Source organism: Sander vitreus, chromosome 3, assembly GCF_031162955.1.
Source record: "Sander vitreus isolate 19-12246 chromosome 3, sanVit1, whole genome shotgun sequence".
Taxonomy (NCBI): Eukaryota; Metazoa; Chordata; class Actinopteri; order Perciformes; family Percidae; genus Sander; species Sander vitreus.
In genome coordinates this window covers 23,795,710-23,867,798 of record NC_135857.1, presented here as the reverse complement: position 1 = coordinate 23,867,798, position 72,089 = coordinate 23,795,710, and positions in this window count along the sequence as shown.

The window sequence follows — 72,089 nt, the reverse complement described above, 5'->3', positions numbered from 1 at the left end:
ATATATATATATATATATATATATATAAACATCAAACCCAAACTTGTGAAAACCCTGGTATCTACTGCTGACATCAGTTAAAGAATGGTCTATCTATTTATTGGCTGATCTTTGGTGCCAAGTGATGTCACCACAGATTTGGGTTTGCAGGTTGGTTACTCTTCAATACAGTGGCATATATTAAAAACATACTCATCAGTTCAATAACAAAGCACTTAAAAATGTACAAGAGGCTATGTGCACATCACAAGACACCCAAACTGCAATTGTGAAATTGCAGTCAGGGAAGATTAATCTATGTTTACTCTTCATTTTTTTGCTTCAATTTTTGCATTTCAAGTAGCACTCATGAGTCAATGAGCCTTGAGCTTCATCACTTCCAAGATTTAAACTGTCCTCCCAAGAAGACGGCAGCAGTCCTATAAGCAAGTGCCTCAAAATGACATGTGTTTATTTTCAAGTGACAAATCCCTCAAGCAGCCATAGGAATTATGATGGAGTACACAGAGGGGGGAGATGGATGGATGGTTGGGTCAAAACAAATCTCTGACTCTGGAGACCACTTTGTTTGTTTATTTGCTGTTTCTGTTCGGTTCGAGCACAAACTAAGACTAAGGCGCAGAAGGGAAACACGACACAAGGACAGTTTTTCTTTACTGAAGAGCAGTAGGTCATACACAACTTATCAGTCCAAAAACAGCACACAATAACAGGCAGGGAGTAGGCAGATACACAAAATTCAGGTAACGAGCAGGAATTAGAAACTGTGAGAGAGCAGCTCTCAAAATAGCAAGCAATAAAAAGAAAAATACAGTCACAGAGATCACAGAGGAAGTGAAGTCACCCTAGACTTGATTAAATGATTCATGTGTTTTAGCTTTTCTCATATCTCTCATTAGTTCCTCATCCAATCCAAATTCTGGTATGTACCCAGAGAGAGAAAATACAGGGGGATAAAACCAGTGGCTGGGTATATGAGGAAACAAGATTTAGCCATAATTACACAGAGTGAATCCCTAGATATGCCCGACACAGCACCAACACTTTATCTTGTTTATATCTGACAGCATATCATGTAGGCAAATTCCACAAAAACACAAACAGAGATAGGCCATTGTAAATCAAATGAAGGGGAATAAGCTGGTTGATCCCCATCTAATGAGTCCTATCTAACATAGGAGCCAGACTGTGATACGTGAGGAATTTATTTCATACCCAGGAAATATAAGGGTAACACTTTACAATAAGGTAAACATAAATGTAGGTAGTTACTTAGGAACAAATGAGGAACAAGAGGAATGTGTAACAAATTGTTAGCTAATGATTAGTTACTGATTGACTGATTCAAGCACTAATGATTAGTTACTGGTAAACAGCCTGGTAGCTACTGTTAAATGAATGTGTAACGAATGGTTAGCTATCGTCATATCATCATCTATCATAGCTAGCCATCATTCGTTACTAATTTTACTCAAACGGTAGTAAAAAGTAAAGTAAAAAGTTATTTGTTGGGGACTATTTTCAGCAGTGGATTAATAAACATGTTGTGCTCTAGTGAATGTACGGCAACAGGACGGTGTCCTTGCTCAGCATAAGGTAGAAACATGTCAGTCAGTACAACAGTGTGGCTAATTGATGTGTTTTGAACATAGACTGTAAAACTAGTTTTTGGACAGCAATGGAGGTCTATCGCACAGAGAAATAATATATCAAAATTTGCATACACAGAAATTACTTGTAAGGATCAATTCAAAGTAGGTTTATTTTCGTGGAATTTATTGACAATATGAAAAATATAGAATTTTACATTTACTGTACCCATACTGATGATGCTGTCTCTGTAGCATTTATATTTCAGGACAATTAATACATCTTTGACAACACAGTTAGACAACACTGTCTATGTGGTTAAAACTTAACACTTAGTGACTGTTGGCTTGTAGTTGGCTGCTTGGCTGTCATGCATACCATATGGTGTACTGTGTTTAGATGGAAGCAGCAGAATTTTGTTTGCTCAACTACAATTAGAGACATGACCCTGGCAGTTCTATCAGACATACTGCTAGCCACCAAGAAAGATGTGTGGCCTCAATAGAAAGTATTTTATCTCAGGTAAGAAAGCTTCAGATATTATACAAGTACATATTCATGATATAAGTATAAGTATATATATAAGTAATGATCAAATCACATTCTCCTTAACTAGTCTTTAATTTGACGCATCATGGATCCCCAAATCACCACGCTGTCACAGAACAATGTTGTTGTACAGTGTAATAAGCATGAGTGAGGTCTATTTAGGGCTGTGATGTTCAAGTAATATTCCTTGCTGCTGGTTCAGTACCAGTTACGAGCACACTGACACAAGGAAGAGTGACAACCCACATATTGATATTTGCCATTCTCTGCTTTTGCCTCCCACTGATCAAATTAAATCAACTGTGCAACGAATAAAAGGGCCAGGTTTATTACACTGGCCCAATACCGACAACACTGACTTCTTGCTGTTGTTTACGGCCCAGCATACAAATGAAATCAATGAAAATGAATACAATTTGAAATCTGAATCCTTAAGGCAGATAGATACATGCTTCATTTAGTGCAACATATTCCTGAATGTTACTGTTTGAAAAAGAGCATTATTGGAGGCACTGCCATTAGTGGTGCCCATTCAAGCTCATGCTATCAGTGGCTGATAAGCAGATCAGCGGAGGGGTGGGGGAGACGTTAAGGTACTTGCTTAGATAATGTGCCAGCTTCTCTTTGCAGTGTGAACCGCCGAGGCTGATAATGAAAAGCAGCTACTAACCAAAAGGTTCCAAATCAATTTACAGATTTGGGGCACATTTAGGAGAGGGCAGTGAAAAGGCAAATGGGACGATTACTGTGGATGTCTGAGCAGATGAGAATGGGAGGTGGGTGAGGCAGTTTCATGACATTCAGGACAAAAAAATGTCTCCACTTAGCTGGCCTTTCACATGTAACCATTTCTTATTAACATGTTCTAACACTAGCAGTATACTCTATAATGTATTTGATGTGCTCTCACTGGTAGAATGCTGTGAGAGTTTTGAGTTTGATGGATTAGAGTTCAACTGATTCAACCAGCTTGTGAAGTCTAGTTACTTTACACATGCTTGACATTGATGAGAAATCTCATGAAGGGAGTGGTTCGCTTGGATAAGCACAGTTTTGGACGCTGAGCTGTTCGTCAAACAGACAAATTAATTAATTAATTAGGAGGCACAGTCAAGCAAACAACCTCTGTGTCCTCACTTTGACATGCAAGGTTACTATAGTTAGGCCAATATATTTTTGGCATAGTTTCAGCTTCGTTCCCAGTTTAAATTGGGATTTGTTTGCCTATTTGAGGGGGCTCTGTGGTTTCAGGGTTGCTAGCTACCAAAGATTGGAGGCAACTTGCCACAAACTATCTAGCCTTAAGGTTATAGTATCATTTTATAAAAATTGAAACATTATTGGTGGTAGCAACGAGCGTTAAGGAGCATTAGCACCACCTAGACTGAGGTCACTGATCAGTGACAGAAAAAGGAAACCCCATGAAAGTTCTGATGTTTGCAAGTTCTTCCATTAATTTAGGACATTTAGGACTATGTTCTCTACAGCTACAAAGAAAACAATGTTTTAGTCACTGTTTGCATTATTAAGACCAAGAAAAGTGTAAAAGTATATACGTTGTTAAAGATTTGACAAATGCCGTTTTTCCTTTACATGGTACCTACTCAACTCGCCTCGATTCTACTCGCCTTTTTTGGTTTTCCATTATGAAAAAAGTCCCTGGTACCTGCCAACAGGTACTTTTTTTAGTATCACCTCTGTCGAGGTTCCAAGCGAGCTGAGGCGATACCAAGGGTGACGTGAAAACCTGCAGACTATACTGATTGGTCGGAGAAAATCGTCACTAATCACTGTGTCATCATTGCTAGCGACAGATCGGGGTGTCCTGAACAAAGCCGCCATTTTTAAATAATTTAGCCAGCGGTGTTTTGTTTTTTTGCTGCCTCCAGCTTCTTTTGAAACAACATTTGTCTTCTGGCTGTGGCAACAGCCACATGCAGAGAATCAAAAACAACACACCTTCAAAGTTCTGTGTGTGTGTCGCATTAGGTCACGACAGTTAGGTCCTGCGGCGTCACTATGACGACAAGCCACACTCGCCTCACGCATGAGGCGGTACTAAATCTGCAATGGATAAAGGACAGGGCACCGCGGCCAAGTCGAGCCGAGCCGAGCCGAGCTGGTACTAGCAGTGGGTAAGCGCCAATAGAAGAGCGTACGCCTATGTGCCCCTGGCTTAATGTAACCCTACGTGCAACTCCCACAGAAACAATAGTCCAAACAACATGTGCTCACACAATATTAAACAATACAGTGTGACAATATACAATAACGAATGGCTATCGTAATGCGTAGAGTATGTTTTAATTGAGAGACCCGTCAGGCTGTGGAATCTCTCTTATGACGAAGTGGAACAATAACAGACACACTGATTTGATATCACAGCCAAACACATAGAGGAGACAGGAAGATCATTTAATCCTTTTTCCAGCCATCTGGATTCACCTTGGAAGTTGTGGATGCAACAGTAACACACACACATACACGCACACATACCACATACACAGAGAGCAAGAGAGAGAGAGAGAGAGAGAGAGAGAGACGAATCATTAAGTCCTCCAAATGACTCCCACTTGCTTCATGTGTATTTATGATCTGTATGCAAATTGTAAAACATGTACTGTACTTTAGTTTATCAACTGAATATCAAAACATAATTAGACAATAGTCTGAATGAATCAGATGTAAAAGCATTAACTGTCATCCCTAATGATGTGCTTTTGTTAAAAGTATTTTGAATGTGGAATCAAAGAAAGATCCACTTGGCACACATCCAAACAGAAATTCAGAATCAGAATCAGAAAGGGTTTTATTGCCAAGTACGTTTTTTTAACATATACAAGGAATTTGTTTTGGTGTTGTTGGTGCACGTCACACATTCTTTAGATTGAATATTAAACAATATAAGTATAGGTACAAACAATATAAGTATAAGTATATTTACACAGTATGTATTAAGTTAAAAATAAAGAATAAATAAAGATATAAATAAAAAATAAAGAGCAAAGAGCATTACAGCAGAGAGAGAACAGTGGCATGAAGGTGGAGTGTCAGGGTGGTTTCCGGGCCTTGTTAATAAGGCTAGTGGCGGAGGGGAAAAAGCTGTTCATGTGACGTGAGGTTTTGGTCCTGATGGACCTCAGCTTCCTGCCAGAGGGGAGTGTCTCAAAGAGTTTGTGTCCGGGGTGGGGGGGTCGGCCACAATCTTTCCAGCACGCTTCAGAGTCCTGGTGGCGTAAAGGTCCTGGAGCGGCGGCAGATTGCAGCCAATCACCTTCTCTGCTGACCGAATGACACGCTGCAGTCTGCCCTTGTACTTGGCAGTGCTAGTAGCGTACCAGATGGTGATGGAGGATGTGAGGATGGACTCAATGATGACTGTGTAGAAGTGCACCATCATTGTCTTTGGCAGGTTGAATTTCTTCAGCTGCCGCAGGAAGTACATCCTCTGTTGTGCTTTCTTGACGAGGGAGCTGATGTTCAGCTCCCACTTGAGGTCCTGGGAGATGGTAGTTCCCAGGAAGCGGAAAGACTCCACAGTGTCAATTGTGTAGCCACAGAGGGTGATGGGGGCAGGTGGGGCTGGGTTCTTCCTGAAGTCCACAACCACAAAAGTTGCTGGTACAATATTCAGAACATGCACTTTAAGGCAAAACGACTGAAGAGGATCTCCAGCTGAACCAGCCCGGTTCCGATCAAACAGCATTCGCGTCGACCCGAAGGAGGCAGCTCAAAGCGTGCAAACCGCACAGCAACTATCAGTGAGATCCGCTATTTGAATGCGTCGAACGGCGGGGTTGAAGACTGGCCCGCCAACCGGAGATCTGTAGCGCAGCAGAACGACACACGTGGAGTGTGCAACCCGAAAGTATGACGCACTTCCGTCACCAACGAGCAAGAGGGCAGTCAGGAGGACTACTACCTGTTTTTATAGGGCCAAAATTGGCCAAAAGAACGCCAGGTAGTTACGAGTTAAACTCATACTGCTACAATCATCTGTCAAAGCACTTTATTATTATCATTATTATTATTATTATTATTATTATTATTATTATTATTATTATTATTATTATTATTATTATTATCTTAAAATAGAAGATCCTGCCATCACTTAAATTATGAACAGGTAAGTAAGTGGTCTTGAAGAGGATTCTTTTTTTTTCCTTCTCGGTATTGACTGTCTCTCATTTGGATTCTGTCTTGACTTGGACTTGAACCTCTGTTGCATTGTCTGCATCAATGGACTCTTGCACGCAGAGCATGCAGCAAAGGGTCATCTCGAGCACTTTCATTAGCATCTTATCTGCTTGTGTTGTTAACAGCAATTACGAGCTTTGACAGTGACCTTTTTAAAGTTCACCAACCTATGCGTGTAGTTTCTCATGCAGCCTGTGGTGGAAACATTGATTTGTCTCACAATAGTCCATCCCATTGTTTACCAACTGATGTTTTGAGTTGAGCCTTAATAGCCAATGATGACACACTTGAGTGTTCTGTAATTTCTCCCAGCTAGTCTAATTTAGTATATTTTCTCTGAAGGTTATATTTAACATTTAGACAGTTTGACAGCTTGACGTATGTCTACGATGTTGAAAATATAAATTACACCATGCAGAGGGAAGCGTGCATGGCTCATTTAATCATTTTTAAGATAAAAGTCAGAGAAAGGATTTGCTTGTTCTTCGGGTGAAATGTGGCAAAAAATGTATTTCCTGCTCTAAGCATGTTTATATGGAAATGGATCACTGTGGATTAAAAAAAACAGGCACTCCAGGAGAAATGTACATCTGCTGTTGTTGATATAAGATGATAAATGATTGTGGAGGTAACTTTGAGCACATTTGAATCATTTTCCCATAAAGACACATTTCTGGAAGCTGGTGAGCCTTATTAAGAGATCTGTTTTGTTGATGGGTGGAACCTCTTGTATGGTGTGCAGTGTGTATTGTTGTGTTGTTAAACCTTGGCAGTGCAAGCAAATTCATGTACAAGTGGCAAGGGATCTTTTTTCAGAACTGTGCCAAAAAACTAGTGTTTGCTTTCAAATATGTGTTTTTCCGTTAAGAAAAACAATTTAAAAAGGTAAAAAATCGCACAGAAAAATATGAGAAAATTACAAAAGAATAACTGTCTGTGGTTCACAGACACTATATGAATGGCCCTGATGCTGTAAATCCAATAGCACTGAGATTTATTTGAATCATATGCTCAGAATATTGCATTCGCCCTGAGAAAAATGAAGATTGTCAACCACACAAAATGCCAATGTTTTGTTACAGGGCAAGTCTTAAATTAAAAAGAAAGAAGGTGGAGAAGTCGTTGAAGCCTAAACAGATGAGCTAGCTTTCCTCCTTTTGCTGTAATAACCAGCTGCTGTTGATTGAACCACAGAGCCTGGAGGAGTGCACAGGCAGATGCTCTGGTGACACGGAGAATGACGAACACCGTCTGCGTGCATCTGTATCACCGCAAATGTATGCAATGGCACGCAGTTTCGCACACACGCACACACACACACACACACACACACACACACACACACACACACACAATCTCCCTTGAATTCTGGGGCTGGGACAGTAATTGTCCACCAGATGAAATTAATGTGGACAATCACAACAGAGGCTCATCAAGAGAAGCTCTAGTCTTCAACGGTGGAGTACAAGGAGCCAGGCTGTTGTACCCTGAATGACAATAATGAGTGAGTGATCTGAAGAGGCTTGTTTTTGATTGTAAGCTGCATAATATGACTGAGTGGAACATCTGCATTTTGGAGTATTTAGCAGGGTAATAAATTGAATCATAAAATCCTGAATCAGTATTTACTAACAACAACATTCATCACTTTCTAAATTAGGTTCTGTACCGAACTATCCAGCTACCAGGCCTGCTAGCCTTCCGAGCAGATAGAGATGCTGCTCTGTCGCCGGGTAGTTGAGGTGAGCTGTGTTGACACAGACAGGTGCAGAAATGGGGGTGCTTGTATCCAACTAACTGCTAACTGCTGGTGGAGTTTGTGACTGTTAAATGCCAACCATTCAACATTCCACGCAAATTTACGGCTGTGTTTATACTCTGTGTTTACAGCCCACCAAGCGCTAATGCTAGTATGCGTTAGCTGAACTTTACGGAGCATATGATGTGTGTGCACTAAATGTAGCCTGTTTGGTGAAACGTTGTTTCGTGTATATGGTTGAAATGACAATAAAACACACTTGAGTTGAGTTGACTGTCTCACTGTCTGTCTGTCTGTCTGTCTGTCTGTAAACGGTAGGCATGGCTTGGGAGTGGACTCTAAAGCAGCGAAGCAAGTGCATTCTGGGATTTGGTGTCTTTCATCCACATGAGCCAAAAACACATTTTCTGTCTTTTCTCGGCCTAGAAGCCACCAATTTCTAAAAAATTCACATTTCTACTACATAAGTGACCCAATTTAAAGATACATTCATCTTTCCAACGGTGAAATATCCCTTTAAGGAATGACACTGTAAAAATTCTCTTTGATATTGTGGCAATCCTTTTGGACTGTAAGATCAAAGATCCGTATACAGACACAGTATTCTAATTGCTGCCACACACTTAAATTAAACCAGCAAGTTACTTCAATGTCGACAAAATTAGACCGGCATGCAACATCGATGTGATAGTGTTAGGATACTTGTTAAGGAATTTAGTTTCCACAGTGTAGAAGTTATTACTGCTGGATTGTGCAACTAAAGCTGCATTATTTAATTTTGACCACGAGAAGGAGACAGACTCCTTAACAAAATCAAAGAAATGATAACAAATATATCAGCTAATCAAGGTTTCAAACCAATGTCCACTTACACATCCAGAAAACACAGAGTATCATGAGCATCCCATACCAACTAAAAATGGACCCACTTATTAAATCATCGCTCCATAGCACTACTATTAGTCAAAAACTCCACACGTTACCTTTAAATTATCAGTGTTGTCATACTGGGCAGGTAGGGTATTGTGGACTTGTGAAATTGAAGTCAAACAACAATTGGTTTGCCTTGCCTTAGCTACAAACAATCATCTGAATGCTGCATCAAGCGTGTTGATTCTCAGTGGGATCTGCATCACTATATTCTCAAGCACGATCTGATGTCACCAAACAGGCCAGGATCAATAACGAAGTTGTTTGCCCTGGATTAACATTTCAACCAACCAATCAGTGGCACGGTTTGATTGTGATTGTCATTAATAGTGCGACGTGAAGGTAAATAACAAAAAAATAAAAAAAAACGGCCAACCCATCACAGACAAGTGGATGCTTCACTATCAGGTAAGATGTATATCTTATATATAATAACGATAACTAGCATGACCAGTTAACGGCTAAACAAGCTAATAATGATAACTAGCATAACCAGCTAACGTGTAGGCTAAACAAGCTAATGATAACTAGCATGACCAGCTAGTGTGCTAGCAGTTATTAAATTAAATTGGAAATGGAATCGCCGAAAATTCCGTGACGTACGGATTCCCTGAGCACAGCACGTTGGGCTGCGGCAGAGAAGCTGTATAGCTTTGCTATTATTGGTATTTTTAGCCCAATAACCGCTGTTTTAATCAACATTTATTCACCAGATCGTATCATGGTTTATTTGTATTTCTTTTAATGTTATTATTTCGGTCTATTTCGGCCAGGGAAGCTGGATTGCTTTGTTGTTTATTTATATTTTTAAAACTATAACGCTACATCTAGCAACATATATTTAGATGTTACCATAGTATACATTTCTTTATTTTAATAATGTTATTTCGGTCTTATTACAAGTGAAATATTACAGTATGCTGTAATACAGAACATTACGATAGGATCCGAGCTACTGACACCATTCAAAGCTGATATCCCACAACGCAATGCGGGCATTCATTCACAGAATCAGACAGCGATCCGCGGGTTTTTAACGCCAGTATCGCTTCAATGTACATATATACAATCAGTGGTTTAGTCACCAGCAACAACACGTTGCTCAGCTTTGTTCCAGTAAGTTATGCACCGTAATAACGTTTTAAAAAATCCGCGCAATACTCCGGAAGTGACGTGGTACGTGCCGCTCGGCGGATAAGAAGATAAAAAATACATAATATTCGTAATATTGATGTTTTTGTCTAACGTTTATTTGAGGGTGTAAACAATGAAGATATTAATAATAATAAAATACAGTATCATGTATTTGTCTCATGTATTGTGACAACAAAACAAATCAGCTGAAGACTCCGGAAGTGACGTAATAATTACCGCACGGCGTCTGTGAAAGCTTACTGCACGTTGTAGCCTACGTGAGAATTTGTACAATAAATATACCAATAATGAAAAAATAGTGTTTTATGCTTATGTTTGACTTATTAGCATTTGTTTTGACTTGTTCTGTTGTTAAAAACTAAAAATAAACTACTTACAAAGAGAAGCATTTTTTTATTTTATTTTCCATGCATCGTTATTTAAAAACGCAATTTTCTAATTTTGTGGATGATGAATGTTAATAACAAAGACTAAAGGGAAAAAAAACATGAGCATATGTATGTGTGGGACTTACTTTGATTTAACATCACACTGCATTATTAGTTGTTTTAAATAAATGACTTTTTTTTAGTTCAATTTCTTATTAGCACCATTTATCATTCAGACATACAGAACAGATTCCACAATATGAACCTGGTAATATTGGATGGTGCACAGAACAGAGAAACACATGAGCAAATAACTGACTTTTTGAAATATCAATTTATGGTAGGCCTAACATATTAATTATTATATTCAGAAGATGATCCTCATATCAATCACCGTGGTTACAGCTTGTAGCCATATAGCCTTCAAAATTAAGAAGGGACAAGTTTTAGGAAGCATTTCAGGAAATTAAAAGGATAAGCAGATTGTTGCTGAGGTTTTTGTTTACAGAGATGTAGCTTTGTTTGTGTACATACACAACATGTGTTTTGGCATTTTTTTCACAAACTGAGCAGTTGGTTGTGACGTTGTCACATGGGTGATATGGATGAACCAATAATCGGCTCAAATCCTATAGGCACCTTGGTGTTCATGTGGATAACACCTTTGGCTGGAAGGCCCGTGTTCAAAGTGTGTGTTATCATTTAGAGCAGACACTCACGGTGAATCAGAGGGTTTATGTTATACAAGGCTGCATTACAGAGCATATTCATATGTCAGAAAGCATGACAATATCTAAAAACATCTCATTTAAAGTTTGATTGTCAGGTGACTGTCATGAAGGTTGTGGAGAGGAATAGAAACCAGTCTCTCCAGGCAAGCACAGAGAATATGGTCTGATGTTTATTCTCCATGCCAAGTAGCTCTTATCCTCTGCTGGCACCCCAATGTAAACTAAATATTTCTAAACTATAGGCCTTATTTGGCCCTATCTCAATTAAAACTTTAAATAATGTTGCTTAAGGCTGGTTGTGGAATAGCTTCATGATATAATGCATATGGTTGTGTGTAGGTCTTGTCACTGTTTGTGAAGATGAGCAATAGATTGTGGCTGATAATGTGCTTCAGTCTGGCTGCATATCACTTTGTTTATGTTTTTTTATTGTAATTATATGTCAGCTCTATGATAAAACAATATGTCAAGTGTTATGTGTGAAGCATTTGAACTCAAGGCAGATATCCCTCTGGGGACAATAAAGTATCAACTGCAAAGTGGTCTCCATGATATAGTAAAAATTAAAACGTTGTCGTAGGACTATAGCAAAGACGTTGGAAACTTCTCAACCTGGAGAGTAACATATGTCAGTCTGAAAAGGATACATTACTCCTGCTTTGAAATATTGACCTCTGAACCTTCAACCCAGTCCATCTTTGAAGGCTTGTCATTTAGCAACAGAAGGTGCTACACACATAGGACACATGGTCACCAAAGTTTACCCACTGTAAGCACTGTCAAATATGGTAATAAACTATTTTCACCTATTCAACAATTATATTTTTAAAATCTGATGACACCAGTGTGTTCCCCATCCCAAAACACCCCAGGGTGTATCCAAAATGCTACACTACCAACTTCTAATTATGAGAAATATACCAATATATTTAAAAACTACAACTCCCACTATAGAGGGGCCCCAGAACCTGTTACAAAGCTTGTGCACTTGTAGTTCTTCCGGGGAGGGTGGGGGGACATGTTCGACTCCTGTGTTTCTGCTGTCTGCCGTGGCTGCTGGCTCCATTCCATTTCAGATTGCCGCCGCCCACCCGCCGAGCAAACAGTACATGAGACAAATACATGAAACTGTATTTTATTATTATTAATGTCTTCATAGTTTACATCCTCAAATACAACATTAGACAAAAACATCAATATTACGAATATTATGTATTTTTTTATCTTCTTATCCGCCTAGCGGCACGTACCACGTCACTTCCGGAGTATTGCTCGGATTTTTTAAAACGTTATTACGGTGCATAACTTACTGGAACAAAGCTGAGCAACGTGTTGTTGCTGGTGACTAAACCACTGATTGTATATATGTACATTGAAGCGATACTGGCGTTAAAAACCCGCTGATCGCTATCTGATTCTGTGAATGAATGCCCGCATTGCATTGTGGGATATCGGCTTTGAATGCGTGTCACTAGCTCGGATCATATCGTAATGTTCTGTATTACAGCATATTGTAATATTTCACTGGTAATAAGATCAAAATAATATTATTAAAATAAAGAAATGTATACTATGATAACATCTAAATATATGTTGCTAGATGTAGCATTATAGTTTTAAAAATATCATTTAATAAATGATTTTTATATAGAAACTAAAATTGTAATTGGTCCAATTTCCCACTTAGGTGGGAAAGAACATGCCCCAGTGCAAGTGGTCCAAATGAATGGGTTTCCAAACTAAAAGCGGAGTCCGCATCATAAACTTTGTTGTTCTCCAACATCTTCAACAGAGTTTGTATGTGGAAAAAACACAGCAAACCAAGACATCAATCACAGCAAAACAACAAATTAGTATAAGACCTATGTTATGGTATAGTATATGGTTTAAAACTAGGGCTGTCAATCGATTAAAAAATTTATCTAAATTAATCACATGCATCCATTTTTGCTTTGAACATATTTAACAATTTTGGCAGATGAGTGAATCAATGAAGAGCCAAATCAACATTATAGACTTTAAAGTTCAACGTCTCTCTCTTTTATTATAATTTTCCCTTTGGCGCAGGCATCAGCGTAGTGCCTGGTGTCAGATTGGCTCGATGGTGTTTATGCCTCTAACGGCGCCTTCCAGGCAGCTAACCCTAACCTTAACCCTAAACATAACCATTGCCGCGCTGCCTGGGAGGAGACGTTGGGGGCAAAAAACACCAAAGACCGTCAGATTGTGTGGTGGTCCTGGATCAACACTTAATGACTTGCAGCTAATTGTAGCATCGCATATATAAGTTGCTAATGCTATTAACTTTGATTAAAACACACATTACTAAGGTGTTTTGTCTGTAATGTTAGTTATGCAAAAAAAAAAAACATTCTACAGACTCACACAGGCTTAGCTTGAGCATTTTAGCACACTAGCTGGTCATGCTAGTTATCGTTATTAGCTTGTTATTAGCTTCCGTCGCAATGTGAGTTGCAGAAAGGATGCATGCAGGCGCCTGCTAAAATTGATCCATTTTCCTGAAAAGTGGACTATCACTATCTCTGTGTTCTGGTGAACATCTTGGATCCTGTGAAACACGCGCCCCGTGTTTTCACCTCTGCAGAAGAGAAACGTTTCTCTAGAAGAAAAGTGAGGACATCACGTTTTCGTTTTCTTCAAAGTCGACCATAGCTTCTTCCCCGCTGCCCTTGGAAAGAAACTAGCTTCTCCGAAGCTCGCTGACGAGCGAGAACAGACCCATTTACCGTGGAGGATCCCAAACTAACAGACTGCACACTAACAGTACAGTAAGGAGGCTTATTTGTTCTGGCCAGATGTAGAACAGGGTGTGTTTTATTAATGAGTGAAGGCTAATGTTGCCATTGTTTTGCCATTAATGATTTTGATTAATAAGTGCTACCGGTGCACGTCTGATTATTAATCTGATGGTGACCGCTGTGTCCCATTATTGGCTGTGAAAGCACCACTGATCACGGTGCATTTGTTGATATTAATGTGTTGAATATTGTAGCTTGTGTGAAACGGCAAATGCTACATTGCTGCTCCTTCCACGGATTACGGATCGCTGTTCAGCGCGATAATAAGCTCCGTTGGTCCGTCAGGCTACAGCCTGTGTAGACCGACGGAGCTGTGTTTATCTCCGCGAAGAATCAGCTGTTTAGCTCACCAGAGTTTGTATAATAAACATCCCCTCGTTCAGATAACATTCTCAGAGCCTGCCCTAACTTCACGTTAGTCCAGACCTGAGTGAACGAGAGGATTGATCATTATTGATAATCAAGATCCAAAATGTCTTTTCTTTCTCTAAAAACGTGCTTTCCTTTCCTCTTTTACACTACTTTTACATACACACACATTTACACACAGTGTTTTAAAAAATGGACGAATTCATTGTCAATTTTAATATATTTGGAGTAGGGAAGACATTTGAGGACTGGTTAAAGAGACTGGTTTAAGGGGCTACCGGAGGAGTTTTGGGATCTTTAGTCAAAATAGACTTGACCCTCCCTCCGCCAGCAATATATATTTCTATGACCCTCCAAAATGATTGGGAAAAAGATGCATGACCCTCCCCAACAATTGATTGATGCCTTCTGTACAGGTTAGCGCTTGGCAAAGATGTACAGATAGCCACTGTTTTTTTACATTCATGACATACATGACTTAACCTCTGCTTTCTCATGTTACACGTCACACTCCACCAAGATGGTGGCCATTTCAGTAGATTTACTCTATACTGTAAGTAAAAAATTAACTGCAGTTTTATTTGACAATCAGTGTGTTCAATGAGTTTACAACACCTTAGCGGTTCTTCAGAGCTCACTAAAAACTGTGAAAAACTGATAACGGAAAATGGTTCTTGAGTGACAGATGCATGCCTGTGTTTGAAAATTAAATCTGGTCAGGATAAACATGTATTAATTCTCTTGTGTTTTAAAGTCTGGATATTTTCGGCCTATAAAATCCTTTTATTTTATCATACTGCTGTAATCTGGTAGTCGTGGCATCATGATACCGGCGCGGATCCTACCAAGGCAGCTGCCTTTAGGTGCTCTGGGTAGGTCTGTGTTAGTTGTGTGAAACCGGTGCATGCAAACGCGGGGTGCTGTCCACCCAATGCGGATAATGCGTAGGCCTACATAGGGGCATGATACATGCCGGAAATTGAGATTTAGGACACCCGCTTTGTGGATTATTCCTTGAAGTTGAGTGTCTGCGTGGTAGCAGGATAACGGGCTGCCTGCTGGACTGTCGCTGCTCAGACCAGGGGAGAGATCTCGGCTCACATGGTTGGTCACATCAGCAAGCAGGGCGTCTTTTCGATTTCTCCATGCGGCTTCACTCAGGAGGACTGCATAGTCTCAAAAAGACAAACATGTTTTGCTTGGCGGGTGCACACCTGTGCCGTGCGTCAGAGCGCAGACAGCGGAGCCTCCTTCAGTTACAAACTTGTATGTTCTCCTTATCTTTTCATAAAAGGCTCAGGCTAGAAGGATCAGCACAAGTTATATGTTTATGTTTCTGGAGTGAAACTCTTAGGTTTTTGCGCTTCCAGCTAGCGGGCCGTATTTTCGACCTCAGCTCGTTGTGATCCATTTTGTGAATCTGTGCGCATTCACAGGTAGGGTCAGGTGTGGTGCATCATGGGGGTGGGGGATGGTGCAATGGGGGGCCGAGATTGAGCGCTACATAGAAAAATATGCACCAAACAAGCCACTTTGAAATTTTGCTGTTTCATGAATACAAAAGTTGGGTGACCCTCCCCTAGACTAAAAAACATTGAGTGACCCTCCCCTCAACAAAGAATAAAAAGACATGACCCTCCCCTATTTTCCTCCGGTAGTCCATTCCATAAATACCAAACGGTCCCTAACTGCTGGTTAAACAGGTCTGTGCTCAAATTCACCCTTCCTTTTGTTCCTTTAAAAAATACCAGATAAATTAATCAAATTAATTAAGATCTGTATTTTAAAGGGAACACCACCTATGAGACTGTTTCACAGCTCAGTTATTGGTCCCTGATTCCAGGGTGGTGTCCTGTCTTGATTGTTTGTTAATTTGGTAAAGTTATTAATACACATATTCATAACTTTATTAATATTGATAAAACATCTTTGATAATTTGCCAAAAATTGAATCTGTAGCCCTACCAATTCCCAACAGAAGCATCCACTTGTCTGCGATAGGTTGGCGGCCATTTTTTATTTTATTTTTAATTTACCTTCATGTCGCACTATTAATGACATCACAATCAAAACGTGCCACTGATTGGTTGGTTGTAATGTTAATCCAGGGCAAACAACTTCGTCATTGATCCTGGCCTGTTAATGACTCGGTGATATCAGATCGTGCATTGTCTCACATTGCCATATCTTCCTCCACAGCACTGCGGAGGAGGGTCTGGCTAGTCCACACAGCATTCCTGGATGGAAGAACAACATGCTCTGGTTTATAGGCATTTCTTTAAACCAATCACAGTCGTCTTGGGTTGTGCTAAACGCCGGATGGAGCCACAGTGCCTCTGCAAAATAGCCTCAGGAGGGAACTTGTTTTGGTGGAACATGTGTACGTTAAATCAGTTGTTTTAGTCGTGCAACAGAAAACTCAGATTGGCCAGATAGTCTAGCTAGCTGTCTGGATTTACCCTGCAGAGATCTGAGGAGCAGGTAACCATAGTCCTCATAAATTGACCGGAGATTAAAATTACCACACAAAGAAAGCGGAAAAGAGTGAAATCCAGAATGGAGCAACAGAGCAATCCCGGAAATGGAACATGGTGGATATAGGCAAGCATCACTATAACAACCCTTTCACATTAAGTCATTGGATTTACTGTGGCCACGTTCCGACCTGGTTTTAACATCTGGCCTGAGTGATCCGATCACAATTAGACAGGTACGTGTGTTTTCACCTGTCTGTAGAATGTGTCTCCCCAAATGCTTCCTGAGTGACCACTTGTGATCGGATCTCACTTTCACACTCCATATGCAAATAAACACGTACATCATTGCCGTTTGCATATATTGCTGGTTGTGTGTGAAAAATGAAAAAAAGCGCTGTCTGTGTGCCGACCATAGACAGTATATAAAAGGGAGCCGACATAAGGATGTCTACTGAAGGAGACGGGACCCGTGCAGGAGAAAAAATATATTTTTAAAAGTCTCTGTGTTCAGCTCTCTGTACGTTTGTAGGCTAGATGCTAACTGAATCTCAGTGGTTTAAAGTTTAGTTTATATTATAACTGATTTATTTTTTGTTTTATGTTCGCTTAAGAGTCGTCAGAAGCACAGCAGCAGCATGTGCAGGCATACGTTACTGCTGATGGCCTACGTAACATTTCCTGATTTTGCTGGTTCATAATAAAAAACATTCAAATACCAAAATAACAAGGGACTTTTATTGTGAAGAACTGCATTGACCACTCAGTTCGCCGACAGCGCTGTGTAGCCTACCTCTGGCAATTGGAATAACAGAAGGAGAGGCAACAGCGCTGCAGAGAGCTCTGACAGCCGATAGTAGGCAGCACAGAAACAAAAACATCCAAAACAAACGATTCACTCTCGTGACATGAGAAATACTTTGAATAAATAGTTCCACTCACAGCTAAGACTTTAATGTGGAGAACACATTCCTGTTCTCACTGCTATTAGAATGTGGACACATGCAGCCTAAACCACCTCCAAATGTTTTTGAGATCCGATCTCAATGCGTCCTCAATGTGTCCTGAGAGCGTTTTCACCTGTACCTAGAGCTGTCCACTTGTGATCGGATCACTCAAGATAGATGTTAAAACCAGGTCGGAACAGGGTGAATGTTATTGTCAAAAGAATAGTTCAATGGAACATTTAAAGGCATAATATGTAGGAGCTATTGATTAAGCGGGATTTATGCTTCTGCGGGGGCTCTATGTAGAGCTTACGCCGTAGCCCACGTAAGTAGCCTGAGGTTTTTACTTTAAAAAACACATCTCCGCAGTAAGGTGCCCTATACTGAGATGATGATGCTGTGTGTAAACCACAACCTTATTATTGCTAAGTCATTGTTACTGAAATATTCATGGATGTTGAATTGTTGCACTGAACTGAACTCTTGTTCAACTACTGTAATGTATGATACATGACTTGTTAGTACATTTGATTGACACAAGCAGTTGTATGGGCCTTTGCAGCTTTTACAATATTGAAACTCTTCCATATGAAACATGCACATTTTAGCTTTTGTAAGGCTGATCTTTTTAAAACCATTTTACCTTCATGGATGAAGTCCTAATGTAATTCTTTTTGTAATTATTATTAAACCATTTTGCAGCTCATTACCCTTAGTCGTTGAAGCTTCACTTCTACACTATTTACCGATAGTTTGTCAAAGTTTTACCTTGACATTGATATGCATGCTGCATGCAAGAAATGATTGGATCAATAGGATGTCAGTGGGTGTAGTTCATTAATTTATCAAGTCAAACATATTGCATGGCATTACATATTTGCCTCCTTTAGTCCTGGATGTGACCTCAATGGTCCACAGAAGGATGAGCCTGCCTTTGTGCCCTTCGTTTAAACCAATTATCCTTTCACTCTGGCAGGTTTAGAGTATCAGATGCTGCTATCTAATAGACCTTAAGCCCTGCCAGGAAACATCCCCAAATAAAATGTCCCATTTGATTTATTTATTTACTCATAGTAACCATGCTGGCAGTATTTTGACACTGAATGGATGAGTATTTTTAAGGGAGTTCTATGGGATGTTGTGTCAGCACACTGAGAAAGTGAATAACTGCAGGAACAGGAGCGGTCTGGGAAGAGGAGAGGAGTGGACAAGGGATGACAGAGCAGTCTAAGAATAGAAGACGAAAGGACAAGGTGATAAAGGACAGGGCAGTGGAAGGAGAGACAGGAGAGGAGGGGAGGAGAGGGCATGAGAACAGAGGACTGAGACAGGATTGGACAGTATGAGGTGGTAGAGAACATGACTGAGTCATCATTATGGTAATGGGGAGTGGTAGTGAGCGCAGAGCAGTCGAACAGCGCTGACTCACTCAAATGCATTAAAACATAAAATGTCATAGCGCACCCCAGGGAGAGGATTATCAGTCCAAGGTTAGAAAATACACACAACACTTCATTTGTCTAGAGGTCGTCCCCCTTGTTAGAGTCCAGAAAGACTAAAAACATTAATGACCATTTTTGAAAATGTATTTCTAGTAACATTACATAAAATCTGCTATAATAGCATAGTTATTGTTAGATGAAAAAACTGTAATCTGAGTTCTGAGGTTTCTGAGTGCAATACAATAGTCTTACTTTTAGCAAATGATTAAAAAAATAGATTTTAGACGCTTAATTTCAATGCATCATCTGTGTGCAGTAGTTAGGACAGGATATTTTTATATCCAATATTTCTGCAAGCTCAGTTGAACCAACACCACTCTCCTAATGAGCTGGTAATGAGTGTGAAACAGAGTGTGGAGTGCCAGATGCTTTGCCTCTTTAACCTAATAACTCATAATTGTGTTTTATACTGTAAATTACTGCATCACATGAACTGATAAGTATCAATATGATGCCTTAAGGACTTTGATACCCCACTTTGTCAATTAGCATACCTGATTTCGCAACTGGATTCTCTTTGAAGCAATCAGTTTGATATCAGTATGCTGTTGTGTAGAAAATTAAAATTGAAGATTCCAGAGAGAACCTTTATAACATTTAGCAGACTGAATGGAAATCCAGTGTCCACACGCCATTAAATAAGACCACTCAAAACAAATTTGATATTTTGATAAATTACCTATTCAAATCCTAATTTCTGTTAATCACATTAATAATTTATTAGGCTGCGTTCAGACTGGCAGTAACTGCCTCACGAAATGCAAGGGACTGTGCTGGTGTGGATGCATTGCTATAGACACCAACACTGTGATTTGTATTGACATACATGAGAAAAATGAATGTGTTTTTAGGGCAAGATTTGACACATTTTAAGCTACACTAGCAGCAATGCCGGTCTGTCTGTCAATCGGTCGGGCCACCACTTGGATGGATTGCTGTGCAATGTTGTACATTCAGCCCGGTTTCAAGAGGATGAAGCATACTGACTTTGATCATTTTCTGACTTTCCCTTTAGCATGTGGTGATGAACATGAACTAATGACATTTACATCATCAGCTATATTTGTTTTTAGTGCTAATTAGAAAATGTTAGCATGCAAAAGAAAACGCCACATTAAATATCAAATGAAGTTAACTGTTCACACAATATAGCAGCGTGAGCTATTTAAGTTAACTGGATACATGGTTAAACGTAATTTGTGTATTGCTGAGTGTACTGTAGCCCACTTCGTCCATATTGGTCCCGAATCTGTCCCAAAACATCCCAGTTACATAGTAAATGCCATAAACATATTCTTTGTAAATCTTTACAATCATTCACTGAAAAAAAGAAAACAGGCCTGCCTTATTGCAAGATTAAAATTTTCGTCAAAACTCGCCACTTCCAGCGTGTAACGTTAGCTTGTTAGCTCAGAGGTTGTTCCTGCTGTGAAGGGCCAAATCTGGTGAAGCGCAGGATTATTTGCAGGTCCAATGTGACCAAGGCCATGTTGATAGTCATTACAGACCTTCTGTGTAAATCATTTCAGGACATTTAGAGAGATTTAACTTTGCTGGTGCTGACATTTGCAAACTGAGCCCTCTTCGGCGAGAATGTTAAGCTGTTGCGAGGGGAGCATCTGCACGAACACAGGCGAGTGGGAACGGGGGCTGCTTACACGCATGTGTTGCAAGAATTTAATAGGGGTCATGTCCTCACCTTATTGTTTCTGACCTAGGGGCTTATCTAGAATCTGTGGTGATGCAGGATCACCATGGGGATGTCATCTTGATGCTAACACCAGTAGGAAATCTGCCTCTTTAGGTTTCATTCAGCTGGGTTTCTCTTTACTGCAGTAAAGAGCACATTTGTCTTTAGACTTGCCTCCCATTATCCTGGTAGAAAGGCGGGTGCTCAGTAAGCCATTTAAGCAGATGCTGTTAATGCCACAAAAACATTCATCTCTTTGTGAGCGGCTCTGGCAAAGCCGCTGCAAACCTCTGATAAACCTTTAATGGCCTTTGCTTTGGTGTGTCTGCAATCGTTGGGGAGCACCTACACATGCATCCGCATTAAGGAGCATTTTATGTGTTTACTTTGGTTGGTAACCCTCATGCTGTCTGGATAGTCGATGCCTTTCAAACAAAAACCTCTCATCCTGCTTTTATCACCCACTGTCACGCTGCCATTCCTTGCTCATTTCCCCTCTGATTACGATAAACACAACATGATTAATGACACAACATAATAACCGGGGGAGGAGACTGAGATTAAAGGTCAGCAGACAAATAAGGATGCAAACAAGGACAACGGGCGGGCAGAACAGAATTATCATGCCTGAGCTCTTTTTAGAGAAAAACACCATCATCAGTTTGGTAATACACAATATACATTATGCTTCAGTATATTAAAATTAAAAGAATAGATGTTATTGACAATATATAGTGTACAATACACTCTATGTGTATGCTACTTTGTAAAAGTCATACCAGTGCTTACCTGTCATTGTTATCTTGTTCTGAATTTGTCTGACAGATGGTGATACTGGCGTTGACATGAGCAGCATTTCCTCCACATCTCAGCCTGACACATTTTAATTTCTCACTGTGTTACAGCTGCACAGCCAGTGAAAACCCCAACGGAAGCATTTTCAATATCAGCTGTAACAGGACACGTCCCCCCCCCCCAAGTTTGATGTTGGCATGTTTTCTAATCTGCGAGATTGCTTGTGTTGTCGAGTTTTCTCCCGTGGACACAATTTACGCTTCGTGGTATGTTATCTTTAGATAATAAGAGCTTGTCCACTTATTACGGCACTTAGCCAAATATGCCAATTGTTTTTTATGCTCTTCCCTCCTGAATTAATGTGTATTATTTTAGTGGGAGGTTATATGAGATAAGACAACTATCTTTCTTTGAAAGAATGGGAAGGAAGTACAATCATTACTCTAATGAGTTTTCCCATTCTTTTTATGATGCCTGCCTGTGAGCCAGCACCTCACTAGAATATGTGTGATTTTTCCTCCAGTTCTTCAAAATTCAATTTCTTCACAGAAATGACACAGATTGTAATCCCATGGGTTGTTGCATAATTCTGTTGAAATGTGTTTAACACTGCATTTAGCAAGCGTGTAAATGTTTTTTCATGGATTACAACTCCACAATTTTCTATCATACATCACTTGATGGTGGTGCATACCAATCAACTGCACAATCAATACATTGGCATGCACTCAAGTAAGTGGGTTAAGGTTAGCTTTCTAAGAAAGCCGCTTCCTTAAATGTAATCGGGGTAAGAGATTAGAGAAACCTGATTTCCCGGCAAGGCATCGCTTCAGGAGAAAGCCATTTTTATTGGTATAATCAGATTTCTAATTGTCTAATTACATGTGAGCGTGTGCTTGTAAAAGACTTCAGATAGGGAAATAAAAGGGGTAAAAGGAGAGATGATAACACATAGTGATATATCCTTGTATTTAAAAATTCCACCCTGACAAAAACTGAAACTCACAAAAGTAAAAAAAAAAAAAAAATGTATCCTCTAGAAGTCTCAATAAGTCAGTTTCAACTGATGAATATTTGATTATTTATAAAATGGATCTGTCTGCTTTAACCCAGACACACACACACAAAGAACAAGGCCGGAATCAGCATCTTGTATAGTCTGGATCAACTGAAGTACATTTTCAGGATAATTGCCTGACGTGCCGGATGTCCCTCACCTTCAACCATCCATGTATTCATTGATTTACGGTAACCGTGCATGCAAACACACTCTACGATTACCTGCCTAACCTGATTTCTCAGACTAACCTGGATTCTTGAGTGCACGTGAATGAGCTGTTTAATAGATTTATAATTAATATAATTATTTTTACTAAACCTTATGTGTGGTTCAGTAACATGTATTGGATCATGATAAGAATTGCAAGATCAAACTCTGTAATTGGTTACCTTAAGAAACCCCCTCCAAAGATTGTTTTCTCAAAGAGCTCTTAAAAAGCCATTAAGCATGAAAGAAAAGAGAAAGTGCCCATCACCTTCAAGAAAAGGCAGATGTGACAAGAGGTGATCAATACAAGACAAACGGCGTTGGGGCAGGGCCCCATGCTCTTTTTGACAAATGAGCCTGGCTTTGTGAAGCAGGCAGTGAAAACAAATACTCTACCCTCTGCCTCAGGCACTGCAATTTTAAAGGTAAGTGGCATTCCTCAGAATGATTGGAGACAAAACAAAAGAACGAAAGATAAATGTGTTATTGCATGGAAGAGAGAGCATGGCATGCTCACAGCTAAATGTAGCTCCAGACAGGAGGTGATAATGTAGAAGAGAAGTGGTTTTTTTTTTTAGATGCAAGATCTACAGTACACAAGTCTGCACAGGGCAGAAAAAAACAATCCTCTCCTAGGTCATCTGTGTTTGTTGTCGGGTATGACTATTTTTTACCACTGATCATTGGTGAAGATCATTTGAATATCATTCAGACAAAGTAAAGTGTAACGTGCCTCTCAATTTCTGCTGCAGCCCAGCCAGTCCTCACCCAGAAAATGACCATGTGGGTCGTGTGCAAGCAGCTTATAGCGACCCACAATTACATTTTTCTTTATAGGCAGCGACCTCTTGTGGCTGTAGTAAATATCGCTAGAGCAAACAAGGAAATGAGGTGACAGAGTATAACTCCAATTCTCAACTGGGCACGTCTGTGCTGCGTTCTGGCTTTGTTCCGGTTTTGTAGTGGAGCGTCTTGCAGATTTAATTGTCAGAACTCTACAGAACAATCGTGTATTTAGGAAGTTAGTATCTACCTTCCACTCTAAGCACTCCTGCAATTAAACTCCATGCCTTCTCTTTTCTGGTTTCTTAAAAAAAGAGATCTGTGATGTCGTATTATGTTTTTCAACTTCTAAGCTGAATCTCTCGTTGTCCATGGTGTTGTAAAGGAGACATAAACGATATTGGGGGGTGTCTTTTGGTGAAATGACTGGATACGTTCGCTGTTTCACTTCCTGCCCAGCTGTCTGAAACGGCCCGCGGCTCGCGTGAAAATAGACCTGGCGCGTATCGCAAGTGGAGAGCAGCTTCATGCACACTTGTGGGAAAGCGGTTGGTGGAGTATCAAGCATTGACTTGAATGGCAGCGATTGCTCGCGGGGGTCACAGCGCCTCCAGAACGCAGCGCAGACGCTGTTAAATTCAAAGGAGGCAGGTTTGATTGGTAAACCGGTCAATCAAACACAGGACTTTCATTCAGGAGACCTTAGTCCATGACGCAATGACGTTCCTGACGCTCAGATCTCAGACTCAGGTGTCAGCCTCAGACAAAACGGCCTCAGCGTCAGAAAAACCTCTCTCATCCTCAGAAAAAACGGCGTCAGAAAAACCTCTGTCAGCCTCAGACAAAACGGCCTCAGCGTCAGAAAAACTTCTGCGCATGCATGCGTTGAAACACTTTACGACCAAATATCACAACTTTTTTATTAAATCTTTATTATACAATAGTCATAGCTACAAACAATCGAGACTTATCACTGATCCAAAACCGTGTAGCGACGTCGTTGTTGTGTTGTTTATGTTAATGTTTTTACTTTTAATACTTCGTCTTGACTAATAACTATAGACTGTATTATTAATGCGATGAAGTGTAAACGTACATAGCTAAGTGTCCTTTTGAAGACGGGATGACAGCTCTTTCAGCCACCACTGCTGTATACCACTATAGTAGCTACATGCTAACGGCAGTAAACACTATAGTAGCTACATGCTAACGGCAGTAAACATGTCATCTTAGCTGGCAATGTTGTTAAATTCTCCCCAATTCCGGGTCACATTCCTGCTGAAACATGTCCGATTGTGTAGTGTTTGGTTCATAAGCCTTTATCTGCGATTTTTGACGTTAGAAAGTGCTGCTTCGTTCCACTACAATCTAACGTTAGCATACTCATAGCTAACTATTGTAGCTGCATGCTAACACGACATAGCGGAGCATATATAGCTAGCTATATATGTACGTATGTAGCAGGACTTTGTACCGTAAAAAATCACCAATAAAGGCTTCTAAACCAAATACTAAACAAATACAAATGCAGTAAAGTGACCAGCATTTGGGGTGAAATGTCTAGCATTGTTGAATAGTTAGCTAGGAGTATGCTGGTCTCTCACAGAGATCTCATTTGTAGCTGTGTTTTTAACTGATACTTTCATAAAAGTACAAACACATGAAGTGAGAGGTATACACATGCTTAAACTTTATTTAAAGCATGATTAACCTGAAGCAGGACGGAGTCATGACTTAAAACACCAAAGCAAGGCTTCTAGCTCAGGCTAGCTAGAGTTAGCAAATTACCTTCAAAGTTGCAAAGAAATGATGAAACATAAAATTTGAAGCCTTTATTTAATTTGCTACATGGTGTTGTACTGGATGGCCGGACGACCCTCCATATATCATTAACAGATACTTTAGGCAACTCCAGCAAACACCTTGTAAACTTCATCTCTGCCATCATAACGGTCTACTGTCACTGTCTAATGTTTTCTTCTGGTAACCAGAAATGTCCAAACATCCTTACGCCAATGCGTGCATAGAGCTGTGAAGTTTGCCGGTGTTCGTGCAAGCGTAGAACTGATCAGGCAGTGTCGTAAAAACACGAGTTTCAGCGCATGCGCAGAACAAATTTTACAGTACGGATTGGGTACTGACACCTCTCAATACATCCATGGTCACACTAGAACAGAGGTTTTTCTGACGCTGAGGCCTTTTTTTCTGAGGCTGACAGAGGTTTTTCTGACAACTTTTTTTCTGAGGCTGACAGAGGTTTTTCTGACAGCTTTTTTTCTGAGGCTGACAGAGGTTTTTCTGACAGCTTTTTTTCTGAGGCTGACAGAGGTTTTTCTGACAACTTTATTTCTGAGGATGACAGAGGTTTTTCTAACAACTTTTTGTCTGAGGATGAAAGAGGTTTTTCCGATGCTGAGGCTGTTTTTTCTGAGGATGAGAGAGGTTTTTCCGACGCTGAGGCCGTTTTTTCTGAGGATGAGAGAGGTTTTTCCGACGCTGAGGCTGTTTTTTTCTGAGAATGAGAGAGATTTTTCCGATGCTGAGGCCGTTTTGTTTGAGTTTGACACCTGAGTCTGAGATCTGAGGATGTCCTAAAATGAACACCGTACTGACGTCATGTTACATCCTCATTTAATTATTTGTATGTGACTCATGTTAAGTCAACCTGAAGTTTTACTAAGTATTTTTGTTGCCTAAACCTTACTAGTTCCATTTTATGTTTACTACCTCACGTGTTTAAAACTGCGCCCGTTACGTTAAATAGTAATACATGATTAAACCACCACTGTGCGGCAGTAAATAGAACGGTCTTATGTATCGTTTTGAGAGTCTTTGGAAATCAACCTATAATGTTGGCTAGGTATGAGAATGTTTTTCCTTGAGGCATCCTGCAGCATGTTAAGCACTGTCGTGGCTGCCTCCTTCTCCAAAAGCCAAATTAAAAAAGTGGTTTAACACTACGATAAATCGCCTAATTTCTTTCCTCCAATCCAATCCTTTGGGGTATTTTGAGCAAACCTTCCCACGGAGGACCATTATAATCTGCTCTGTCAGTCAGGCGGTGTGACACTCAAGGGAGCGCCACAGTCAGGTGATTGACTCAGAACAAACTGCATTACTTGGGAACTAAATGGTGGGTTGACAAACAGCGCATGCTTTCAGGTGGTGGAGACACAGACATAAACGTAATCTCATCATCAACCAATCCCTTGGCATGTCATGATAAAATTAGTACAGGGACATTGAATGTAATGTGTTGATAGGCTTATTTGTCACTATAATGAGGTTGGACGCAGGAAAATTGTGAACAGGTTCTGTTGCCCGCAAGCTCTCTTGTTGACACTTGCGTCCTTTTTCTTTCTCTCTTGTGTCTCTTGGCAGTTTTCAATGATGTTGATGACAGGTGCTGTTCTTTAAATCTATATCTATTTAAAAACAATATTAAGGTCAGGGATTTAGTCAAGCTTCCGGTCAGCATATCATCTTCATCCTGAGACAACTAAGCAAGAGACAGATTGGCCATTTTAAGCAATACATTAATAAATCATTTACTAATTTGATTCATATCGGATAAAAGCTATTTAACATGTTAAAGTCCTCTAATTGTCTGCCTCTTAAGCATCTGTGACTGATACCCAGAGGGCCAGCAAACACCTCCTATCTTTCAACAACATCATCTCATAATGGACTTTTAATGGTAGTATAATAGGTTTTATGGAGTAATGAATTTACTGTAATTGTTGCCTTGGGTGGCAAGAAAACAGCAGCACAGTACAGGAAACCATTTCATATTCTGACTTTTGCAAAATACATAGTAGCAGTTAATACAGAAAACATTTTGTCTTGATACTGTAGAGTATTGACACACCAAAAAGTATGTAAGTAGTAAGTAATATGTATACTAAAGTATACAGGTTATCTTTTTCAACTATCATCCATGATCAATATTAAACAATGCATCATGGTGATATTCTGCGCTGTGGGTAAAATTGGAAGAGAAACCTGAAAATAAAATTAAGTTAATTTTAATCCATTTTAATGGCACAGTAATGGCCCCACTGAGTTACATTAGCTGCAACTGATGTGTTTATCTTTTTAATTTTCTGTAAATTATAAAATACTACTTTATAATTTTTTGCTCATCATTTCATAGGCACACTCAAGATGCTCTTATGAAACTATTTTACACACACACACACACACACACACACACACACACACACACACACACACACAGATATACACTTGCAAAGCCATACACAGCAGATTAAGCTGTGGAACTGTGATAATTTTTCATATTGTGTTTTGAATCCAAGTGCTATAACAATTCACAATTCATGTTGTTACTCAAACTAATCGTAGCTTGTCAACCTTAGTTAGTTCTCATATATACATATAATATAACTTATGTTACCATATTATCAGCTACATTGGATAATTCGCCTCAAGCTTAAAATATCAGCCTCTTTGCAGTATTTGCAGAGCACCATGGTGCCACTTATATAGTCCTACCAGGTTGGCTGGTCCTGATTAGAGTGCTGCTGGTTTCCACACTGACTCTGTTAATCCATGTGAGACAGATGCTGTGAGAGCTGATTATGTCTCCCCAGTGGCAACATAATACAGTCATTTGAGCCTAAATGGGTTGAAGTGGTCACCTGCTTTGGTTTCAGTAGCAGGATTTGGCCACAGATAATTTCAACAGAGATTAAACCCGTTTTTGGATTAGCCCTCTATAATGTACAAATTGATATTTTCATCAACTGCATATGTTTAGTTGGTGTATTGCATCCCTTGGGATGAGAAAGCTTGAAAGAAGTTGGTTAAGTTAAATTTTTTAAGGATTTGTGCAAATAAACCATAAATCAAGGAAAACAAAAATGCAACTAAATGTAAAATTATATTTTACTGTAGCCTTCATATATGGGACCACTCATGTCTTACAGTTTAGGGTATAACGTTATCATAAAGCTTTCTAATGCAATCCTGTGTAATTGTTTCCTCCAATGAGAACATATTGCGGTGACAGCGGCAGGCATGTACAGGGAACAAGAGAACTCTGCTGGGAAAATTATAAGTTTACTGTGTGACAAGGCTGTGTTGCTGTTTTATAAATAATAATAATAATAATAATAACAACAACAACAAAAAATATATATATCCAGTGTAGGTATGGAGACTGGAGTGGGTGTGCTTTGAAACACAATTGAGAATTTAGGGTTTAATTCAGAGCTTCAACAACCGGCTGTGCACCCATCTGGTTAATAGGGAAAAGGGGTTTATTTTCTAGCTGGCTGCTTCGTTTTTACAAAACACATAAATGGAAGCAGAAAGCCTTATCGGGGTGAAGTATTCTGTTGCTGGGAGGATACGCCACTCTGATCCATACTGCATGTATATATACATACATACAGGGGATACAATACAGTATATTAGGGTTAGCAGCCACACAGGCTGTAACTGGCCTTTTGGGTATCCACCAGATAGTGATATGCATATTTATACATTTTTATCAATTTAATAAAAATGAATGTTACACAGTCTAGTAGTATCCTTTAAATTGATTAGATTCTAATATGATATTATCATGGGAAATTCCCAGGAATACCAGTATTCTCATATTATGTGTAAATGTAAGAAAATTGCTCTGAAACAACTGTGCAAAGCAAGAAATAATGATATACATACCTGTAGCCCGTGGCAGGTGAAATATCTGCCATAATACTATTTTACCTGATCAGCATACTGTATTCATGAACCACCGACAGCAGGGATTAAATATCATGAGTTGGGTGAACAAGGGCTGAGTTTTGCAATAGTTAATGATCGTAAAAACTCATCATTGAACTGAAATAATAATAAATCAAGAAGTTGTTGACACATTTATAAATAGATAATAATTAGCAAGTACAGTTTCTTGTCAGACATTTTATATGTAGATTGATATGTGGATTTGATTTAATCACCAATACAGCATCAAATATCCAATTTATACTTTATATTTACTGCATACCCCGAAAGCTCATTGTTCCATTGACACTTTTCATTTGCAGTTTGAGATTGAAAAAAAGTTTGTAAGTAATTAATTTCATGTCAGCAGTTTTATTTAAACAAAGGACAGGAAGGAGATGTGGGGAGGCGGACGCCAAAAACAGGAGTGAGGACACGAGGGCTGGGGAAGGATGACGAAGGCTGGAATAGGACACCAGCCGGGGTTTGAAGAGGCTGCTAGCCAGCCGGGGTTCGGAGAGGCTGCCAGCCAGCCGGGGTTCGGAGAGGCTGCCAGCCAGCCAGGGTTCAGGGAGGCTGCTAGCCAGCCGGGGTTAAGGGAGGCTGCTAGCCAGCCGGGGTTCAAGAAGGCTGCTAGCCAGCCGGGGTTCAGGAAGGCTGCTAGCCAGACGGGACTCTGGGGAGCTGATAGTCAGCCGGGACTCTGTGTCGAGTGTCACCAGTGTAGCGGAGGCAACGATTCAGTGAAGATAGTGAGTGGAGCCGGGGTTGAAATACTGAGCTTGATTGTATATGGCAGGCAGGTGTGGTGGCGGGAGAGTGGTAATATTGGAATGATGAACAGGTGTGCGTAGTCAGCTGGCAGCAGTAGGCAGGAGGGAAAGGGGAAAACACCAGAGACACAGAAAAAGGCAGGGCCAATGTGGAAAACACACAAAAAGGAACTAGAAAACTGGAAACAAAAACCCCAACCACAACACTCTGGGAAGTCCACACAAGACAGCTATAACTTCACAGACCCTTGATGTAAGGCCAAATCACTTGTATTTGTAAGATCTTTTTAATTTTAAAACAATATGTCACAATATTTGTACAGAACTTTTCCTGAAAGGCCGACAAAACAGTTGTATTATCCCAGCACCCCCCAACTTACAGTAAGATATGGGCTGCCTTTTGTGCTGCCCCCAATGACTCCAGTTACAACATCTCATACTAATGCACCTTTCACTAACTAATTATGAAACAAAGACAGGATGAAAATGTGATTATACATGCTCTACTTTGCAGGCTTCTGATGTCAGGACAACAAACTTTTAATGATATGCTGTGTGTACTTTAGCACATGCATGCTTTGGTGTGACACCTTCTAAATGTGAACTCTCAGGAAAAACATTACAAAGAAATTATATTTCTTTAAAGCTATAGTGCGTAGTTTCTGCCGCCCCTATGAGGAATTCTAAGTAACGACAATAAAACTGTTGGCGCGTCCACATGATACAAGCCTTTCTTGACCGCCACTGCCCCACCCCCACCCCCCCTCCCTCTCCTTCACACAGTTGCTAGTAGCCAAGGAGGACACAGAGGATTAAAAAAACATGATGGACTCTTCAGAAGAGGTAATTATCTTCACTAGAGTTTCTGTGTGGGAAGGTCACCGGACGACACAATCTTCTGAAAATAGCCATACTGACAAATACAGAGAGAGATAGTTTTGTGGAGCTGATAGTCTTAATTAGCTTTGTAGCAACTCATTTGGCAATGGCTTGAATGTAACGAACGCTCATTAATATAAAAAAGTTATGCACTAAAGCTTTAATATTAAATTAGGGCTGTCAGCATTAACGCATTCATCGCGATGTGATTAAGGGCCGAGCATAACGGGTTAATGTTTTTTAATCGCATGCCACCATTTATTAATTTATTTTACACTTCACTCGGCTTCACATCATGCCTAACAACGCCCCTTAGCTGTTCTAAAATCACTAGAATCTACGGCCTCTTGGGGCTAGGCTGGATCGATACAGAGCAGAACCCACCATTTCTATGGAGGACTGTCCACTGAAGTGGTGGTCTACACATGCAGGGGCCTACCCAAACTTGGCACAGAAATACTTGGTTACACCAGCAACTACTGTACCATGTGAAAGACTGTTCTACCTCTCCGGTCACATTGTACAAAAGAAGAGAGCCTCGCTGTCCTCTGAAAATGTCACCAGACTGGTCTGTCTTAGTGATTGACTTAAATAAATAAAAGGTTGTGTCTTGAGTTTTTCCACTTTGCAGTCCAAATTACAAGTTACAAATGTCCTGTGGCATATGGTTTTTTGACTGTTTTTGTCATTTGGGACATTGCCCACTCCCCTTTTCTGTCCAGGAGAATTGTTACATTCCTTATTAGAAAAATGTAAAGGTTACAAATGTCCTGCTGTAGCATCCGGTTTTTGGACCATTTTGTTTGTATAAGCAAAGTGTTAGTGTTACATCTCAGTTAATTGCTGTGGTGTAAGGATAGGGATTTTTTTGTTTTTTAGTTAGGTACTTGGAAGAATTGTGCAATAATGACAGATTCACACATTTTTCTTTTGTTTACAGTAAATAAATAAGTAAATAATAAACAAATACAAATCTTAAAATCAAGTTCATAAAGTAACTTTCTTTGCATTCATTTGATTCCCAATCCAGATACACTGGTAAGAATTGCTTTCCATTGTTAATATGTACTTAAAAACAGTTCTGAAATGCAAAATAATAGAATTTTAATCATGTGATAAAACATGCGATTAATCGTGATTAACTATAGAAATTCAGCGATTAATCACGATTAAGAAAAAAATAATCGTTTGACAGCCCTATATTAAATGTTAACTGTTTCAAATGTAGGGTATGTTAATATACATGAAAATATACTATACTATACAGTACATACAGTACACATCTGTGCGTAAGTCCATGTGCAAATGTACGTGTGCAGAACATAGGCAGTGGGTGGAAGTGGGTGGAACAGCTGCCTTTTTTTAATCACACAGTACTGTACCCTATAGTATAACACTCTCACATATGCTATCTTAATTTCTCTAAATGTTGATCCACATCATCATCTGGTTTTAGATTATACAAAAAAAACAACAACTGAGGATTAGGTGTTCATTAGAAATGTCTATTAAGTCATAAACATGTTGTATCATAGATGTGTTAATTACTGTATGTCTAATATGCTGAGTCAGTTAATTATCCTAACAGTAGTAGTCGAGTAGGAGGTTTACTTGGAGAAGCAGGACTTTACTGTTTGTATTTTCAAACAGTATGTTTCACTTTTCACGTTACAGTACTTACTTACAGACTTTATGATGAAGACTGTGTTTGACGTAGCTAACGCTATCTTGGATAATGACCATATGACACCACATGTGGAGTTATCCCTCTTACTACAGCTCCTTGCATGGCACTTCTGCATGTGCAGATATCCAAAGCTTAAAAGACCTGATGTGCTTAGTTACAGTTGTTATCTTATGATTGGACAATGGCTGTTTAGGGAAGGAGTTTAATTCTTTATTCTGAATATGAAATGCTAGCTTAAAATGTCCATTAATCAAATCATAAATAATAGGAAATCACAGTTTGCCACTTAGAACCACAGTAGAGGCCATAAATGTTTGCTGTGTCTGAGATGCAGTGAGATTATTTGTAGTGCTGATGCTGTTTCTTCATAAAAACAATTAAATAAACTAGACACTTATTTAGCTGCACTTGAATTAGCAGCACTTTACTAACAATGGCATACACAATTACTTAAATTAAAGTTCATATGTAATCATTTAATTAGAGGCACTGTGTTTTCTATCGAGCCAATTCTAATCCAGCGAAATCCAGTTCTCTCTCTCTTCACCTTCATATAAGCAGAACATCCATACAACAAAGTCAGCAACTGTCTCTAATTTAAAACTAATTTCACTGACTTCACTGAAGTGTTGCTGTGTCTGTCAACAAAAGGTGAGCAGTGCATATTTTTAGGACTGGAGTTGAATTTTTTGTGTATTCCTCCGCTAATATCATTAATAAAAGTTGGCACCAACAGCCCGCAGCTTTTTAAGAAATTTCTGCTTTGTAGTGGAGTGTGTTGATATTGATTAGATTGGATATTGACTGGCTCACCAATTTCCTGTGGTGCTTCATATTAAAAAAAACTTGATTACTACACAAGCAATCATCATCTGGTCTGATTGGATCGGCTCCTTCCCCCCACCCAGTCTCTCTCTCTCTGTCCCTCATCTCTGCTCTCTATCAGGCCAATTGATTTCTTTGTCTCCGCATTCTCAGGACTGGACCCCTGCGTGTGCCTCGGACAAGAAAGCAATGTATTAAGTGCTTGTTTCAATCAATCTTATTTGCAGTGATAGCACATTTACAGACTGCTGACTGGCCAGCAAAACTCATTAATTTACCATACACCGTTTTCCAAATATCCCGGCGCTTCATTATGTACATGTAACATCCACAAACTAGACATCTGCAAAGCCTACAGATGCAGTTTCAGTGCTAGGGGAAAATACTAAGAATAGGGTAATTAAGTGATTATAATAGAATTTCCATTTTCCAAAAACACCACACTATGTGTATAAATAGAATATAGAACAATACAGCGTGCACACTTACAAGGGCGCTGCTTGTGTAACTTTCCGAAAGAGATAATCCAATAATTTGAATCAGTGGTGTGAAAGGCAGGGCTTGAACTTCTCTCTCAAGCTGTCTTTTATCATTCTCCACACAACTCACATGCAAAAGACATAATTCTTGGGGAGAGATCGAGACAGATGTGAGATGCAGCCAGGAGGAAGCTTTCGAGTGTGGCCATTCAGAACGGGTGTGAAAACACTTTTTGGATTTAGACGTGTTTCGACAGCATTGTTCCTCTGACACCATTCCTGTGTGTTTTCATTTGTTTTTTTAAGATGAAATTGGTGGAGCGATACTGGCTCGGCAGAGTCGATATCTATCCATCAAACATGGTAACCCACTGATCAGGTTGTGTTAAAACGTTGGGTAGTGATGCAGGTCATTGCTCTGTTGAATTGGGAATTACAACGATTGGTATTGCAGCTGTAAGCAGTCCAAAAAAGTGCTGCCGCGAGAGACTAAACACTGAGAGATTAATAACACACTGTGACGCGGTGAAGATCGAGTTTCAATGATTTATTACTCCACACGTAAAATACAACTAGTACTGCAGTTAACAAATGTAAAGTTACTTTGTGAGTCGAAATAAGCGTGTTAGTGCGTGAGTACGGTCAACAGAAAGTGTTCACTCCCAGGCTCACCCCCTTTCTGTCAAAGCCCAAAACCCAGGTGAACAGGTGAAGCAAACACATATAATGTTATCACTTCCGCCCAAACCCCGGTGAACACGCCCACTACCTACAATATCAGTGCAACATATAATAATCAATGAATAATATAAATAAGACCATTAACAACATACAGGAGAAAGATGTGGCTCCTACAATTGGATTAAAAGGGCCAAATTAATTGGTACTTTACAGACGATATCCCAGACTCTACTGATTCACTATTCTCAAAACCTTAATGGATTGATGCATCACTACCTCCACAGGGTTGACATGTTTATTACTGATCGGTTTTGTTAATCAATTGAAGGATTGAATGGTCTGTAAAAATTAAGCTCAATGACCACCTTTAAATGCTTTATTTCCGTAAAAGGATTGAAGCATAAACGAAAGACTTGGTAGGCTATTCCTTCTTAAGTCCCTTAACATATTCAGTTTCAAGGTTTCTTTTTTGTCTAAAAACACAAACATTTGCCATATAATGCGTAAAGTGACCACACAACAGACAACAGTTATGTTGCAGATGACTTTAGGGCAGCTACAACATAAGTTATTTCAGTTTGTCCTTCTGAGTTTCTGCCAGCTGTGAAAGCAACAATTCAACAGAATAAATAGAAATATCATGGGTGTTGTGGGGAAAACTTTGTATATCTAAATTCCAAATACTTTGATCTCTTAACCTGAACTGAGTCATACATGATTCTCTGAAGGCTACGAAGATTTTTTTTTTTTTAACTTGTTAACTATGAAGCATATCCAAAATAATGCAATTTGTAAAAGCTGAAACTATCAAATAGATTCCACAGTTCTAAAAAATGTTTTAAATAGTGCTTGCAGAACCTCTTGAACAGAAGGAATTGTACAGGCTTATAATAGTTTTGAAAACCAATTAAAAGTCTGCATTTAGAGATGTGAAGAGTGTAAGTTCTGTGGCAGCAGTGACAGCAGTGACGTCTGTGCTCTTTTATATATAAACAAGCTAGCAGACGGTGCCCCCTTTGAGGCTATGCTTGTGTTTAATAAAAGGTTTTCTGTGACCCGGTATTGCTTAATCTCAATTAAATACTTTGGTCAGACAATATTATTATTCATTTTCTTTACCATGGTAACCAAAGCAGCATACACAGTATTACCCAAGAGAACATCACCATGCATATACACAATTATTAAATTATTATACTTCCTGTGTATTATCTCTCCTGAATCAATGACGCTCTTTCTCACGTTGACTTCACAATAAAAAGACTTACGTTGAAAGGCTTGTTGAAAACTTTATCATTGAAATCTTAGTGTTGCTCCTGTCTCCCACATGGCACATGCACAGTTTACAATGATAATGGGGCCAGATTTACCATTTCAATTTTTAGTAATTTCTGAAACAATGGGTCAGAAATAGACAAAAGCAGGATTCTCATTTCTAGTCTGCAATTCAAATAAAAAATAAATCACTATTTATTAGCTGTAGCTAGCTAGCTTGACATGATACTGTGCTAAACGACTGAGGCCAAAGCTGATATCCAAAGCAAAAAAAGTTAATTGGATTTGTTGTTTAAGTGTTGAAGATGTTCGACAGCATTGTTCCTCTGACACCATTCCTGTGTGTTTTCATTTGTTTTTTTAAGATGAAATTGGTGGAGCGATACTGGCTCGGCAGAGTCGATATCTATCCATCAAACATGGTAACCCACTGATCAGGTTGTGTTAAAACGTTGCTCTGTTGAATTGGGAATTACAACGATTGGTATTGCAGCTGTAAGCAGGGGTTGAGGTCTCATGGCAGTAATGTGAGAGGCATCAGAGTCATATGGATGAAGATGTGAGTTGGTGTGATTAAACCTTGGAAGGGATGCCATAATGGCATTATAATTAGCTGGTAAGTGGTCTTGCAGTCTCTCTTCTCTTTTCACTGATGGTTGCTCCAGTTTGACATAGATGATATCCTTTAGTCCGCTTTTCAAACCATCTGTCTTTTTTATTCTCTCTTTTTTGTCCTTTAGATGGAGAATGAGTGCTAATCCTTTTCTGTGCATTTATTGTTGTTCTACATTTCTCTGCACAGTACAGTATGTCCACTAGGATAGGCCGATTTTAGAATAAAAACAAATGATCTCGCTGACCCGTGAAGACCCACCTTTCTCCCCCTCAAATGTTGTGAGACCCTAACTTATGTCTGTGCTGGAGACCAGAGAGAAAGTCGTATTTAAAAGTCTCTGTGTGTTCAGCTCTAAGTATTATTCGAATCTCTGTGGTTTGTTTATTTTCTCTCATGCGTCCCTGTTTGAACTTCCAGTTATTTGCTTTATTTTAGTGTTTCATGTTCGCTTTCAGCTGTAGCCTATAGGGGTCGTGTTAAGTAACTGCTGATGAAAATCCAACATTTCCTGATTTTGCTGTTTCATAATAAAAGCTTTTAAATAACAACAAAACTGGGAACTTTTATTGTGAAGAATCTATGAGAAAACAAATGTGTTTACACCCCCTGTGGATACTGTACAGACACACATTTCCTAACCTTTCTATATCTTTTTGAAGTCCTAAAAATTGATGCAGTGACCCCTTGTGTTGTTATCCAGCCCTAAACCCTTTCCTCAGCTACTGGGATGCCTACTGGGACAGCACAAACAGCTATGTCCTTGAGGCAGTTTTAATGTTGGCCATCAGTGATGATTGCATGAAAGGCAAATGCAGATGACATGTCAAGACAGAAAGCAAAAGCAGAATATCTATCTATAAATTGCAGGAACGTCTGTCTGTCAGTGTGTGTGTGTGTGTGTGTGTGTGTGTGTGTGTGTGTGTGTGTGTGTGTGTGTGTGTGTGTGTGTGTGTGTGTGTGTGTGTGTGTTATGCACATATCTCTCGAACAGGAATGGATGTCAAACTTGACAGGTGTCTTGCTACAGGCACAAGTAAGTGCGGTGCCAAGTTTGACGTTGTTTGGATTAGAAATGCAAAAGATGAAACCTGTTTGAGTTGTGACTCACTCGGATCTTTCGCCCAACTCTTTAAATTAACTCATAAGCCTCTCATACTACACGAGACAACACCATGTCTCTCTCTGTCTCTCTCTCTCTCTCTCTTTCTCTTTGCGCACACACACACACACACACACACACACACACACACACAAGCGGTCCGGTTCTGGTGGTTGATGAACACTGATATGTGCTGATTCACTCTCATAACGGGCTGGGTGCACTGCCATGAGACCATGACGCTAATGTCTGATTACTCCACATTTCCATTGTGATATTTTATGATTACATTCTGAATCATACAGGGGAGTTGCATTTGAAGTGGTTTGGGGTCCTTCTGTAAGTAATTTTTGGGTAGGCTACAATTTGGTTTTGATGACTTCTACAAGCAGCAAAACCACAGGCCAAGCAATCGGCCGTTCCAAACAGGCACATTTTCAACGGGCACTGTACTAGTTGTGTAAAAATGTCCTTAAATAGATGCAACTAATGTGGAGAGGGTCAAAAGGTAATTATAAATCATTGATATGGCTTATTTAAGCCTTTTGTAGTCGGTTGGCAACTTCTGTTCAGTCTAACCCAATACAATACAGCCTCTGTAAAGTTTCTAATGTTCAGTTGATTTTGTTGTTGTAATATCAGGCATTGGTTGCATTGCTGTTGTGTTGGATGCCATTAGGTGGTCATACAGTGACTATTTGAAGTGTCAAGATGTGTTCCAACTTACCCATCAGATGCTCAAGATGGTACCACACATTAGGGGTTGGGGGAAAAAAAATCTAAACTTTTATTATATATGTGTGTTTGTCTGTATGTATGTATGTATGTATGTATGTAAATGTATCTTTTTAGATAAAACAGATGTTGACAAAGTGTTGTGGTTTTGTATATTTCTGTTGTGGTTGTTCATATTTTTGTTTCTTGTTATATATATTTCTGTTGTGGTTGTTCATATTTCTGTTTCCTGTTTTATATATTTCTGTTGTATTTTGATAGTCTGTTTTTTCCCTTGTCTTGTCTAGTTTTGCTTCCTGTCTTGTTTTCCCGCTTGTCTGATTGTGCTGCCCCACCCTGATGTGTTCACCTGTTGTGTCACCTGTCCCTTGTTTGCTCATTACCTCTTGTATTTAGCCTCTGTGTTCCCGTTGTCTTGTGTCAGATCGTTGTACTGTTTCTGCCTGTCAGTTTCCAGTCGTGTTCTGTGCAGTTTTATGTTTCTGGGTTACTTTCGTTTTTTTTGTTATCCTGTTCTTTTGTTTGTTATTCATTCTGGACTCAGTGTTTGCCTGCTGCGCTCAGGACTCCCTTTGTTTGATGAGTATTTTGTTCTTTTTCGTCAAAATAAATCTTCAAGATCTAACGTTCCCTCGTCTGCTCTCTGCATTTGGGTCCTCTAATTCCCTGGATTGTGACACAAAGTTTTCGTTTAGGGACATAGTTTGAAATTGGGAAAATTTGAAGTTGGAAAAAAGGTAATAAATTGCAATATCGCAGAATATTGCAATATGTTTAAAATCGCAATAAAATCGTATCGTGACATAAGTGTCGTGATGATATTGTATCGTGATGCCTCTGGTGATTCCCAACCCTACCGCACATGTGGGATATTTTGCAAAATGCAATTTTCAAACTATGGGTTTTGGCAGCTATAAAAGCAGAAATTGAGCGAGGACGTATAATGTGTCACATCATCTTGTGCAGAGAGACTCATACTCATCAATATAACAGCGCATGTAATTTCTAGCCAGTCACATCTTGTCCAAACATGAAATGACTTTCAGAGGTCACTGAAGTGATCCGGCTAATCATTTTCATGCTGATACAGACTGACCATCACTCCCTGATGAGGAAAAAATAGTCTGCAGCCTCCACCTTTTCTGACCGGTGCCAATCAAAGGAAATTACAGGCGAGATAAGCCTGCAAGAGTGGAAATTGAATAGAAGTGTGTTTTGATTGAATATACCTATCCCAAGTACGTTGTACCTCTCAGGCATCCGACTTCTCATTATTTCACCTTCCCATCAGAGTATGTTTCTTCATCAAGGGAAGCAAGTCGAGTGCTGCACTGAACCCTTGAATTTCATTTAGGGGCTTATTTTTTTGCTCATCCAATTTTCAAGCCTGTTGTGTAGTTTCCGAAATGGAAATGTATTAGTCAGGTAGAGGGAGGTTTAGGTTGCCAGGTTCATTGATCCTTTTTGTTCCCAGCTGTGAATGCAGTCACGCAAAAAATCGGCTTGTTGCCAGTGTTCCTACATAATGTGAGAGGAAAATGAACGGGGAATTCTGAGTTAGTCAAATCTTTATAATCCATGTGCTGCATCTGAAGTCCTGTTGTCTTTGAAGATGTATTAATGAACACACATCATTTTTAAAGTGTTAATGTGTCTCAATTAGGGTTGCAAAATTCTGCGAAACCTCTTACTCAAAGTGCAAAATTACACAGCAAATCTCCAAAACCATAAGCTATTTCTCAGCCTTTCAGTCAGTTTTCAATTGCATATCAATTGCATATCAATCGCGAACACTTTTTTCAAAACACTACACACAAGTCTCTACCTTAGACACAAAAATCTAACAGGACGTGACTTGCTTTCCTTTTCTAAATACAACCAATCAAAATGCTACACTTATTTACCGGAGGCCTGTACTACGAAGCGAGATCAACATGCCCTGGATTTCTTTCAGTTACCCGGCTTCACCTAACCTAACACCTGCGGTCCTGCATAAGCAGTATCACGACGCTGGTTAACAACTAGTTCAATCAACCCAGGGTTTCCCAATCCAGCGGCACGCGCATTCACATAAAAGAGGCGGTGTTTGCACAGCACGACCAATCGCAAACATCTACCACGGCCGCATATTTTACATAAGAAGAGGAAATTATAATTCTACATAAATATGAATAACACAGAAACGGTTTTGCAGGCAAAACACAATACAGTCGCTGCTTCCTAAAACAGGAAGGAAAGCTGGCAAAAAAAATAGCCGACGCTGTAGATGCGTAAATCACAACGCTTATCAATATCACTTCCCCATCAGTCAGGACCAAGATCTGACCATAATTACACATGTGCACTTTCCATAGGCTTTAGCCTAGTATTTCAGTTGCAACCCTGGCAGTGGGAAGCCATCGTGAGAGCAAATAAAATATATAAAAAACAAAATTCAAACTGATGTGCGCATTGGCAACACACGGCTCAAGAAGCAGAGTCGATATGTAATTCCCTCCCATTACAATCTATATATTTCATAAATATACACATCAGGGAATGCTAACGGGGTTGTGGGTCTCTAAATGTTTTAACTTTTATGTGCGCACCCCTTTCTCCCTCTCTCCCTCTCGCTCTCTCTCTGCGCACCGAGCTCCGCCTGATCTTCTAAGAACGGTGACGCCGTTATCAATCGAGTATTGATTGGTCAGTAGGCGGTGCTTTTACACCGGTTGATCTCTGATCTCCAACTTAACCTGCTCCCGACCAGGTTAGGCATTCAGCATAAGTTACCACGGCGATTGAACCCGACCACAAGTGATCCACCTTCGTAGTACAGAAAACCCTGGGTTGAACCTGAAGTTAGCTCGTTAACACCAAATCTCGCTTCATAGTACAGGCCTCTGGGCACACACACACTCCTCACATGTGCAAACACATTATGTCATAACTGAACACTAACCAATCACTGCCTATAGGCCTATACAGAGGTCAAAGCTCAGATTACCTGTTTTGAACAATGGATGCCAACAATAGACAGAGAGCAAGGAGAGGAGGAGGGACAGGCAGGGGATGATAACGAGGAGGAGGAGGAGGGAAGAAGAGGAAGGAGAGCCATCTCTGATGAAATCAGGGCCACACTTATGTATTCATCATGTGATCAATAACGGATTGACCATGAGAAAAGCCCATCTTGAATAGCTTTACAATGGCGTCCATTTTGCATGCAACTATCTAATGACTATTTCAGTTTTGGGAATTGTGTGTAGAGTTTTGAAAAAAGGAGACATAGTTTTGAAAATGTGTGTAAGCAGTTGGAAAAAACTGTAATCCAACTTCAGTTGAATGTCCTCACTATATTCGCCAATGACATGCACGCACGCAGTAATCAGCATAGGCTACTACATACTTGCCATCATTTAGTTTTTAAATTTAAATTTATTTTATTTATTTTTATTTTATTTATTTTTTTGTGGGGGGGGGGGTTGCTATTAACCTATGTGTAACCTATGTATTCTTAATAGGCTGGAAACAATAGACTGCACTGATGGTTACCTTAGCATGCATATAACCATAGCCATAACCATAGTAAATCAAAGGCAGCATGCTAGCTACCTTCATATGTTAAGCTAAAGGTCAATGGTTTGGGCTACTACTTAGCCTACTGCAGGGATATTGAGGCCACACCCACTGCACAGATCATTTCTAGAATCCAACATTCTACAGCAGATTGAAGCTGATTGAAGACAGATTGAAGACAGTACTGCATTTCAGCCCAACGACTACATCCCATCCAAATTCCCATGATTTCCATTAATTCCCATGAAAGTTTCCAAATTGGAATGTTTCCAAAATTCCCCAGCTAAACTTCCCATGGAAAGCAATATTAAAAATATCCAGTTTATTCCATATATTCCCGTTAATTCCTGTTAATTCCCATGAAAGTTTCCAAATTGGAATGTTTCTAGAAATTTACTAGAAAATGTCCGCCCCTTTGCAACCCTAGTCTCAACGCAAATTCCTTTTAACGCCACAATTTTTTTTGACGCGGGATTAACGCATGTACGTTCTGTGATTTGGGCCATATTTTGCTGTCAGCATAGTTTTTGAGCATACAGTAACTTTGAGGTTATTCTGGAGAATACGCCGCTCCCATGTTGAAAAATATCCCTTTTAAAGTACATTTAGAATAGATAAAAAATGTGCGATGAATTTGTGATTAATCACAAGTTAACTATGGACAATCATGCTTTTGCATCAATGACCTCTCTTACTCTTCCCACCACCTCTTTGTTTCAGCCATCTGGTCGCAGGATTCCCAGCCAGGATGAGCAATGTTTTCTTTTGCCTGGCTGTCAAAATCCTAAAACCTTAACAATCTATGCTATCTGTTCTGTATTTTAACATTGATTGACTTTGGTTTTATCCATTCTCAGGGTGCATTTGTGTCCCAAACTCTTTATACCTGCCTGTGTGTGCACCACGACCTAGAAGCAATGTCGTTGTGTCTGTCTAACTGTGGGATTCTGTGCATACAGTATGTATATATGAAGATGTATGTCAATGCAATGAAAATAAACCTGAACTTTTAAAATAGATTTTTTATAATTTAGATCAAACTAAAAGCTAATCAAAGTTAAATTTTCATCTGTAAATTCCATTACAAAAAAGTCCACTGCATTGCTGATGTATTTGTGGTTCAACTTACCGGTATGATACGGTGGCCGACAAGGGCAAACGCCCTGCAACTTAAGAAAACACAGGCAAATAGACAAAACACAAGCAAATTAAGAAAACAACTTCATTAATTTGACAACACATGCGCAGCATTCAGCAAACACGCTGCAAATGCACACAACACAATCAAATACATAAACGCACTGCAAATACACACAACACAACCAAATAGATAAACGTGCTGCAAATATGAAACGATACAAAAAGAAAAGCACACAAACCCAGAAAACAAATGCAACAAAAAAACGCAGCATCCAGATTATACAACGGAAGTTCTCCAGACCTCTAGAGGGAGCAGCTAAGTGGAATAGCTTGATTTTCGACCCCACGGGGAGAGCGTGCTCTGCCTTTTTATTAGAGTTGGGTATGGCTGCAGCCTGGAGAACTCCTCAAGGCTCGGTGCTTGGACCAATTCGATTCTCCTTATATATGCTTCCTCTAGGCAATATCATTAGGAAACACTCAATTAACTTTCACTGCTATGCAGACGACACCCAACTATATCTGTCAATTTAGCCAGATGAAAGCTGTCAGTTAGCTAAACTTCAAGCGTGCATTAAAGATATAAAATCCTGGATGACCTACAATTTTCTGATGTTAAACTCCAACAAAACTGAAGTTATTGTCCTGGGACCCAAGCACCTCCGGACTTCATTATCTAAAGATATAGCTACCTTAGATGGCATTGCCCTGGCCTACACCACTACTGTCAGAAATCTAGGAGTTATTTTTGATCAGGACTTATCCTTTAACGCCCACTTAAAACAAACCTCAAGAACAGCCTTTTTCCATCTTCGTAACATTGCCAAAATCAGGAACATCCTATCTAAAAACGATGCTGAAAAACTAGTCCATGCATTCGTTACTTCCAGGCTGGACTACTGTAATTCCTTACTATCAGGATGCTCAAATAAGTCCCTTAGGAATCTCCAGCTGATCCAGAATGCTGCAGCACGTGTTCTGACAAGAACTAAGAAAAGAGACCATATTTCCCCTGTACTAGCTTCTCTGCATTGGCTTCCTGTAAAATCCAGGCTCATAATCAGTCGCTCCTGATCTCATCTCTCCCGGGGCCTCCCCAGGATACTGCGCCATGGGACTCAGCTGCCTGCCAACGTCCATCTTCTTGCTCGACACCGGTTATCAAGACATCCTGGACTGAGGTGGTTTGCGGCCAAAAGAGAGCCACGAGTAGGGCTCCATCCTCCTGCCCTCACCCTCTCCAACCGTTTCAATGCCTTGCCGGAGTCGGAACCGGTAGCGGCCGATGCGGTTCGCCGGGCTCGCCCCCCTTCAACGTCGACTGACCAGCCGTCATCACAGAAGAGAATTGCTACCACGCGGCGAAAGCTTCTGAGGGATGCAGTAGTCAGACGGTCCGGTGGCCTACACTGCCTGGATCGGCCAAACGACAACGTTCCTCAAAAACAATCTCCCCAACCGAACGCTTATAGTTAGGGAGTGAGGAGTTGCAGCGTATGCCTAGACCGGCGGGGCAGGGTGTATTGCTACAGACACAGCACCCCAGCTTCCCTCTGCTTCTCCTCATAGTCATCAGATCTACCTATCATATAATCAATAATATAGTGAGAGAAGAGGGAGGCAGGAAGTACAGCCCGTTCCGGCAGGGGAGAGTTCAAGCCCGACCCGGCACCTCTCTTTAGCCTGCCTCTCTTAGTTATGCTATTATAATTCTAGACTGCTGGGGAAGTTCCTTCCTCTCTATGACACAATGAGCTGCTCTTTCATCTCTCTTTTCATTTGTTCCTTTTATGTGCATCCTTCTCCCAGAAATGTTTGTTACTAACCTAGCTCTGGGGAGTTTACTCTGTCCCTGCAGTGTCCGGCTGCATCCTGCTGTGTCCTACCGCGTCCACCCATGCTGTGCTCTGCCACATTACACCCCGTAACGCCCTGCTGTGCCCTACTATGACATGAACTACTACGACTACCATTGTAGTCACTGTTCCATTATCTTTATTGTGACTATTGACTATTGACAGTGACTACCACTGTTCATCACACCCCCAACCGGCACCGCCAGACACCGCCTACCAAGAGTCTGGGTCTGCCGAGGTTTCTTCCCGAAAGGGAGTTTTATATATTTTTTTATATATATTTATATTATATTGTAAATTATAGAGTGTGGTCTAGTCCTACTCTATCTGTAAAGTGTCTCGAGATAACTCTTGTTATGATTTGATACTTTAAATAAAACTGAATTGAATTGAATTGAATCCATGCCCTGTATCCATACATCCATGCCCGTAACCAGGATTACCGGGGTTAGCTTCTGTTTCGGGGAAAGGGGGCTTTGTGTTCTCCTTTACCTTGTTAAGGTAAGCTAGGTTTGCCTTCTTGTGCACTCTTCTCAAATGTAGGCTACTTTCATATTCGTGGGATTTTTCCCTGTAATAAATTGTCCACATATTTTACCACCTTCCACTGCAAGGCACTTGCTTTTATCTGACACAGTCATAATCAAATAAGACTCTGCCGCTTTCTTCAGACTTTCGGTACCGCCATGATGCAAGGCGAGGGGCACGGACATGTTGTGTTCAATTTGACATGGAATGTCAGAATTTCTGGGTTCCCAGTCCGAAACTATACATGTCTACGGGAAATGTCATGGTCGGAAAGATATAATGTTATTTGCTCTATGAAAGACATTGACAAAGACGATAACTAAGGACATTTACTCGATAATTTTATTTTATTTTAGTTAGTTTTGCAAACAGACATTACAGTTTTAGTTTAGTTATAATTTTTTTGTAATGCCTCGTTTTTATTTTTATTTCAGTTAACGACAATGTTTTTTCCCACCTAGTTTTCGTTATTTCGTTCATTTTTGTTAACGATTATAACCTTGGTATAGACAAGCATAAACATGTAGAAAGCGATATTGCAATCTGCTCTGTCTGCTCAGTCCACTCTTGACCATTTCTTTCTGCAAGCATTTTCCACCAATTAGGACTCTGCATACTACAACCATGTTTTCATAATCAGAATAATAATATACAATAAAAATAATTACAATGTCCTGATTATGGATGTAAATGTTATCATGTTGCTATGGAATAAAATTACAGATTCCCTAGATATTAAAAATGTCATAATTCATGGCACACTAATAAACAAGACATTTTGAAAAGGCCACTTCATATCAAAAAGGTTGCTGACCCCTGGTCTAGAGGTAATGGAAAAACAATTTATTTTGTTGTGACTACTTCTTTGAGGAGGACCTGGGCTCCATATATCCAGATGGAAATAACCAGAAGCACACCTAATAAAAGGTACCTTTCAGCCCAATATCCCAAGGAATTATGTCCATATGGACAAGTCTGCACATCCAAATTCATGTCCAATATCAATATTGAGTGCCAACGCAGAAAATAGTGGCAAGGTTGTTGTTTTTTGTCAATGATAGTAATAAAGGGTTTTGAAGATTCATCTTATAGCAATGTCTGCCATCAATTGTCTGCCATCGTTTAGTCATTTACAGTGACTGAGTTTGGGTGTGGTTCAGTATTTGCTCAAAATACTGTTCATCTAAACTTAAACTGCCTGCTAAAGAAGACAACATGCTGTAGTGCTCGGATATAAGCAGCTGCTTCTTGCGTGCTTCTTTGCTTATTGACAATGATGAACAGCAAATATCCATCCATTTTGTAAAAGTAATGCAAGCAAATTTAATTACCGTACCATGGATGACCCTGATCACGAGGGTGAGAACTATTAAAGTGCCCATATTATGCTCATTTTCAGGTTCATAATTGTATTTTGAGGTTGTACCAGAATAGGTTTACATGGTTTAATTTTCAAAAAACACCATATTTTTTGTTGTACTGCACATTGCTGCAGCTCCTCTTTGCACCCTGTGTTCAGGTCTCTGTTTTAGCTATGGAGTGAGACCTCTCACTGCTGTAACATCTTTGTTGGCAGTCACACATGTGCAGTAGCTAGGTAAGATCACATCATCTAGCTAGCTGTTTGTTTCTACAACTTCAGTAGTATACAATAATAAAACATTTAACAAGATTAATATATTAATAAAACGGTATACTCCTCATGAATCATAAAACAAGCTCTATTATATATATAATATATATTTTTTAATCATTTCAAGAGATCCTGTGCTTTAATTTGAAGAGGTCTATCATGAGTTTTTGTCTGCCTAAGCAGATAGAAAAGCTACAATTCTCGTTAAGAAAGTTTGCATGATGTGCAACGTTTATATAGGCTACTAATGCAATCATACAGTACAAAAGCTACGTCTTTTATTGTTGTAGTGTTATCATCAACAGTTTGTCCACCACTCAGTTTTTGGCTCAGTTTTATCAAGGGGAAAAGTGTTTTAAGGGGAGTTGTGCTTACCGCAGGTTCTACCCGCACTCCCTCATCTCTGTCTCTCTCCTCCTGAGTCTCCTCCTCTCTCTGCATGCCACTGCCACCAACACCGACACCACCAACACTATCATCAGCCACGGGAGCTGATGAAGGTCCTGCTACTGCCGAAAACATGTCTTTTCGCTTTTTTCTTTTATTTGAGCCCCTTGGGTAACTTTGTTTCATTTTCGCGTTTAGACCATTGACATAGAAGAAAGGTTTAGACTTGTCTTGCTCCGTCTCTGTATACTTCCGAGTTCCCCTGTCACCGTGTGTTTATCTTTCACGCCAGGCCCCACACCGTTAAGGACTAGTCCATTTCATTGTGAAAGTAGCAGGTGCAAGGAGGGCGCCGATTTGCCAATTCCCCACACAGTGAAATGGTAGATAACAGAAAACCGCTTCGCGGCGCAGAGGTGAACTGTCCCCCGCGCGCCCCTCCCTTTTTCCCCTTCTCACACACAGCTTCTGTGCACAGCACTTCCAGCAAGCAGGGGCGCCTGCAGCTGCAGGGGGCGCCAATCTGCCAATTCCTCACACAGTGAAATGATAGATAATAGAAAACTGCTTCACGGAGCAGAGGATTTTTTTTTTCTTTTTCAAGTGCTCGTGGCGCCCCCCCCCCATGACTCATGATAAAATGCCGGCCCGGCGGCTGCCCGGGTCGCCCATGCCAAAAACCGCCCCTGCATGCTATGGTTAGCCACCTCGTTTCGGCTAGTGACGTAAAAAGCCCAGCCGATTTTGAACAGCTCACCCTGAGACTGAAGGCAGGACACATTCAGAAACCTGTATCTCACTCAAAACAGCATGGATGTTTTTTTTCCCAAGTTTGTATGCGTGTGGAAGCACCAGAGACACAAAATAACACCCCAAATCCCAGAAAAGGTGATAATATGGGCACTTTAATGCCTCACAGAAAGACAAATAGTAAACACCACCAGGTGTTTGCTCTTAAAGCTTTATTTCACTTTTATCATGCTTGTTCCCAGCTGGTGATATGTTCTGCCATTTTTCTTTTGTTTTTTTCTTGATTAGTTTTTGTTTAGCCCCACACTAATGTAGTCATAGTTATAAATGAATTTCCACATAATAATGCTCTTCTTATAATAGCTATAGAAATATAAAATAAATCAAAGTTACATTCATTTTCTTTTCTTCACAAATGAATACATGCTTGTGTGAAATGTACAGGTATATTTCAGGCTGTACGTTCATGACAAAATGTCATAGTAAAATAAGCTAAAGAATAAAATGGCGTGTCAATTTAAGTGAGCCATTGCTTTGTTATTATTATTACTTATTGTAAGGCATGTTAAATAAGACTTTTTAGGTTTGGATTTATACCCTGCTCCATAGAAAATAATATAGTGGTAAAAGCCAGAAGGTTGCTGCCTCTTTTGTCAGTGTGGGAATTTGAATTCCTTCAATTTACATCGAGAAATGGTTAAAAAACAAAGCCTGTAGTGCTGCCAAATAGCTTTTTTGAAACATTTTATTCATGACAAACTGCAACACAAGTGAGCTGACATTGGCTTTCAATCTGTCTACTGCATATTTTACCCAGTGTGGACAACAATGAAGCCTAATCTCAAATTGCTTATAGACTCATGTACCATGAATTTTAAACATGATACATTTCATACCACTGTGTTGGCTTACTGCGGTTGGGAGGGGTTGAGGCTTATTGATTTGAATCGGTCAGATTCCCAAGGAACACCTTCAGCACACCGCTAGTCTCATCGTAGATCAGACCGGAGATGCGCTTCACTTACTATTTTCATTTATATTTCATATACTGAGGGCCTTTTGTTAATGGGTACCAGATGTCAATCCATGTTTATGTTATTGTGAATTGCAGTAGGAGCACAATGTTCCCCTGAATATTGGACCACCAGATTCCATATGTTGTTTTTTTAATTTTGAGAAAGCAATACAAGTTAGTTCACTACATCAAGATTAACTTAGGATAAAAATAAAAGGAAATGTGATAACTTTGGAGATTGATAGGTTTAGTCAATGTAAAGGCTATTACTAAAATAACTGATGCCAACTGGCCTGGGGTGTATACACACTTTTAGAGATTTAATTGTGTGACACACTGCCAGACTCCTGCAGCTATGAACAGAAAGCCAAACCCTCTGTGTTCTCCACCGCAAGCAGCTGGTGGTGTTTTGGGACATGTGGTCTGACAGCTAATATTTCATATAGTAGTCTTCAATGAGGAAAATGCTTTATCCTCCAGGAGTTGTCGTCACCTTTTTATTTTCCATTCTAAACAATGTTAAAATAGAGTTTGAATGAACAATGCTGTAAAGTTGAAGAACCCTTCAATACATTAATTACCACAGACTATGAGAGTATCAGGGGCACATTTCTGTCAAAAACTGTTTCTTTGATGTCCTGCTGACTCAGCTAGATCCAAGTCATGAGTGTAACTTTTGCTCCTGTGTCTGTGACCCTTTTTCTCACTGAGAACTGTTAAATACCACAAATATTGTAAAAATAAGTTTTAAAAAGGGCACTTCCATTTTTATTTTATTTTAATTTACCTTTATTTTACCAGGAATATTCCCATTGAGATTCAATATCTCTTTTAGAAGGGATTCCTGGCCAAGACAACAGCATATAAAGGTTCACAAATATCAAAAACAGCAAATCACATTAAACAATGAATTAGTGTTAAGTAATAGGACATGTACATTCAGTGGTCAGATAACCTTTAATCCTGTTTTTTTGTAATCTTCAATGCTAATAAAATAATATAGTTTAAGGTGACTTTGTAGCTCACACCAAGATGAGGGTGCAAAAACCTTTAAATCACTTTCACCAAAAACAGTATGGTTTTGAGGAATGACGTACATAATTCGTCTGTGTGACCGAAGGTTGCAGCTACTGATAGTTTTAGGAGTCAGTAGAGAACATAAATAAGGAGGCAGTTTGTGTAAAATGGCCTTATAAAGAAAAATGTACCAGTTTTCCGTTCCACGGTTGTATAAGGAAGACAAACCAACTTTCTCATTAAACTGCAATGATGTGTGCGGAAACCCGAATCAGAGAAAAATCGTAACGCAGCATGGTACACTGAATCTAACATTTTCAAAAAAGATTAATTTGCATGCATCCATAGAAATAGGCCTACCAAGGGGTTCTGGGGAAAAATCTTTAGAAATCGACTCTTACAAACTAATTTATTTAGTGAAGTGCAGCCTTTCCAGTGAGAAAATTCAGTATTGCATACAGTAAAACGCTGTATAATAAGAACAAACTCATTTATTTTTGTTTTCATTTTGTTTATGCGTCCACATCGGTTAAAAAACACTCAAAATATATTCAGTTCAGTAACTTAACCCACACGGATGCACTGGCCCACACTAAGGTGAAACACAGCATACTGGATAGCGAGGCAAAGTCCCTCCTCCTCCGGTGGACCCCATGGGACCTTATTTTGGAAAACAATATGTATGGTAGTGAACGGGGAGAGAAAAATAATTGTTTGATCCCGTTTTGAATTGAGCCATGAATTACACATGAGGTTTGTCAATTTAAAAGATAATTTTGCAAGTCAAGAAAGTCACAGTTTGTTGTAGGTTTGTCGTAGTACTATTTACTTTTGTGTGAAACCGCTCAGTGAACTACACATCTCGTCTCCCACAATTTACATCACCTTGTTGATGCAAGGCTTTCTCGCTAGCTAGCAAGCTTAGCTATGTTTCACAACACACACACGTTATCTTACCTGATGTGCTTTAGCGTATTTTTATAATCTGAGAAGCGAAAGAATGAGCATGATCCGTTGCTCATGTGAGTAACTGTACATCCCGATACGAAACACACAGACACCGTCATCCATGCGACTTGAAGTGAGCAGTCTTTCTAATTACGTATTTTTACAGTTTTATACTGCATATGCATATATATATATATATATATATATATATATATATATATATATATATATATATATATATATATATCCCATGGTGGTCCACCAGAAGGGGAGGGACTTTGCTTCTCTATGGGGTGAAAATCGGACCTCTAACTAAAGCTTTTTACATTGTTTCAGTGCTTCTTTGCTCACAGTGGCCATTGAAAGAGGGCCATCTTGGCTCCATATTTTGACAATTTTTACCTGCTAAAAAATACATAATACATAAAAAAAGAAGACATACTCGAGGACTTGAACAGTCTGCAAAATAATTTACTTTTACACAGAGAGTTTTACAGTTGCAAAGACCCTTTACATACATAAACATAAACATGTTTTGTTTGTACACTGAACAGGATATAATTTTAGTAACAACACAAATGTGACTTTCCAATCTTGTAACACAACAATAGGTACACAACAGCCATTATCTACGCAGCTAAAAGCAGCTTTCACAGTGCAGGGTTATAGGGAAGCTAAAAGAAACACACCTTGTTTCTCAAGTTTATTCTCTAATTCATGTTCTTATCATTTCACATTGCCCTTTCAGTCACAGCCACTCAATCACAGCCACAAGGCTTGACTGAGCGGCTGAGGTCCTTGGGAAGGGCCACATATTTGTAACTTTTAAATTGACTACTACAGGCCAGGAATTGATTAGAAGAACTGTCTGTCTGTCTGTCTGTCTGTCTGTCTGTCTGTCTGTCTGTCTGTCTGTACATACAAGCTCCTCAGTTTGCATATCTGTATCTGCTTTCATTATACGACCTTCTAAGAATATGATCTTGTGTACCAAACCACTGTGGTTCCCATTGCAGTGTGGAACACTCTAACATGCAGTCTTACTGTAAATGCATCAAATAACTCAGCTAATAAATAAGGATATTATTAGCAGTGTGCCTGCATTCATGACAAGATAATCAAAAACATATTGAGTGACTCGTCCAGGGCAATAGTTTTTTATATTGCTGCATGTTCTGACATTAAATATTGGGGGTGCACTGAAGCCTTAAGCAATATGTTATTTTAGTGCTTGTATTAATTATTTGCACTCCGCTTGACAACGTAACAAAGATGCTTCTCACAGATATGATTCTGGAAACATAGAAGAAATCAAGCACATGGTCCTCTTGTAACCTGGGTGCCCCTTCAAACAACAGCAAATTGATTCTTTTATTATTAGGATGAAAAGCAGTGAAGTGTATATTGATGGTCTGCCAACGTCATCGCTACACGACAAGATGCTCAATCAGAAACCCATCTAACCAGTGAAGTGTGAGTATTCGTGCCTGTTTTCATTGAATGTAAGGGACTTCAAAAATTAATTAACGTAAGAATATTGAATGAATTGAAAGACAGAGAGCGAACTGCAGCACACCCCTGCTTTTCTCTCCCAATCCAAATGAACTGAAAACTTTCCTTTTAGCGATGTTCATCGGTGCATAATGAAAACCATCTTCACAAAACGGAAAACAAGAAGTTCAGTGGACTGAATATATAGTTTGTAATGCCAGCGCACAAGTACAGCATATGAAATATGAATCAAGAAAGGACACATCTACATGTGTTTTGTCTTTAAAAAAATACTGTCTACTTTGATAGATTTGAGTCCTCATAAATACCTAGGGAGCTTGTACAGGCTTTTTCTCTGCCTCGCTCATTCTTGTGTCTTATTAAATGAAAGTAATATTGTTGAAGCAGAATAAAGCTTTAGACATTCCAGCACGGCACTGAATATTTCATTAAGGTTTCCAGTGTTAGCGTGCATCAGCTAATGATGAACCAAAGCCACATACAAGCCTCTTCCATCCCCAAAATATACTTCCACTTCAGTTTCTCTGGGTGTCCAGGGAATAATAAGAGAGCGTCATTACGGCCCAATAAGCTACAGCACCACCATCCTTTGCTTTTTGCTTGTCAATGCAATACATGTGATTAACAACATGTTTGGATGATAAAAACCATCACTGACTTGCAGCCATAAAAAAAGCCAGACAGTTGGACAGTTGGATGGATGGTTAGATATCTAGAGAGATATACTGTAGAGATAATGACAGGTATCTAAATGTTGCTTCTCTGTAAATGTCAGCTTGAAAATACCCTAAAATTTGGATTTATACAAGAATATCAGTCATAAAATTAATTTATTTTGAGCAAGTTAAAGCTTTTAGTTTTATCTATGACATGTTTTCGTAAGGTTGAATACATAGAGAAAAGACATAAAGGGGAACAATCTACAGATAACAGCCAGCATCTGTCAGCCTTGGGTCTTTTTCCTACAAGAAGTGATGGGACCATAGTTTGTCCTCAGACACTTGGGTCTTGTCTTGTATGACTGTGTTGTCCCGTGGCTCTTGAGCATTCACATCCTCTTGGTTGTGAGTTTCTATATTCGCAATTGTCCTTCTATTCTTTTTCTCTTTGCAACCCTCAGGACTGTAATAATATTCAGGGCCTTGTGTTCCTTGTCGGAAACAATCTTTTTTCAAACTCTGCAGTCCTGCCGCAGAGTTCCATACACTCTCTCCCGCAGTCACATGATAAGGGGCCTGGTGCCACACTGACAGGTCTTGACCCCTCGCCTACATGCTGTGGCTGGGATCTGAGCAGTGCAGGCAGTTCAGGGCCACGCACGCCACATTTCCATTTTGTGTCAGAAAGATTACGATCATTGAGGATGATGTTGGCGCGAACCCTTTTTGTGGCAGACTTAGCATATAAATGGGAAAATGATTTAATCGCCAACAACTAAAGAGTTAATTGTATAACTGCCTGATAGGCTATGCTACACAGCATGCACAAGAGGGAAATGGCTTTTGTTAGTACAACTGAAGATATTTCGCTGACAATTAAAACAGAATCATTTTTAAGTCTGTCGATGCTGAAACAGACATCCAAGAGAATGTTGCCAGTATTCCCTCCGTCGACCTCTCAATTTGTTGCAAGTTTCCATGCATTCTTTAAAAGCAAAGTACTCTAGAAATCAAAGTGTCTTATAGTCATGTAATTTAACAAAAGACATGCAAATACACACAACACAACCAAATACATAAACGCTGCAAATCAAAAACGATGCAAAAAGAAAAGCACACAAACCCAGAAAAAAGAAGCGATGCAAAAAGAAAAACAACTTCATTAATTTGACAACACATGCGCAGCATTCAGCAAACGCGCTGCAAATACACACAACACAACCAAATACATAAACGCACTGCAAATACACACAACACAACCAAATACACAAATGCACTGCAAATACACACAACACAACCAAATACATAAACGCGCTGCAAATACACACAACACAACCAAATACATAAACGCACTGCAAATACACACAACACAACCAAATACACAAATGCGCTACAAATAAAAAAGATGCAAAAAGATAAGCACACAAACCCCGAAAACAAATGCAACAAAAAAACGCTGCATCCAGATTATACAACGAAAGTTCTCCAGTCGGGAATGGCTGCATAGTAAAAAGAGAACTCCCGTCTCATGCCCTCCCATCCATAGACTGTATATTAAATTAATATTATTATTATTAACAACATAGCCTAATATAATATATTATTAATATACAGTCTATGCTCCTGTCTCATGCAGTCTCGGCTGGTGCCGAGCTTCGACTTTTCAAAACAAAAGCTTGCGTCTGGTCCGCTGTGTGTTTGTGTTTTGTACTTTGGTGTTTGTGAACTAAACAGTACAGTAATCATGCTAATGAATACAATAACTTTTTCAGCAGATGTCTTACTTACAACATGTTGGAGTTAGCAAAGCAGTTTTGTGTTTATATGAGCGAGCAAGATTTATTTTAGTATTTAGTATTTATATAGTTTGATAAATCCCACGGTAAATTGGCTGGTTTACTAAACAGGGAGGGACTATAAATCCTGTCTGTTTTTTGTATTTCAAGAGCGAATTGCTCCACAATATGAATACAGATTGATCACTTATTTTGTTGTATAATCACAATATTACACTTGAGGAGGCCTATAGCCTACTTCAGTAATTTCGGACCTTGAAATTAAACCCTCTCATGTAATATGGCATGAACAAATGTCAATAGTAAATGCTGATGCAGTTTTAAATGTTTTATTACCACGAGTTTACAGACGTCTCTGCTGATTGAGTATCACCTGTGACCTGAGCCGAGACACACCCACCAAACGAGAGAAAACATATCTCAAACATAGACTTAATATTTACAGTCTATGATCTCACCGTTGCACACCGTTCTGAGATTGAACATGTCCCGTCTCTCTCTCTCTCTCTCTCTCTCTCTCTCTCCCTGTGGGGTAGAAAATCAAGCTGTTCCACTTAGCTGCTCCCTCTAGAGGTCTGGAGAACTTCCGTTGTATAATCTGGATGCAGCGTTTTTTTGTTGTATTTGTTTTCGGGGTTTGTGTGCTTTTCTTTTTGCATCGTTTTTTATTTGCAGTGCGTTTATCTATTTGGTTGTGTTGTGTGTATTTGCAGCGCGTTTGCTGAATGCTGCGCATGTGTTGTCAAATTAATGAAGTTGTTTTCTTAATTTGCTTGTGTTTTGTCTATTTGTATTTGCAGGGCGTTTGCCCCTGTCGGCCACCGTAGTGCAGCACTCTGAGAGCACATACCTCAAACAAGGCTGCACAATCTTCTGAATAATAAAAAAAAATATAAAAGTTGTAAATGCATCTGCATCTGAATGACGAATCAGGATCTGCATCAAATATGTTTAGGACTAGATAATCCCACTGATTTCTCGAGAATGCCTGGGGACATTAAAGCTTTCATGAACACTGAGTTATGGCTCGGTCAAATGTATGAGAAGAGAGAAGAGAAGACATCTGCACGTCATTTGAATGTAGTTGCAATTACACACTGCATGGCACTATGCCAATTTATGACAGATAAGGCGCACACACAGGAAATGGAAAGTAAACAAATATAATAATACTTTTTTACTAAATTCAGGGAAATTGGATGACATTGAAGAATTCAAAATGGAAGACAATCCATTGGCGGTCCAATAGCAAAAATATTCTGCTTGAACCAAAGAATCTGGAGCCACATGGTTTAGATTTTATGAGCTACTCAATATAAACGTATATCAGGCAACATCACATTTTCCTATGATGCAAATTAGTTGTGTTTACATCTTTTTTTAAATGCCAAACGAGTCATCTCAGGAAGCTGCCACCTTTAGATGGCATATGACGGCACTTTTCAGGATTGTCATTCTAATCATTCAGTATGTGTTGTTGTGCCACACAATGGCAAAACTGCAGGCCTCAGATGTTTTCACCTTTAGATGTTTTGAGAAGGCATTTTAAGTTGGTCCCTTTTCCCCCACCTGTAGACAGAGATCAGTGAGCAATTTATTGGTGCTTTAAAACAGCAGTAGGTAGGTCAGTGTGGCTCTCTTTGATGTGCAGATATTTCACCTGCTCATGCTCATGCTCTAGCTCTTTCTGTGTGTGTGTGTGTGTGTGTGTGTGTGTGTGTGTGTGTGTGTGTGTGTGTGTTCAGGGACTGGCTAGAGGCTGTCACCAGAGGTTGTGCCTGAGACACCGTTGCCATGGTAACACATTTTCCAGTTTAATGACAGGCATGAAAGGCATGTTAAGAGATTGAATGTTTCTCTAAGGGCAGACACACACATGTAACTTTAACCCCAGAGAGAGTGAGCAAGAGAGATTTGTGTGTGTGTGTGTGTGTGTGTGTGTGTGTGTGTGTGTGTGTGTGTGTGTGTGTGTGTATTTCCAAATGCAGTGTATGATAGCCTTTTATTATTTATTTTTTACTTCATATCTGTAATGTGACCAATGCACACATTTTTGTTAGCAGCTTGGCTATCTAAGGATGTTAATTTAAAGCCCTTTTGAGATTTTGAGTTAAACGATGCTCACCAGTAAGCTGTATTATAATATGATATACATATAATACACCATCATTTGACAGTGTGCATGTATATGTAATGAGTCTTTGTAATAAATAAACTATATGTCCAACGTGCATCTCTTCTAAGCCAAATAACTTTGGGCACATCCAAGCTGAAATCAGATCAATGAATCTTGACAGGCCGTGGATAATTATTCACTTTGATTAAAGCTGAGTCGTGAAGCATTTGCGCTTCAGAGTGCCTTTGTGTGGCTCACTATACTGAACAGATTACATTTTCATAACAATGAAAGGATAACAACTGAAAATAGAAAAAAGATAACAATATGATGTCTTGCAAAGGATTCAAACATTTGCAGCTCGTTTTTACTTCTCTGTCTTACCAACGTTGTGTATTGTACATCCGTTTTCTTGCTGTCTAAATAAAGACTCTTGTCTACTTTTAAGATCATCACTTATTTCTAACATAATAATTTAAAAACATTTTTAAAAATCTGACACCCTGATATGAAAAATCCCTCTTCTTTTCCTGGGAAGTATAAGAAGAAGGCTTAAGCCCCTCAGTGCACATCCTAATTCACACTTTAGGAGGTGGAAGAGTTGCTTTGAAAAAAACAATAACATATAGGCTAAAAAGTTAGCACCTACAGGATAGAATATGAAATTGTTAATAGCCTGAAAAGAAGAAGACAGGAAGCTGGAGCTTATTGTCATCTCAGGTGAGCTGCATAGAATGCCATGGGAATTTAAATTGCTCCGGATATGAACATGAATATATGCAAGCAGATATGTAAATTTGGGATGCTAATTTTAGATCTATGAAGCTGCAGTCTGTACTTTGGAGAAAGCCATGCTTCAACTTGGTTTTAAAACCTCAGCTTAGGCCATGGCCTGTTTATTTCTCAATTATTCATGTCATGAAGCTGCATCGCACGTCACTGCATTTCACAAGGAGCAACTAAATCACAGGCCATGACAATCACTGTGATCACTCCGACACACACATACAGTGCTTATACATAGAGCTGAGCTCGTGAATTGCTGAGAGTCTGAGATAGCCTGTTTTGCGCATTAGGGTTAATTCAAGACATTTTAAGTGCAGTGTGCAATGACGTTTTATGTTGAAATGAGTGTTCCCTTAGAAGCACACAGCAATGCCCTGTGTCAAACTTTACTAAAAGGAGGTTGTCCTCAAGCCATGATTACTCCACTCTGCACAGAGCCTCTGCATAATGAACATGGAACAGCAAGGACCTTCAGTCCTTGGATTTATTAAAAGGTACATTTTTATGAAATAGTTTCCCTGGAAGTAATTATCTTGTATTTCATCCATTATTTGGAATTGTGCATGACCGCTCAATGACATTAACGTCTATATAATGTGTATAACAAGACAAATACCATGGTGTAGAATATTATGGAGTGCATTTAAGGATAACACAGTAAGGAGGAAATTCAATAAATGGGTTTATGTTAGCTGACAACAGTGGGAGCTGAAGACTTATGGGAGGGAAAACAAACTTGTTGGATTTGGATTTTTCAAGGGCATTAATGGAGATAGAGATAATGATCACTGCACATCCTCAACGGAATGTACTTATAATGAGGTTTTAGTTAAGCTTCTTTATTGATCTGTTATATGCCTCAGTAGTAGAAAACTGTGTTTGTACCCGACAGCTCTGCAAATATGTCACACATAAATACGAATGCCTGGAGACTGTAAGGCTGTACAACAAGGTGAGTGAGTACAACTGTCAATAAAGGTTTGGTAAACGGGGAAATACCAGAGAGCGACATAAATAATTAAGCAATTTATAAGTGGACAGTTTTGATAATTGATTAATGCCACTCACTGGCCAACATTCACTGGTTCCAGATTTTAAAATGTGACAATTTGCTGCTTTTCTCTGATTTATTTATTGTAAATTCAATATCTTTGGGTTTCGGACCAAACTACTTGAAGATGAACAGTTTTCACTGTTTTTATAATGTTTACGAAATAACCAATCAATTAATGGCAAAGTTAAATGAAATAAACTGATAATGAAAATAAAGCCCTGGAAAATACCTCCTCCCAACTTTTGTTGAGTATGTGTATGTATTACAACTCCAGAATTCATTCATGGACAGGGTTTTGTTGACCAGACAGCATCACTCAAAACCTATACTGCTTATCACTATAATCACAATACTGCACTATGTGTGGTCCTCTATTTATACTTCTCTGGGAAGATCTGACATTAATCATGTTCTCAGGGGGCATCACTGCAGTGCAAATGACTGTTACGGTATCTTATAGTAATACATTCACATTACCAAACAGTAGTATTACCCAGTGAACATGTACGATACCTTTATACATCATGCCAAAGTGGGATGTGGAACGGATCAGGGATGGATGACACATTAAGAGCTCCATCTATCACACATAAGCACATGAGAAGCAGTTGTCCTCTTGGGCTTCATTCCCCATAGGACGCCAAGGACGGCATGTTTGCTGTGTATGTAGGTCTACTACACCATTGGATCCCCTTATAGAGCTTCTCCATGATCTAGTATTAGGGGCACAGATGAGAGAAAAAAAATTGAAGATTTTGAGAATAAAGTTGAATATTTATGAGAAAAATGTCATAGTATTTTGATTAAAATGTTGTGGGCACAGGCAACACTGACTGGAGCTGTACACCTCCTCATCAGAATGTGACAGTGCAGTCTAAACACAAGTCTCCTAAAAATTACATTATATTGCAACTTTTTTTTTATCAAAACAGTGCAGTACAATCTTAATTCACAACAACAATATTCTGACTTAATTTCCATAATCTCTCTATTGTTTTTGTCCTAAAGGTGACAGTAATACTACTTAGTACAATATAAACCATGAAACAATAAAGTCTTAAGTGTCTATTTGTATGCTTAGTATTTGGTTTATGGTGAAAAGTTTTAGCTCTAGTGAATTATGTATTATCAGCAGATATAATTTTGGCAGTAAAATAAAAAATGTATTTATTTATTATTATAAAAACACATTTATTGTAGGAACAAGTTAAGATTTCAACTGAATTAGGCTACATTTGCAGTGCAACTCATTTAAAGGAACTGGTTTTGTTTGTGTTTTGGTAGAAAATACTGAAAACAGCAAGGTCTAGACATTATCCCGAATATTGTTTCTGGACACTATTTCTGGAAACATGTTTGCTAAAAAGCATTGAGTTAAATTGGAAATGTTTAAGACAGACACATTTCCATTTATCCCATTATCACATATCCATCAACATTGTAGTGAGAGCAGAAGTCTCAGCAAAGCAAACCATTTTATCTCTATTCTACATGGCTATATCTTACTAAGTGAAGTAGTCAGTTTAGTTTGGGTGAAATTACCCTTTAATCTTGGCTGCTGTAGTGCAGTATTATTTTACATGCTACAATGGTTTGTGTACTAATATACTGACCTAAAGCTGTGGGTTTTGAAACAGAAAATCATCCATCAGTGTCTGACCTCAGTGAGTCTGGACACAGTCAGACACAGTGATGTATGGAGCCTATCTAATGTTCCTCCCCTTTTAGATTTAAAAGTTAATAACATTTAGCTGTGTTGTATCTCCCTTTCTACGTTTATATGTCTGTTTTGTTGCCGTCATAGGTCGTGATTGCTGGCTTTTTCTAAAGGTTTTTTTGTGTGTTTAATGTCTAATATAGTTCTAGCAAATGTGGCATCTAATTAACTGTCAGGACTTTGCCAGAGAGAAATGATGGATAATGTGGAAGGGTTGCATTAATAAAACCCAGCCAAGCAGAGTAAAGTGTAGACTTGGGAATCGGGATGCCTGGGCTCTGGGGTACTATTGCTTGCAGTGGAGCTTTGCAGATGGAGGCGTGTGTGTTTTAAGTTTAAATCGAGTTGGCTGTTGTGTGAAAGGATACTTGGTTACTCCTAGGGTGCAGTGATTGGGGAAGAGTTTAACAGCGGTGTGCAGTCACTGTCATGCTGCAGAGTCATCTGTGATTTACAGTGTAATTGCTGCATCATTTGCCAGCTGGTACATGTTTAATTTAATGAATTGTGCTTCTAACACGAGAAATGAGAGCTGAATAAAATTTTCTTTAGTCATCAATATATTTGCATCTCTCTGTCGCCATGTATTTTTGGTGAAATAAAAGGTCTAAATTAGACATTAAAAGATCAAATCTATACTCTGATAACAATATGCATATTTGTCACACACCTCTGAATTTACAGTAATATTCCCCGCTTTCAAGAAGATTGCACCTCTTGTTTGAACGGGAACTTTGTGCTTGTAAGAAATCCACACAGGCCACTGATAACAGCTAAGTAATAAATCAGTTTTAAACGTGCTGATTCATTTGTATCTGGCACTAAATCATACTAAAACAACAGTACGAGAGTGCTATGCCACTGCAAGGTTACCTGTGGAGCTGTTTGCGACACCAAGCTCACCAAGCTCAATTGTAACAGCCCCAGCTGGAGACAAAGTTTACAGCCACAAACAGGAAAAAAACTCTTTGTCAACAAGCTATAAACTTCTGAAAGGAGCAGAGAGGGGATACTGCTGGCTCAGACATGGATGTGTGTGTGTGTGTGTGTGTGTGTGTGTGTGTGTGTGTGTGTGTGTGTGTGTGTGTGTGTGTGTGGGTGTGTGTGTGTGTGTGTGTGTGTGTGTGTGTGTGTGTGTGTGTGTGTGTGTGTGTGTGTGTGTGTGTGTGTGTGTGTGTGTGTGTGTGTGTGTGTGTGTGTGTGTGTGTGTGTGTGTGTGTGTGTGTGTGCGTGTGTGTGTGTGTGTGTGTGTGTGTGTGTGTGTGTTGCCTTTGAGAAAAGGTACAGCTGGGTTTGATAAGATTGCAATCCATGCCCCCTGAGCTGTCACAGACCAGGCTTTCATTTAACATGCCCTTTCCCGTGTGAATCAGTCTGTCTTAGTCACCACACTTGACGCCCACATATCTTCTTGTCACCCTTTTCCGTTTCTGATGTCTCTCTGTTCTTGTCCTCTGCGTCCTCTGTGTCCCTCTGTGTGATGTTGCGCCTACTCTCCTCCTCTCCACCGACACTGTCAGTACTGCCACCAGGTCTTATTCACTGTCAGATCCATCTGTCGCTTCCACACCAACCTTTCTGGGTAGTTCAGCTCACAGCATCCTTTCACTTACCAGCACATGTAGGGTCTAAGTTGCTGTGGAGGCTAAAGAGAGGGAGGGTTGACTACTGGAATGAATTGCATGAAAGAACCACAGCTGACAATGCAACAGTGGCTTATGAAATTGGAGATCATGAAGTGATTTGCTGATCTTTTTTTACAGCTGATTTTTGTGGCAAGTCAATGTTGCTGTCTGAAAGTTAAGCTGTCAAATAACAGCAAACGCTAATAAGTTATCTTACTGTTAATGTGAACACTAAGTATGACAAAGATGCTGTAATGCAAGACATCTCATTGCCATTCAGTATTGAGAGGCAAGATGGATAGGATAAGTCATGGTACAATGATTCAGCATTAAAAGTCATGTCATCAGTCCTCGGGGTAATGGAAAGTGAAATCCATTTCCATGATGGAGCTATAAATGTCTTCTCCTTTCCAGCTCTGGAGCCTCCTTCTCATAATTCATCTCTCATCTTGGGATATTTGCTGGTGAGTTACATGCTTCTATATGATCGTCACCTCTGACATGTACATACATGCACTACATCAGGGTCAGTTTGAATGAATGTCATGCACCTCACTCTGTTGTGACTCTGGATGGTGCTCAGTGACTTTGTTCCTCCTACACTTAATGCTATCTTCACAGGAACATGGGCCAAAAACACGAGTGTATACATACACACAGAGAAGCTGAACTAGTTAAAACAATGTAAATTCTACAGTCCTATACAAGCAAACAAAAATATTGATTTATGATTTTGTTGGCAAAATCATTCCACACAAGGGCATAATATGCATCGTCAATTACCTCATGCATTCTCTTCAAAAACAAAACTAAATTAAATAAAAGAATACAATACAAAACAATAATGGCTAATGTACTTGTAAAAGAAAATCCATTAGAAATAAAGGCTTGTCTCTAGTATAAGCCTGTTCCCAGAGCTGTATAGTAACAAAGTAGAACTACTTCACTACTCTACTTAAGTACTAAAAGGCTGTATCTGTACTCTACTGGAGTATTATTTTTTTTCTCCTACTTCCACTTTTACTTGAGTACATATTTTCGATGAGTTTAATACTTTTTCTCCGATAGATTTTATATGTGCTGCATCGTTACTCGTTACTGTTGTGAATTCCTCACGCCACGGAGACTGTGTAGGTTAGTGTGTGTACGTTAGTTACGTATGCTAATTACATAATTTACGTAAGAAATCCGTCGAAGAATCGCGTTGTGTTTCTTTTCATTACGGTTGCCCGTTCAGAAGTCAGAGACGATGTAAGTTTGTACTCTTTCTATTTAGCTATTGTTGCAGCAGATTAAGCTATTCCTGAGTTGTTTGAGTCTTCAGTGAGTCCTGAATGTTAACCGTTTGACCCTGTGAAGTGAAGCTGCTAGTTTATCTGTACTTTGTTAGCTTGCTAACTTTCCTGTTCATCACACGTTAGTAGCTAGTGTGTGATAACTTTTTTGGGGGCTTTAATCGTTACTGTGCTGGAGAAGATGTTTATTTTACTTGCACAGTGTGGTAATTGTACATTTTATTTCAGTATTTGTTAATATTTGTTATTTTTAATATAATTAATATTTGTTAATTCCTTTGGCTGCAGCCTTGGCTAAACATTTGACATAATATAAACAATATGATATTCAAACTTTTGACTGCTTTCTTGAATAACTAAATAACACAATACTTGTACTTTTACTTTCAGTAATAAACTACTTGCAATACTTAAGTACAAAAAATGTTGAATACTTTAGTACTTCTACTTAAGTGTTGTGCTTAAAGAGCACTTCTACTTCTACTCAAGTCACTTTTTTGATAGAGCACTTGTACTTTTACTCAAGTATGGGTCTCTAGTACTTACACCTCTGCCTGTTCCACAATATTCATCTACTTTATTTACTGTATGGGAGTTGTAGGCCCAATGCACAGTATAAATCCATATGCTCAGCACGCACACTCAATACCCAAAAGATTTTTAAGCAACCCTGACCTTATGTTTGTAATAGAATGTGGAAATAATAAATAAATCTTTAAGGCTCTGGAAACTTTGGATGAGATTGAAGGTGGACAAACAGCAGCAGCAGCAACAACAACAACCAAACTGAGAACGTCTGAACAGAGAGAAACCTTTTTTTTTCCTCCAGTATTTTCACTAAATGCACATCATACCCTAATATTCAAGGTACAGGTTGCTCTACTACGTGCTCTTCTGTAAACAACACACAAACATTGTCTTCTAGAATAGTCTCCTATTCAGTGATGAAACAGGGTGGATCTTCCTACCTTTTACACAATATAAACACAGTTACTGTGGGAAATATAAATAAAGCATGATACAACCTGGCCATGTAGAATACAGGCATGTAGTGCTGCGGTGATGCTATCATTGGACCCAACACTATTTACATCGGGCCTCCCTTTAACCCCTTGCATCAAGTATAAACCCATCACAATATAAGTTTCCCAGTAGTTTTTCAATTGCAGCAAAAGTCATCTAGTACAGTAAAACATCTGTAGTTTTGCCTCTTAGCACCCCATGTGAAAGATCAAATAAAAGCTGAATCAAATACATTGATCTATTTTAGGGAGAAGTAAGTGAGTTACCAGAGAAAATGTTTTACACTGAGTATGTGCAGTCACAGACCAGTTGTGGCCCTTAGATCTCCAACGAGTTAATGTTTATCTATCATTGTTCAAATGTTATTCGCCAATGCATCACTTACAGAGAATAATTTCTATATGACTCCTCCACCTTCAGTATGGTACATTAACTGGTTGCATAGAAGTTACCTAAGTTGTCACATCTGGCTGGCCACTGTCCACCCCCTCCCCCCAGATATTGAGCCATATGTGTCTTATCACCAGAACAGGGATAAAACCTCGGGATTTTACAGTATTAAACTTGTTTTATCTCAGCTTTGCTGGGAGATTATGCTTCCCAGAAGAAACCCACCATCTGTCTGCTGTTGCCAGAAAATAGAGGACATTTCCCTACCTCTTTATGGATGAAGGGATATGTGTTGCACAACAACTGCAGAGCTAACACTAGCTACGCTTCACGGGTCAGAAGGTGCAGACATAGCTTATCTAGACCTTTATGTGCAAGAGGCAATTTATAAAATATTGAAGCTGTGTAATGCATAATCTGCTTTTCATAACTGGTTTGATAACAGAGGTTAGTCTCGTGGTTTTGTGAGTAGATTCTCATCAGTGTTTTTAGATCCACTGATATTTTCAGCGTATTTTGAACTTACGTGATCTAACAGCCAAATAATCACACATAGATATACAGCCATACTGTATTGTTGTTGTAGTTATGTAGTCCGAAGGTTTTCTCTGCATTTCTTTGATTTTTATTTCCTTTGTTGCTTCCTTCAGAGATGACTGAAGTCCTGACACAGACAAGTGTATAAAACAATGTTATTTTAACCTTTACAGTTTCTGACTCTTGTTTTGAGGACAGTGATATGTTGAGATGTGTTGTGCACAACACCCCAAAATGACAATATTGGCAATATTCAAAAACATCCACACACACGGCTCAACTTTCATTCTGCTATTGCTAGTAAAAAATAAAATCCTAACTTGCAACTTTGGAAAAAGATGGAATCGGGGATGCCAACGAGGTAACACTATTTAAATATTCATCTGGTTCCCTCACATCCCCTGTCTGGTACTATTCCAACAGAAACAATGCTTGTGAGCCCGAAATAGAAAGGTCCTTAATAAGTCCTTCACAGCACTAAACACTGGGCTGTGACATTTTCATTTCCCCACTTATTTTCAGACAGTGTGAAAATCAACAGAATCCAACTTACTTTTTGTTTTTACATGTATTGCTTAGATCTGAATCATGGGTTTGTATGTGTGGAACATGTGTCATGGTCCTGGATCCCATGTAATTGTTCAAAAAATACAATGTCAATAGAGCATGGCTCTCACAGCCTCACAGAAGGTTCATTCATTGAAGGTTTTTCCATTCATCACACAACAGTGATGCGACTGTAAACAGCAGCCACGTTTGCGAAGCCTATTCCATCATTTGATTCACTGAATGATAAGTCCGCTTATCACTTTTCTATCTGGTGAACTTTGATGGAAGAGTGCAGCTCCTCTAGCATTCAGTCCTCCCAGAGTGTAGAAGCTTGAAAACATTAATTCTCCACGGATGCAAGGGCGAAGAGGTGAGCAAGCAGCAAATGAGTTGGATTTTTCTTTTTTTTTATCCCTTCAATAGCCTACTGTATGAACCTGATGAGAGCAAGGAGAGCTAGAAAGTCATGGACAGCGCTGAGTGAAGGGCCAGATATATTTAGGTCATCCATCTTTGTTGGTGGATTCACACACAGTTGACCAGTCAGTAACAACTGTATACAGTTTTGTGGAGCAAAAGGTTCAATTCTTGAATAGTAAAGCTTTAGTGCGTATTTTTTTTGTGTTAATGAACGTCCGTTACATTCAAGCCATTGCCAAATGAGTTGCTACAAAGCTAATTAAGACTATCAGCTTCACAAAACTCTCTCTGTATTTCTCAGCATTGTTGTCGTCCGGCGACTTTCGTGTGCAGAAACTCGAGTGAAGATACCTCTTCTGAAGAGTCCATCATGTTTTTTTAATCCTCTGTGTCCTCATTGGCTGCTAGCAACTGTGTGGAGGAGGGGTGGGGGTGCGTGTGTGATTATGTAAGGCTTGTGTCATGTGCATGCAACAACAGTGATGTTGCCTTTACTTAGAATTCCTCATGGGGGCAACAGAAACTACACACTAGAGCTTTAAGATTAAGATTAAGTGATTCGTTATTGATCCCGCAAGAGGGGAAATTAAATTTTTGTTAAATTCTCTGTTGTTAGTAATTACACACAGGCCCGAAATACGCACACATGCCCAGGACCTAAACAAATGGAGAGATGTCAGAGTGAGGGGGCTGCCCATTAAAGGTGCAGTTGGGGGTTCGGTGGTTTGCTCAAGGGCACCTTGGCAGTGGCTAGGAGGTGAACTGGCACCTCAGCTACTAGTCCACACTTCAGTTATTTGGTCCGTACGGTCCTCCAGTTCCCAAGCCAAGTCCCTACGGACTGAGCTACTACCATACCACTCCCAGAGCTAATTGGAAATGTAAGCATGCTAACATGCTAAACTAAGATGGTGAACATTACACCTGCTAAACATCAGCATGTGATCAGTGTGATCATGTTAGCATGCCGATGTTACCATTTAGCTCAAAGCACCTACGTACATCCTCACAGAGCTGCTGGCATGCCTGATTTGTACGGTGTGTTCATACAGAGTAAAGCAAGTTTTTGCATTCTGTCTAAACGCACTTTATTTTTGCAGCTATCTTATGTTACAATCAGTGGCGCAAAAAGTGGGTATGCGCTATATGCGGCGCATAGGGGCGCAGCACCATGGGCGGCGCCAAAGCGATGGTAAAAAAAAATAAATTCTGTATGTGTATTTTCTATATGTAGCTGCTTTTGTGCATTTCTAAATCATTTCTGCATTTCCTCAATGTTATATAACATTGTAGAGGATTAACAGGCTAGAGTAGGTGCCCTGTCTCATAAGATTCCATCATAGAATGTTGACATACTGTAGAAGAGGGAGCGGGGGGGGCGCTCCCTACTATGGCCACGCCAAGACCTGGGCTATTGAAGGGCGGGTCTTGGCGTGGCCATAGTTGGATTCGTAATATCGCGAGCGAGCAGCTACGTATGGGTACAGTAATGAGTTGTCGTCTATGGAAAAAGATGGATAAAATAAAAAAGCTGTCGGGGGCTAAAAATAGAAAAAGAAAGAGGGAAAAGGAGATAGCATGTCAAGGGATGCAACAGCAGTTAAATAAGTGGATGGTGAAAGGCAACAGGTAGGATTTAAAGTGTGTGTCTGTGCTAGGAGGCTTGCAAATATTCATGTTAACAGACTAGCTAGCATTTGCTAACACTAGGAATGTAGCAGCAAAATGGGGGTTTATAGCTAGCTTAGAATATGCAAAACTGAGGTTGCTGAGCTGAAAACTGATAAATATAAGGTAGCATGTACAATAAATGACAAGAATCTGGAAAACATAACTAATGCAATAACTCTGGTTTACCAAGGAATCATTAATATATTTTGTTTTACCATTAGCTGTCAGACATACAGGCTATAGTTACATCTGTTGGGTGACATGGATGCTGTAATTACAGGGTCACATCTCTCTCTCTCTCTCTCTCTCTCTCTCTCTCTCTCTCTCTCTCTCTCTCTCTCTCTCTTTAAAGGTCTGTGCTAAGTGGCTCTCCATATTTGTACTTTTTAAAATCCAAAATGTGAATGTAATTTCAACAGCAGCACAACCTTACTGCCTAATAGTTGTCTTATCTGATGCCATCACTAGGCTGATTTAATTTATTGAATTTAGGCTGCTATATTCAAAAGTGAGTTCATTTCATTCAGGTGTGAGGATGGTGGATCAGGAAAGACGGGAAGGAACAGGTAGGTCTAACATTAGGTGGAAGTGTAGGGGAAGCCACTTGATACCAACAGATTCATTTCTTAATATTATTAATATGGAAGAACTAATATGGAAAATATTTTACATACTGTTTGTTTGACAATATGTCTTAGTGGAGAAGAACACAGGCAAGGAGTCAATGAGACAGACATGAGGTCAGCGATGGCATCACGTAGAGATGAGACCAGTGATGACATCAGGTAGAGATGAGACCAGTGATGACATCAGGTAGAGATGAGACCAGTAATGACATCAGGTAGAGATGAGACCAGTAATGACATCAGGTAGAGATGAGACCAGTGATGACATCAGGTAGAGATGAGACCAGTGATGACATCAGGTAGAGATGAGACCAGTGATGTCATCAGGTAGAGATGAGACCAGTGATGACATCAGATAGAGATATGACCAGTCATGACATCAAGTAGAGATGAGACCAGTGATGACATCAGGTAGAGATGAGACCAGTCATGACATCAGGTAGGAGTTCTATTAGTTAGACCACACAAAACTAAATGTCCAGTATGGTTTGAAAAACATATTCACTATGTCCTTTTTTGGGCGAAAAATAGTGCAGGCAGAGATGGAAAATATAACAATTAGCCTATGTCTGACAGCGGGTACGTAGTAAACAAATCAGAACGCAAATTTAAACATCCGTAACACATGCTCGAATGCCATCAATGATGATTTATTAATTGTAATGAAAATATAGTACAATAAAAAAGTGGGCTACAATAATGTGGTTGCCACGGGGCAAACAGGGGTGATGATTAGGTTGCCACTTGTCACAATTTGGTTGCCAAGGGCAACCGTTAATGTTGAGCCCGTATTTATATATACAGTATGTATGGTCATATATATGTACATATATTCCATATCATTAATTAATTATGGTAGGCCTACATTGGCTGATATGCTTTAAAATAAACCTTTATTATTTAAAGCCCATACATGATTATGTCCGGCACACTTCTTTATTTCTTTTTTGTTGGGGGGGGTGCCAAAATTGTTGCTGCATACCCCTCTGACACTGGGTAGTTGCGCCCCTGGTTACAATGTGTGTCTTTCTTATTTTAATCAGCCTCCCACAGCTGTGTTGTAACTGAAGGTGTCCAGTATGTAACAGCAGCCATATGGGATCCTCAGGGTGCTCGTAGAGAAGTGATTCACTCCATATTAAAGAGCAGACGGCAACGCTTATAGCAAAGCTCCCCCAACATAACATTTACATTACATCAAACTTTATCAAATGACATGGGGAAGAGGAGGGAGCAGCGCTGTGCTCTATTAGTGCTATCTCAATGTCTTTTTGTGGCATGTGTACATCTCATTTGCACTGGGGGCATATCTGATGGGGTGTAGAAATGAAAGATCTTGAACTCAAGCTCTTTTGAATATAATGCTCTGAGAGCTCAAAGACAAAATCTAAATTTTGCCTGCTCTTTTCTGCTCTCAAATGCTGGCACTGAAGTCATGATGCTAGCCCCTCAGAAACATGCAAATTAGACTACACAGGCTAATATTATCTGATAAACGTCCTCTATTGAATACCAAGTGCCTAAATGCAATTTCTGCAGGAAGTTACAGTGCTGATGAGCAGGAGATACATCGTTATAAATGGAGGTATAAAAGCCTATCAGGGATCTGCAGTCACAATGTTATTGTCTTTGAAAAATATGCTCAGTGTGGCACATCCCCTTGTTGAGGAATTATGAAAAACTGTTTTACCCTCTAATTAGCCAAATATTCTGACCCAGATATGATCGACTGGATTTGGAAATGGAAGACAATACGCCTGCAGGCAGCATGTCTCCGAGGGCTATCTTATCTGTGAAAGCAGAATCTCAATAGAGGCGACCCACAATCAGTTCTCTTTCCTCCCCAGACGGATCATACCCAAACTGTAATGTCTGCTGAAATCCAACCACCAAAGTCCTTGAAAACACAGCCAGAACCAGGAACAGGAATTAAAGCCTAAAATTAGCATTATTTACTTGCGTCACTTGATTTAGTGCTAAATTAAAGATGGAGAAAGTAGTTTTTTATAACACTGCATGTGAGTTTGTTTTCATATAAACGACAATAATCTCATGCTTTTAACTTAATTTAGATTTTAAGTTATAGCAAGCATCGGAATTTGCATCTGGAGTAACAAACTCCACTTTTTATTTCTGTTTTTTACCTTGAAAGTGATGACGAGTCTTAGTTTTTGCCGTATCGATCTGGTCAGAGATACAGATCACATTTTGAAGGAGTGGCTCTTTGGATAAGGGCTGCGGGGGCTGATAAGTGTGACTGTCGGCTGACATTGGCTGCTTGGACGGTAGCTGAACTCATTAGACTAATGAATGTTGGGGGGTGAGCGATGCTTTGGGAGAAGAGGAGAGAGCAGGACAGACTGATCTCTTTGAAGATTGAGGAAAAGTGAGATATGGGAGACCCAGGTTAGCTGTGTCAGCGCTTCTGCAGCACTTTCTAGAAAACTGGACTGGAGAGCTTGGCCTAAAGGCAGATGTGTGGGAAATTATCAAGCTGTAAGAACACTCTAAAATGCTTTTTAGGATGGAGTTACGAAACGAGATAGTGAGTGTGTGCAGACAGTATATACTTTTTTAAAAGACTCCACATTTACTGAAAGCCGCAGCATGTTACTTTTGTATTTGAAATTGTCTTTTCAGTAGCATTTGTGATATTTCACAACATTCTTATTCTTTCTGCTTTGGATGAGGGCAGGACTTTGTTTTTAGTTGTGAAACTGAAGTCCCAGTAACAGAAGGTATGCAGAAATGAAAGAAAAGATTGTGTCTGCATGTTT